Source organism: Mus caroli, unplaced genomic scaffold, assembly GCF_978045245.1.
Source record: "Mus caroli unplaced genomic scaffold, Mus_caroli_1 scaffold_6, whole genome shotgun sequence".
NCBI classification, from domain to species: Eukaryota; Metazoa; Chordata; class Mammalia; order Rodentia; family Muridae; genus Mus; species Mus caroli.
Window position 1 is genome coordinate 41248090 of NW_028227261.1, and position 72089 is coordinate 41320178.

Consider the following 72089-nt stretch of genomic DNA (forward strand, 5'->3'; position numbering starts at 1 on the left):
CTCTTCCCTCTTGCTCCACCTCTCTCCACATTCCCTTCCCTCCTCTCTTCACGTGGTCATGGCTTCTCTACTTTCTCCCTCTCTCTGTCTTTCTCTGCCTCTACTACCCTCTTAGCTCTTCTGTTTTCATGACAGAAAATGCTTTAAAAGCATGAACTGCCTCTTCTCATAGGAATTCTCTGTGCTGGAGCAACAGAGCAGGTCTTCCTCTAAAGAGCATGCATGTAATCTTCCTCGGGAGGCCTCCCTGTGCACTCAGACATGGCTTCCACCATCCAAGCCGCTGCTGGACAAACGAAGGACTCTCGTCCTTATGACCCAGCTGGAGTGCTTCCCCTTGCCCTTTTTCCTTTAGCTCCAGGCCAGTCAGTCCCACGGGCCCACACTCAGTTCTCAGCTTTTTATCAGCATCCAGAAGTGTTTGCGGTGTCCAAGAGCTAGAACCTGCTGTCCCTGGCCATGTGTGTCCCAAGAACCTATGAGTAAGCTCATGGAAGTTCTGCGGGGACGCCAGACTGTGCTTTCCCACCCCTGGAGTTGAGTCCTGCAGCTTCTCACAGCCTGATGCCCACCCAGTGGTTGTGTGGGGTGTGTGAAGTCAAACTCTCCATGTCTGACTCCATGAGCAACCGTAGCCCTGTGGTAGGCTGGACCCAGAACCCCATTTTAACCGACAGTTCTCTGATAAAAATGTAGTAATATTTCAACATTTATCATGTTGGTGGTGATTGTCCAGTCATAACCATCATGTGTCCCCCAGTGGTACCTTAGTCTAAACTGTTACATTTATAACTTCAGCACTTTGTTACTCAGTAGTATAGACAGGATGGTTGTACCCCCTCTCTGATATGAGGAAGCTGTGACTGAATTTTAACAATAAGGAAGGAACTTGAGGGCCACTGATCTAGAAGGAACTTGAGCTGAGGCTTCCTGACTCTGGTGTCTTTTGATCAAGACACCATCATTAATATCAGCTCTTCATGAGTCTTTGGATAAATCCAAGAACTCTAATGTGTGTGTGCATATGCATGTGTATACGTGCATGGTGTGTTTGTTTGTGTGCATGCATGTGCCTGTGCATGCGTGTGTGTGTGCATGTGTGTGTGTGCGTGTGTGTGTGTGTGTGTGTGTGTGTATTAGGACCTCCTGGGGAGAGAGTGTGGACACTGGAACTGGTGGCCATTACAGATGACCACTGCTTCATTTTTATTATTTTTCAAACATAGCATGAGGATCCATTGGTCTTGGTCATGCACATGTGTGGGTGAAATATGTTATGGATGTGTAATGTCTCTTTGTGTGTATCATGAAGGGGAATGTACAAGACAGTGAACTGAGCTAGTCTTGCTCATTACTTTTAGGCAAAAGAGCCACTTTCTGGTTATACATTTGACCCATTTGGAATCCTATGATTAGACCTTGGCTGGTCACCCAGGGTTCTGGGCTCTTCCTTTTCTGTGTTCTCTCAACATGGCTAACATGAAGCTTTTTGCATTGTCTGACCATTTTGCTCTTATTCCTGCCTTGACTCCCCATTTAGTCAGGTTCTGAGTATCCAGTCTGTCCTCTCCTGCCTTCCTAAGAATTAGCCTGCACTAGCTCAGCACACTGGTAGGTTAGGAGAATAGGAAGGATTCCTGGTGGCATCAGTGGCTCCACAAGAAACCCACCCCAGGAAGCAGAATATGGCAGATCAGGGAAGGCAGAGAACTCATCATGGATCCTGATCCAGGAACAGTTTCAAGCAACATGGGAACCTGTGTTCAGATCCATCAAGAGAAGACAAATGCTGTTCATTACACTGCAAACTTTATTGAAGAAAGGAGGGAAGATGGAGAAACTTGTGTGAGGATTAATCAGGTAGAGAGAGACTATGCAGGGTAGATTTACATGAATGCATTAGGTAACTGTCATGTGAAAATGATACTAGGCTGAATAATGGCTTCACAATGATGTTCAGGCCTTGGGTTTTCAAGCCCATGGTACATATTGAATAATTCCTCATAATTCAAAAGGAACTTAGTAGGTTAGGTTGAATAAGATACATTTAGATGGGAAAACTATCTTGGAGCTTTTAGGGATCTTGATGTTGTCATAAGTGTTTGTAAAAGGGAAGGACATTAGAAGAGAGGGGATGAGGAGGGTGCTGGCTTTGAAGCAGGGGAATATTCCAGTGCCAAGGAATGATGATCTGTACTGAACAGAGGAGGAGAGGACTCTCTGGAGTCCTCTTCTGAAGAAGGTTGGTCACACCAACAACTTAGCTTTCTGCCAGTGAAACTCATCTCAGACATTGGAGCTCCACAACTGTAAGATAATAACTTTCAATTATTTCAGACCACCAAGGTTGTGACAATTGATTATTTGTAAAATGAAGAAGTCATGTAGGAAAAAATAAGATGGTGGGAAGTGAGAGGCAAGGAGAGAAGGCTGGAGGAGAGAGGAGGTTCATGATCAGGTGCACAGTCAGATGTGGATAGCAGGAGACAGAAAGACAAATGGAGAATCTAGAACAAGGTGTGTGTGCATATGTGTGTGTGTGTGTCAGAGAGAGAGAGAGAGAGAGAGAGAGAGAGAGAGAGAGAGAGAGAGAGAGAGAGAGAGAGAGAGAGAGAGAGAGAGAGAGAGCACAGGAGGCAGGGAACAAATAGGTGTGAAGAAAGATGCACAGACAGAGAGCAAGATGATGACAGGACAAGGTGTCAGGCAGCATGTTTATAGAGTCTGTCCTTGTCCTTACCAGAATCAGTGGAGCTTCTTGAGATGTAGGTAGATCCCATTTTTGGACTTCAGCACAAGTCGGGCTAAGGGCATGGGGACCCTGGTAGGATCTGGCAGTAGCTTAAAGCGGAGTAGTGTCAGGGCCACAATCACCTTCATCTCACTCATAGCAAATTGTTTCCCAATGCAGTTCCTGAGGCAGAAAGGGACAATACAACTCATTAGCCTCTCACCTCTTGTAAGGGTTGACTCTTGAAACAGCCCAGAACAACATTCAGGGCCTATTGTTACAGGTTCAGTCTAACAGCTGTGACTACAGGTCATACATACTTTCACCCTAGGTCTTGGCTCTCCTCAATTTTTGACATAGCCTCAACATTTTTTCAAGGCCACTTTGACCCTACTTCTTTTAGTTGTATGAAATCTGGTAGGCCAGCATTTTAAGGACTAAAGGTCAAACTTATGGATACTTTAATATGTTAATCATTTCATAGTTTACTCCATTCAGGGAGATCTAGCACATAGCTTCCACTCAGATTATCAGTAGAAAAGTTCCTACAGGAAGACTGTGTTGAGAATTCTCAAGTGGCTGCCCCATCTGCCTCCTACTTAGGGTAGGCCACCTCCCTAATCCATCATCATCTATAGACTTCAACTCTACTTTAGAAATGTTCACAATTCCTTCTTCAGTTTCCTTTCCTGGTCTTCTTTGGTCTCCCTGACCCTCCTTCCCTGCTCACCCTCTATATCTCCACCAGGTAAGGCCGTGTTCATGCCTAGTTGCCTCTTTAGGTTACATATCCCCAGTGTAGTGAGTCACAGATAACGTCATTCCCATTGATGCTTGGGCTCTTCCTGTATCCCAGGTCACTGTCTCATCCTGGAGATGCCCCCTACCTCCCCATCCAAGTTAGTTTCAAATATCCATTCATTTTCATGGCCAACTATTCATCTCTCCCGATGGCTAGTTCTTCTCCACACCTGATCCTGAGCCCCTTTTACCCTCCCCATCCTCCCTCCTATTTCCCTCCCTCCATCTTCTTCTTATGACTATTTTATTCCCCCTTCTAAGTAAAATTCTTTGTCATCTGGGCCTTTCTTCTTGATGAGCTTTGCCGTTGCCTGTATATGAGATATGTTCTTCTAGCTGGCCTGCTTTGTCTGGCCTCAGTGGAAGTGGATGTGCTTAGTTTCACAGAGACTTGAAGTGCCAGAGTTGAGGGGGGATACTCAGCAGGACCCCCTCCTGCTCAGCTGTGAGGGGAAGGGGAAAGGAGGAAGGGGGAAGGGGAAATGGGGAAGAATTGTGTGAGGGATGACTGGAAGGGAGTCAGTGAGTGGGATATAAAGTGAATAAGTAAAAGGAAAATTAAACAATCCAAACCAAAACAACAAATGCCTAGCTGCAGCTCTATCCTCTTCTGGCTGTTGCTCTTATCTCTTTCCTGTCTCTGCCACTTCCTACTTAAGAACAAGCTGTTGTGGTGTTTGAGCATGTCTCCTCTACCTCCACTCCCCCACCCCACCCCTAGGCTTCATATTTCCAAAGCTCAGGTCAATGAGCAGCTGGCTCTTATTTTTTTGATGACTGTCCCTGTTCCTCCTAAGCACCTAAAGCACCATCAGTGCCATATACAAGGACATGCCACAATCAGGGCATGGGATGATGATGGCAGGAACATGGAATGTTCTGCAAACTGCTAAGTGGGCAAGTGAAAGAATGGAGGATAAATACATTTTAATTGCAGATGTATTTGTCTTTGTATATGACAGTTTTGAATTCTTGGAGGCAGGATTGGATATTATCACTATTCCTATGTTTTTATGTAGCATAGCACCTGAAACATAGGAGTTGTTTAAACTTTATTTTACATTTAAAATAATAATTTTTTCTTGGTTCTTAAAATTTAATTCATTTGAATTTAAAGAATGAAAAAAATAGAATGAAATACAATAAAAATTAAAAACCTTCAGATCAAAGCAAGCTGTTGGAGCCTGTGACTGAATCCCAGTACTTGGGAAGTAGAGGGAGAGAGACCATGAGCTCCAGACAAGCCTGAGACTTAGAAAGCACCTGCAGCAACATGATTCATTCCAACTTAAGCTGAGTTGCCCAATACTCTCCTGTCTTCTAGTGGCAGAGACATGGCTTGCAGTGAGTGGCAAGCAGAGCATTCAATCCTGAAGTACACCATATGTGTGTGTGCATAGCCTGTGCTTGAAAGAACAACTTACTTATAGCCTGTTCTGTGACAGCTGATTTGCCACTTCATGAATTCAAGAAACCCTTCTTCTGTATCACCTTTGAAAGATTACAGTGAGTCAGGTCCCAAGGGACAATTTCCCTAGAAACCATCAGAAAGTCTTTGTCCAGTTCAGGAGCTATTTCAACTCACTAGAGACATTTAAAAAATGCTATGTTAAATGTAAAACAGAGGATTTACTTAAAGCAAACTACACTCCACCTTTTTAATGTCTTTTGTCTGAAGTTAGACTACATAGCCTCTAATTGTAAATTTGAGGAACATACATTATCTGTCAAGTTTTGGCCATTGGGCAACTGCAAGAGAGATGTGAGTATCAACATCGACTCAGAAATTCTGTTAGGAAAGAGTACAAAGTAGGGTCAGCATATCCTGGTATGAACCTTGCCTGAAATGACCCACTATAACACTTCACGTATCTCATTGGACAGTTGCTTGCATGCCATTGGCAGGCAGACATGCAAGCAAATGAACCTCTTGCACAATGATTCCAGAATAAAGAACTACCTAGGAATGTTGATAGGTCAGGTTGAGGTGTGGAAAAGACATGCTTTTTAAGAGCCCTAAAATTTGACACCTAAAGTTAAAATCACTTAAAAAAATGTAAAGTCCTGCCCTTAGTGTGAGGAAAATATCAGAACATATGGAAGTGAATGGCAACCACTGACATAAATTTGTTTGTTTCATGTCTTCATAGTGTGTCCTGAAGTGCTACCCTCCTTTAGTGCACAGACACATCCTCAAGAAGCTCCTCCCCCTCCCATAGCCACCAATCAGGATATACCTGGAGATGTCATATATGCAGGAGACCAAAAACAAGGTATGCTGCAAATATTCTCCACAGTATATTCCATCATCATACACAGGATCTCACCTGGCTCCTCCTGAGAAGGGCAGGAATGAGTGGCTGTGTCGGGGAGAGTCTGGTGCAAACCTGGAAGGGTCAAACAACTGCAGGGAGACAGCACCTCAGTCAGAACAGGTAGAGATCAATTGCAACCCACAAGGTACAATATGCCCAGAGGTGGGAACAATAGGAGGTATTGGGCTTGAGACAAACTTCTCTGCCCTCCTTGGGGGCCTCCTACCTCTGGGTTTGGCCACCACCAAAACCAGTCACTAGGCAGATGGCAACAAGAGCCTGCTGAGAGGAGCCTGATATAGCTGCCTCCTTCAAGGCTCTGCCAGTGCCAGGCAAATACAGAAGTGGATGCTCACATTCATCCATTGGATGGAGAACAAAGTCCCCAATAAAGGAGCCAGAGAGATACCTACATCAGATGTTACCAGTCTTCTAACACTGCCCATTCCTTACTTGCTGACCTATATAGAGCACATAGCTTCAGGCAAGGAGACACATAAAGCTACATGGGGACCTGAAAGGGATGAAGCCCCATAGGAGGAACATCAATATGAACTAACCAGTACCCCAAAGAGCTCCTTGAAACTATACCAGCAATCAAAGAAAACACATGTTGCAAATTGTATCTCTAGCTATATATGTAGCAAAGGATGGCCTAGTCAGTCATCAATGGGAGGAGAGGCACTAGGTCCTGTGAAGGCTCTATGCCCCAGTACAGGGGAATGTCAGAACCAGGAAAGGGTGTGGGTGGGTTGGGGAGCAGGGGGAGGGGAGAAGGGCTAGGAGATTTTTGGAGGGTAAACAAGGAATGGGGATAACATTTGAAATGTGAATAAAGGAAATATCTAATAAAAAAGTTGTGTGTTGTGGCTCACGCTTGATATCTCAATGCTGGTGAGGTGGGGACAGGCAGGGTCCTTCAACTCACTGGCCAGCCTACCCTAATAGGTGACTTGCAGGCCAGTGCAAGACTCCTGGACATTACCTGTGGAATGACAACTAACGTTGATTCTCTGGTTCCCACTTGTATGTACAAACATATGCCTGTATTTCCAGCCCCAACATGAAAACACACATGTGACAGTGAGGACATCTGAAGAATAAGTGTAGCCTTGAATTATATGGTGTTGGCATCTGGAATTGAGTCTGGAGTATAAAAATTGAAGAATGTCACTGTTCCCAAATTAGAATGGATGCACCATGGTGAGACCATAGATTCAAATGAAGAATGAATGTTTGCGGATAAAAGAAGAGATGCTTGCAATGTTATTCATGCAGAGCAGCAGAACTGAAGATCATTTATGTATATAGGAAGTAATTTAGTGTATTACTGTACTTTATAAGTAAGAAGCATTTATTTACTGAAAAGGAAATGCGCACTCAAAGATTCAGAACTGGTGAAGGACATAGACTATTGACCATCCATTATCTCTGCAATGAAGGGCCTGGGAAATTCATACCTTTGGGTAAAGAGCGCCCATCAGGGAAGGTGACAGATGTACTGAGTTCTCCGACAATGCCTGGGACAGGTGGGTAGAGCCCTAGGGCCTCCTTGATTCACATTATGGTGTAGGGAATCTGGTCTAGGTGACCCCTGAAATAAAGTTCATCCTTAGATCAGGGAGACTGGAGACCAGGGGCTCCTCCCTACCCAAAGAATAAGGGCATTTCTACTTCTTGAACTCTTACCAGGTGATAGAGGATCCATCCCCCAGGAGGCTCTGAACTTCCTCTCTGCATTTCTGTTGGTGCTCAGGGTGTGTGGCCAGAGCATAGAAGATCCAGGAGACTCCACTGGCTGTGGTGTCATGGCCCTTGAACATGAATGTGTCCACCTCAGCATGTAGGTCCTTGTCAGACATGCAGTCCCCATTCTCCATCTCAGGGAAGCAACAGGCATTGTCAGAGCTATGCTTGTTCCTTGTTTGTTCCAAGGAAGACTCTCAGGACTTAGCTGAACATACTCACTCTGGCAAATAAGAGGATATCCAGAAAATCCAAAGGTCTCTTCTTCTTGATCTTTTCCAGTTCTCCCTCATCCTGCAGCTCATCCTTTCTCAGCTTGATCACTGCATCTATTCCAGAACATCAATTATCACACAGACCTGAGAGCTAAAGTAGCCCTATGTAGCTTCATGTGTCTCCTTGCCTGAAGCTATGTCCTCTATTTAGGTCAGCACGTAAGGAATGGGCAGTGTTATAAGACTGGTGACATCTGATGTAGGTCAGAACTCTTTTAGCACCATGGGTAATGGAAGCTCTGCTTGACTTGCTGGGTCAAGTCTCACTACACATTATCAATATGATGACACTCATGGAGTACCTAGCATTCTGATGTTCCAACTCCCAACACTGTCAGTGTTAAAGTATCAAGCATGTATGTGATCCAGTTCTTAAAGGGGAGTGCACTGAAGTGTCTGGATGTGCCTCAGAAATCATCAATAATCCCTTTGAGCTGATCCTAGGAAATGAGGGAGACAGAATGTGCAAACAGAACCTGTGTGATCATGGGCAAGTTGACAAGCTTGGTTGGATAAGCGGCCATTGGAAGAAAGTTTGTAGATTGTATTATTCTGATGAAAGATATTCGTCACATGGGAGTGAAATAGGTTATTCAAGTACCCAATGGCCTGGAGGTAGGTCTTGTAATATCTGAAGAAGATAAAGAACAGATTAGAGTGTAGAGTGATTTGACCTGCAGAATGAATGGACTCTGAGATTTCTATATGGTAGGCACTGACAACATTGAGGAACATGCTAACTGTGTCTTATAACCCTTGTAATTTTCAGGTCAGTAAAAGGTGGCATGAATGTCTAGGCATCCAACCCAGCTAGGGATCAGTGGTCTATGGTTGAGTTAAGATCGGATTGTGTCAGAGATTGAATGGAGCCTGGGGTAATACTCTTTATTGAGTATCATAGATGTCCCACTTGCATCACAGAAAAGTCCATATCAGTTGGTAAGACAAAGGCCCTGAAGTTCAAGGCTTGTACACTCACCCATCCACCTGAACACTGCCCTTGTGGCTGAAGGCACACTTCATGACAGTGTCTACGCTCATTAAGGAGATGTGTTGAAAAATCTCTATAGAGGAGTCCTGACCAGCCAGCCATTCCCATTTTTTCTGCAGTGGGAGAGGAACATTGATTTAATTTCCTTAGAAGACATGTGTTCAATTGACTGAATTCTTCCCTATGTTTTAAGATACTGTATTCTAAGTCTTTCAATTTAGATAACAGATATTTTACAGATTGCAAAAGAAATCTTTGTGAAAGGACACTTATATTATTGTAAATTACTTCAAAATTAAAAATAGAAACTCATAAGAAAGGAAGAAAGTTTCACATGTTTACAATTATTTACGATGTCTTAACTGATAAACAAAGCTGTTTTTAGGGGATAAAAAAGATGATACATCAGTGTATGGAAAGCAGAACTCAGCCTGAGATAACAGCAGGACTTCAATGTATAGAGCATTAAAACCCCAAGTAGCCAAGATGGCATTTCTAATGGACCCCAGTTACTATGTGTTCATCAAAAGGTTGCTGAGAACAATTGATTCATTGTAGTGGTTTGAATGAAAATAGCCTCCATATGTTCCCTAGGAGTGGCATTATTAGGAGGTGTGGACTTGTTGGAATAGGTGTGGCCTTGTTCGAGGAGGTGGTCACTGAGGGGCAGGCTTTGTGTTCTCAGATGCTCAAGTTATGCACAGTGTTTCACTCTCTCCCAGCTGCTTTTGGATCTGATGTAAAACTTTCACCTACCTCTCTAGCATTGTGTATGCTTGTGTGCCACCATGCTTCCCATGATGAAAATGGACTAAAATTCTAAACTGTAAACTGGCCCCAATTAAATGTTTTCTGGTATCTCTTCACAGAAATGTGACCCTAATTAAGACAGAAGTTGGTGCCAGGAGTAGGGTGTTTCTATGATAGACCTAACCATCCTTTGTTTGGAGTAATATGGACTTTGGAAATTTGAAAGCAGTTGAACGCTTTAAGTGGGGTTTAATGGGCCATATTCTAGTAGAAGGACAGTGGTGCTGAGGATGATTTGAATTGTGGGGTTCTGGCTCAAGATGTTTCATAGGAGAAGAATTTTAGTATATGGCGTTGGGACTGTTATTGTGATATTTTGGCAAAGAATGTGGCTGCTTTTATCCCTTTTTCAAACAGTCTGCCTAAGGCTAAAGTAAAGAGTTTTGGATTAATTGCATTGGTAAAGGATTACTTAAATAGCTTAGTATGAATTCTGTCATATGGTTATTGTTATTCACTCTTATGCAGATCTATAATGAAAAGGAACAAACTGAGCAAGAAAAAAAAATACAAAATGTATACTTTGAGGAGAAAGCAGGCATCAGAAAGTAGAAATTTAGCTAAGGCCTGTGTTGAAGGAGATAAACAGATTAAAGGAAGCTTGATAGTAAGTGGAATAAAGAAAGTGGTGACCTCACACCAGAACTCCACCTAGATAAACTTCCATTTTGTAAAAGAAATTAAAGAAAGGTGAAAAGAATTAAAGAAAAGCCTAGGGCCCGGTCTGGAGGTGCATACCTTTGATCCAATAATTCAGAATGCAGAGGTTGATGAATGTCTAAGTTTGAGACCAGCCTGGTTTACAGATTGAGTTTTAGGACAGCCAAGCTTAGGCAGTAAAGGAAACCATCACAACTAGCTGGTGAAAATGTAATTTAATGAGGGGCCCATGTCCAGGCCTAGCAAGCATCAGAACTTAGCAGTATTGCCACATGGTTCTTTAGAGTCAAGGAAAGAAGCAAGGGATTATGGAATTTCCCTCCATAACTAAGGAAAGCTGCTGAGGACAGGCATATGTCTTGTCTGTCCTTATATAGATAATTAAAGAGGCTATTGTGTGAATCTGTGAAGATGAAGCCTTGATTGCCTTAGAACGCCAAGATGTTAAAGATGTTAGAGCTGTGGACTATCTGCTGAGCAGGGCTGCTAACAAGGAGCGGAACAAGCCAACAACACTGAAAGAAGTTGAGATTTCAAGAGCACTTTGACATAAGATATTGAAATGCAGATTTTGGAGTTTGCCAATTTGTTTTCAGTCTTGTTTTGGTTCAGTATTTCTTTACAATGCTCCCTTTTCAACTGTTTGGAATTGTAAAATATATCCTGTACATATCAGGAATATGTGATATGCATTTTCATTTTGATTTTTACAGGGGATTAAAGTTAGATTGCATGAGTCTCTTAGACTTTGGACTTTGGAACAGTGCTATGATAGACTATGGGAAATTTGGGAGTTGGACTGAATGTATTTCTGCATTAGGATATGACTACTAGCCTATGGGGGTGGTCAGGGAGTGGAATGTGGTTGGTAGTTTGAATGAAAATGGTCCCCTATGTTCCATTAGGAGGTGTGGCCTTCTTAAAGTATGTGTGGCTTTGTTGGAGGAAGTGGTCATTGGAGGTAGGCTTTGAGAACTCAGATGCTCAAGGCACACCTAATTTCTCACTCTAAATCTGCTGCATTTGGATCAGGATATAGAATTCTCAGCTACCTCTCCAGCATATCAATGTATATCTGTGTTCTACTGTGCTTTCCACAATGATGGTAATGGACTAAACTTCTGAACTGTAAGCTAGCTTCAATTAACTAAAACTGTCATAATCCAGAGTCATGTTGAAAGGTGGTGGTATTATAGGTTTGGCTATAACTATGTGGATCTGGATTCCATCACCGTGATGAGTTACTCAAGTCTGTGCAGAAGCACTGAGACCCAATTGTAACCCCAACTAAGTATTATCCTGAGAAGTCTCTCTGAAGGTGAAGCTTTGAAGAGGGAGAACAGTACCCTGATGCTCTTTGCCTTGGGCAATGAGCAAGTATGACCATATCCTAGTACCTGGAAATTTTCTGTTCAAACTATATTTGAAGAACATAGTAGAATATATATGTGATACTTGTTGATGTATACACTGAGTAGGTAAAGAGAGAGATTGAGAGAGAAAGGGAGAAGAGAATATAAGCAATAAGAAGAGAAGAAAGGAGGAAGAGTTTGAGGAGGAAAAGGAGTAAGAGGAGGAGGAGGAGGAGGAGGAGGAAGAGTAGAAGCAGCAGCAGCTCTGGCAGCTGTGGCAGTAGTAGTAGCAGAAGAAGCAGATGATGTAGAAAGGACAGCAGAAATTTTTCCATTTCGTCCAGGTTTTCCAGTTTTGTTGAGTATAGCCTTTTGTAGAAGGATCTGATGGTGTTTTGGATTTCTTCAGGATCTGTTGTTATGTCTCCCTTTTCATTTCTGATTTTGTTAATTAGGATGTTGTCACTGTACCCTCTAGTGAGTCTAGCTAAGGGTTTATCTATCTTGTTGATTTTCTCAAAGAACCAACTCTGCGTTTGGTTAACTCTTTGAATAGTTCTTCTTGTTTCCACTTGGATGATTTTACCCCTGAGTTTGATTATTTCCTGCTGTCTACTCCTCTTGGGTAAATTTTCTTCCTTTTTTTCTAGAGCTTTTAGATGAGTTGTCAAGCTGCTAGTGTGTGCTTTCTCCAGTTTCTTTTTGGAGGCACTCAGAGCTATGAGTTTCCCTCTTAGAAATGCTTTCATTGTGTCCCATAGGTTTGGGTATGTTGTGGCTTCATTTTCATTAAACTCTAAAAAGTCTTTTTTTAAAATTTTTAATATTTTTTATTACATATTTTCCTCAATTACATTTCCAATGCTATCCCAAAAGTCCCCCATACCCCCCCACTACCCTACCCACCCACTCCCACTTCTTGGCCCTGGCGTTCCTATATACTGAGGCATATAAAGTTTGCAAGTCCAATGGGCCTCTCTTTCCAGTAATGGCCGACTAGGCCATCTTTCGATACATATGCAGCTAGAGACAAGAGCTCCGGGGTACTGGTTAGTTCATCATGTTGTTCCAACTAAAGGGTTGCAGATCCCTTTAGCTCCTTGGGTACTTTCTCTAGCTTCTCCATTGGGAGCCCTGTGATACATCCAATAGCTGACTGTGAGCATCCACTTCTGGGTTTGCTAGGCCCCGGCATAGTCTCACAAGAGACAGCTATATTTGGGTCCTTTCAGCAAAATCTTGCTAGTGTATGCAATGGTGTCAGCGTTTGAAAGCTGATTATGGGATGGATCACTGGATATGGCAGTCTCTAGATGGACCACCCTTTCATCACAGCTCCAAACTTTGTCTCTGTAACTCCTTCCATGGGTGTTTTGTTCCCAATTCTAAGAAGGGGCATAGTGTCCACACTTTGGTCTTCATTCTTCTTGAGTTTCAGGCGTTTAGCAAATTGTATCTTATATCTTGGGTATCCTAAGTTTTGGGCTAATATCCACTTATCAGTGAATACATATTGTGTGAGTTCCTTTGTGATTGTGTTACCTCACTCAAAATGATGACCTCCAGGTCCATCCATTTGGCTAGGAATTTCATAAATTCATTCTTTTTAATAGCTGAGTAGTACTCCATTGTGTAAATGTACCATAATTTCTGTATCCATTCCCTGTTGAGGGGCATCTGGGTTCTTTCTAGCTTCTGGCTATTATAAATAAGGCTGCTATGAACATAGTGGAGCATGTGTCCTTCTTACCGGTTGGGACATCTTCTGGATATATGCCCAGGAGAGGTATTGCTGGATCCTCCGGTAGTACTATGTCCAATTTTCTAAGGAACCGCCAGACTGATTTCCAGAGTGGTTGTACAAGCTTGTAATCCCACCAACAATGGAAGAGTGTTCCTCTTTCCCCACATCCTCACCAGCATCTGCTGTCACCTGAATTTTTGATTTTAGCCATTCTGACTGGTGTGAGGTGGAATCTCAGGGTTGTTTTGATTTGCATTTCCCTGATGATTAAGAATGTTGAACATTTTTTCAGGTGCTTCTCTGCCATTCGGTATTCCTCAGGTGAGAATTCTTTGTTCAGTTCTGAGCCCCATTTTTTCATGGGGTTATTTGATTTTCTGGAGTCCACCTTCTTGAGTTCTTTATATATATTGGATATTAGTCCCTTATCTGATTTAGGATAGGTAAAGATCCTTTCCCAATCTGTTGGTGGTTTTTTTTGACTTATTGATGGTGTCTTTTGCCTTGCAGAAGCTTTGCAGTTTCATGAGGTCCCACTTGTCAATTCTCGAGCTTACAGCGCAAGCCATTGCTGTTCTATTCAAGAATTTTTCCCCTGTGCCCATATCTTCTAGGCTTTTCCCCACTTTCTCCTCTATAAGTTTCAGTGTCTCTGGTTTTATGTGAAGTTCCTTGATCCACTTAGACTTGACCTTAGTACAAGGAGATAGGAATGGATCGATTTGCATTCTTCTACATGTTAACAACCAGTTGTGCCAGCACCATTTGTTGAAAATGCTGTCTTTCTTCCACTGGATGGTTTTAGCTCCCTTGTCAAAGATCAAGTGACCGTAGGTGTGTGGGTTCATTTCTGGGTCTTCAATTCTATTCCATTGGTCTACTTGTCTGTCACTATACCAGTACCATGCAGTTTTTTTTATCACAATTGCTCTGTAGTAAAGCATGGTGATTCCACCAGAGGTTCTTTTATCCTTGAGAAGAGTTTTTGCTATCCTAGGTTTTTTGTTATTCCAGATGAATTTGCAGATTGCACTTTCTAATTCGTTGAAGAATTGAGTTGGAATTTTGATGGGGATTGCATTGAATCTGTAGATTGCTTTTGGCAAGATAGCCATTTTTACAATGTTGATCCTGCCAATCAATGAGCTTGGGAGATCTTTCCATCTTCTGAGATCTCCCTTCAAAACCTGCAATACCTTTCATTTTTTATTATGTTCTTTAAAATTTCTAAAATATTGTACCAATAAAATGAGTATTATTGAAGTTTTTTATATAAAACAACAATCAATTGAATGGTCTTATGTAGAGGTTTGTCTATAGCAATACTGAAAATACATTCGTTTTTCTCAATATAAATTTCAAATAACTCTGAATATATTAACTGTATGATATTGTAAAATAATATATCACTATTAGTTTTTTAACGAACATAAATAGATACAGTCTTTTTCTTTGTTTATTTGTTTGTTGTATTTTTAGTAGAGCTTAAACTCTTGGCTCTTACTGTGGTACAAACACAAAATAAGAACAGTTTTTGGACAATGGAGTTCATTGTAATAAGGCTATACTAGAATGTTTCTTACATCACCAAAGGATTTTACCTCCATAGTAGATAAGCTAAGACTTGATAGTTCTGCTGCGCCAAAGAATGAATTGTAGGCAAGATTTTTGGATACATATTTCCTGCTACCATGAAAGCTATTTGACTTGAGTGATTGTTGTCATTCTCAGCCCACATTCATTTAAGAAATAGTGTGTGTATTAAGATGGTCTATCCATGAAGTCATTCATCAACTGTTTAAGTGAATGATGATTTTGCTTTGAGGGTGACACAGATGTTACATGAGGGTAAGGATCTGGTTCATTGGCTGTGAATGATTTTGAAAAGCATTCATCTCAGAATAAGAGTAACATATAAGTTCCTCTTCTCCAAAATTGATACAATAATTATAAATATTTAGCAAGGCCTTAAATCTCACTCTTTGCTAGTCTCTTACAAGTCACCTCCCAAATTAATTGCCTATGTTTCTTTTGGCTGAATAAATAATTTTGAAATATGTAAGCTGCTCTGAAAACCATAGTATAGTTTTAAAACATCAAATAAACAAACCTAGCAATAATAATTTCTAATTATTTATAGTTTTAATTTCAATTTATTAGGATATGTTGGTAATATTAATTTTCATATTAAGAGATATTAAGGAAAAGTGATTGTTACTTCCTGTTAATTTTCTTGTTATAGGTGGAATTATGTTTGTGTGGGTTGGTTAAAAGACTACTTTCTTGCCTTTTCTAGGGTGTAGTTTCCCTCCTTGTGTTGGTGTTTTCCATCTATTATCCTTTGTAGGGCTGGATTTGTGGAAAGATATTGTGTAAATTTGGTTTTGTCATGGAATATCTTGTTTTCTCCATCTATGGTGATTGAGAGTTTTTCTTGCTATAGTGGCCTGGGCTGGCATTTGTGTTTTCTTAGAATCTGTATGACATCTGCCAAGGATCTTCTGGCTTTCATAGTCTCTGGTGAGAAGTCTGGTATAATTCTGATAGGTCTGCCTTTATATGTTACTTGACATTTTTTCCTTACTGCTTTTAATATTCTATCTTTATTTAGTGCATTTGTTGTTTTGATTATTATGTGTTGGGAGGAATTTCTTTTCTGGTCAAGCCTATTTGGAGTTCTGCAGGTTTCTTGTATGTTTGTGGGCATCTCTTTCTTTAGGTTAGGGAAGTTTTCCTCTATAATTTTGCTGAAGATATTTGCTGGCCCTTTAAGTTGAAAATTTTCATTCTCATCTACTCCTATTATCAGTAGGTTTAGTCTTCTCATTGTGTCCTGGATTTCCTGGATGCTTTGAGTTAGGATCTTTTTGCTTTTTGCATTTCTTTGATTGTTGAGTCCATGTTCTCCTTGGAATCTTCTGCACCTGAGATTCTCTCTTCCATCTCTTGTATTCTGTTGCTGATGCTTGTATCTATGGTTCCTGATTTCTTTCCTAGGGTTTCTATCTCCAGAGTTGTCTCCCTTTCGGGTTTCTTTGTTGTTTCTACTTCCATTTGTAGATCTTGGATGGTTTTGTTCATTTCCATCACCTGTTTGGTTGTGTTTTCTTGTAATTCTTTAAGGGATTTTTGTGTTTCCTCTTTAAGGACTTGTAACTGTTTAGCATTGTTTTCCTTTAATTCTTTATGTTTTTTTTTTGTTGTTGTTGTTCTCCTTTAAGGACTTCTACCTGTTTAGCAGTGTTCTCCTGTATTTCTTTAAGTGAGTTATTAATGCCCTTCTTAAAATCCTCTACCAGCATCATGAGATATGATTTTAAATCCAAATCTTACCTATTGGGTGTGTTGGGGTATCCAGGACTCACTGTGGTGGGTGTACTGGGTTCTGATGATGCCGTGGTCTTGGTTTCTGTTAGTAAGATTCTTACATTTGCATTTTGCTTTGTGGTAATCTCTGGTGTTAGTTGTTCTAGCTGTCTCTGGATAGAGTTTGTTCCTCCTATGATTCTGTTAGCCTCTTTCAGCACTCCTGGGAGTCCAACTCTCTCCTGAGTCTCTGCAGGCATGCTTGCCTCTTGCAGGGAAGATGCAGAGAGGTCTGGAGCTCAGCTCCAACTCCTGGCTGAAGGTGTAGGACGGAAGGGACCCTGAAGGAGAAGCTATGTTGCTTTTGCACCCTGCACACACTCCTGCAAGGACTGGTTTCTGAGAAAGACGGGGATACAATGGCCTTCTCACCTGGTCCTGGGATCAAAGCCCTATCTGGAGGCCTACTTTCCTCTGGTGGGAAAGGTGCACAGAGGTCTGGGTCTCAGCTCTGATTCCTGCCGAGTGCCAGATTCAGTGCCCTCCCTGGAAGCTGACCCTCCTCTGCCAAGGAAGGTGCCCAGAGGCCTGGTCTCAGCTCTGCCTCCTAGCTGAAGATGAAGGACTGAAGGAACCCTATCAAAGAAGATCTGTTGCTTCTGAGTCCTGTGATTCTGAGATTCTGGATGTGTCAGAATTCCTGTTGGGGAGTCAAGTTGCCTTTGAGATCCTGAGATCCTGGTGTGACCAAGTTCCCGGGATCCTGTGGTCCTGGTTGTACTAGAGCACCTAGGATTAGATCTTCTTCTGGGGGCTGTGAGACTGGCTGCCCAGTTTGTACCCAAGGTAAACTGAAGCAGGCTAGAAGGGACCTGAGCCACTGGTCAGCCTGGGTTCCTGTGTCCCTGGATCATGCTGGTTCCAGTTACTCCCAGTGATGTTGGAACAGGTGTTGTGTCCTCCTCACCCCTGATCCTAAGATCCTGGGTGTGCTAGAGCACATGGGAGTGGAGCTTTCTCTGGGGTTTGAAGGACTGGCTGCCAAGTTCCCTCTACTCTACTTTAGTTCCTCATTTCCTGATTATGTTTTCATAGGAAGTGTGTTTCTTTCTCTGACCTCTCAGACAAGACCATGTTGTCTAAGGTCAGTTACATACGAATCTTACAGTTGTATGAGTGTAGTTATCAAACGTCACATGGGTGAAGCCTCGTAGAACATGTGGAATTCTTATTGCCAGACTAGAGGGGATCCATAATACTAAAGAGCATAGTCGTTTCTAGCCTCCTAAAGTCTCTTATCCCATTAGTCTCTCTCTATACAAAGAGTATAGGAACAACATGCCACATTATGAACTTTATTGTGGGGAAGATGGCAAGACTCTTAAAATGTAAGCTGATAGGTGGAGAATTTGAAGGGGAGATTTATATGGATAGATGAAGTGACAGTCAGGGAAGGTCTGTGTTAGGTTGGTTGAAAATTGGCTCTTTCAGATATTCATGTCCTAATCTTGATAGAACTAAGAACAGGACCAGTATTACCCCTTTAGGCACAAAACAAGCATACACATTGGAAAGATGGAGAAATGATCTGGAGACAGAAGAAGAGATGCTTTAACAATGGTGTTGGATTTTATCACTTAGGAGGGCTCTTGAAACCAAGGAATGCAGATATAGGTAACGGAAAAGTAAAAAGAGGCACAGCGATAACCAAGGAGTGATGGCACTGCAATGACCTCAGCTTCATTCCAGTGAAATCATGAAAAACACTTGATATCTAGAGTCATAAGAGCACACACTTATCTTTTAATTAATTATGACATCAGAATAAAGCCCAAGTTAAGGATAGACAAGCAATAGAAGAGAAGGAAATACATGGAAGAGAAAGGCAGGGTGCAAGTTAGGGAGATCATTAAGATCAAAGGTCAAACATGCAGTCAGGTTAGGGACAGGAAGATAGAAAAGCAAGTAGGGATCCCAGAAGAAGTTGAGAAAGACTGACAGTCAAGGAGACTGGAAGCCCAGCAGAAGGTGGGTGGAGGTGAACAAGGTGAGAAGAAAGAATGAGATGTGAGCAGAAGGACTGGGGAAAAGAGTGAGTGACAGAAAGACAGAATGGCAGGCAGCATGCCATTTGAGTGTCTTGTCCTGTGAAGATTACTGGAGCTTTTTGAGATGCAAGTGGATCCCATTCTTGGACTTCAACACAATTCTTGGTATGGGGATTGGGATTCTGGTGGGATCTGGCAGCAGCTCAAAGCGGAGCAGGGTCAGAGCCACAGCTACCTTCATCTCATTCATCGCAAACTGTTTCCCAATGCAGTTCCTGGGTCAGAAAGGTATGATAAAATTAGTGGCCTCGAGTTTTATTGTGAGCTGTGTAGGCATTGTCCTCTGTGCTCTAGCATAGAGCTGTACACCTAGGGAACTCTTTCATAGGACTCAGCCTGACCCCCTTGCCTTACAAGTCACACATGTATACCTCTACCTTGGGCCTTAATTCTTGATGTCCTGTTTTTTTCTTTGTATTTTTTATTTTGGGGATTATAATATAATTACAACCTTTCTCCATTTCCTATCTTCTCTACAAATTCTTGCATATAACCACCTAACCCACTGCTACCATCCCTGTTCCTCCTCACACAGTCCTTTTCTCCATCCCCCTTCCCCTTCTCTGAGAGGTTTGAGCTCCCCCTTCTGCTATGCCCCCCCAGACTCTGGCACATCAAGTATCTGTAGGATTAAGCATATCCTCTTCCACTGAGGCCAGGCCAGGCAGCCCAATGAGGGAAACATAATTCACAGACAGGCCACAGCTTTAGGAATAACCCCTGCTCAGTTGTTGCAGGACCCACATGAAGACAAAGCTGCACATATGCCTTGTGTGTGTGTGTGTGTGTGTGTGTGTGTGTGTGTGTGTGTGTGTGTGTGTGTGTGCATGTGCATTTCTTATTCCAGCCTGTGTATGCTCTTTGGTTGGTGGTTCAGTTTCTGAGAGCCCCCAAGGGTCTAGGTTAGTTGACTCTGCTGATCTTCCTGTGGAGTTCCTATGCCCTTTGGAGCCCTCAGTCAAGCTCCATCCAATGTTTGATTGTGAGTCTCTGCATCTGTTTTAGCAAGCTGCTGGGTGGAATCTCTCAGAGGATAGTTATGCTAGGCTCCTGTCATGCATGCTAGGCTCATGTCATGTCCTTTCTTGCTGTCTTAATCCTTTACAAATACCCCTCTTTTCTGAAACTGGTTCTAATCCTGCTTTGAGAGAAAAGGAGTCTGCCAATTAGACCAGCTCTTTTAGTATCAGTCTTTGGCTAGTTGACTCTACATAGTAAGAGTTTCTAATCCACCAGTGGGGATTTTTCTGGTCAGGGCAACATGGAGATGAATGGATCACACTCTTAGAAATCATTGTCTTTGGGGCAAAGTAAATATGGTTCTAACATATGAGTCAGATACTTATGGAGAGGTTCCTGGAAAATATACCAGGTTGGAGATCCTCAAGCTCCTGTTTCTCTGCCTCCCATTCAGTGGTGATACACTAGTTCATGCTCAGTCCACAAGCACCCATAGGTCTTTAATTCTATTCCAGGACTATTCCTGTATGTTGCCCTCAGTTTCTGTCTGGACTTTACTGGTTCTCCCCAATTCGCTCTCTTCATATTGACCCTCCTATTGTTCCAAACGCATAGGATAGTGTCTAGATGGCTCAGCTGCAGCCACACCCCCTGTAAGTTATTGCCTCCCCACCTTCTACCTTTCCAGCTCCTATTTATTTCAGCAAATGTTGAGGCCAAAGAGAAACTCTCCACCCCTGCCTCTGTCTCTCTCCCTCTCTGTCCCTCTCTCTATCTCTGTCTCTCCCTCTCCATATTCAAGGCTCAATATAATGAGCAGCTAGTCCTCATCCTTCTGCTCAGGCATGCCTTTGGTGTGCTTCATTGGAAGCCACAGCTCAGTCCAGGGCTTAGGACAGTGACAGGAATGTTGTTCATTTTACTAACTTCTCAGTGAGTAATGGAAACTATCAAAGAAGAAAGAAATGATGTCTGTTTCGTACAGGTGTGGCTGATTCTGTACATGCGCTTTCTGTCCTTGCTGCTAAACTGAAGGCAGGACCCTATGTTTCTACATTTTTGTCACAGCATAGGCCTTGGGTCAGAGAAAAAGAACTTCAGTAAATACTTTTGTTTGGATTTTACTAATTTTAAAAAATGAATTAGAGTACACAAAAAGTAAAAATTTTTATGGCAATTGAACTACCTGATTCTCTTTCATTTGTCAATGATTTTATCATGATTTTTAACTGAGCACTAAGGGGAAGTGTTCACCAGTAGTAAACTTATTTTTGATAAACAATATGCTTACAGCCTGTTCTGTGATAATTGATTAGGCATGGTAGAATGTCACAGAATTGTGGACAAAGAAAGCCTTCTTTTTCTTCATTACTTCTGTGGCAATTCACATTCCACAAGATGACAGAGTTCTTCAGCCTTTACACATTTCATAACAGCTCTCTGCACTGTAATGTTCTAGCTCAACAGCCATTTCAGGAATGTTTGTTAGTGTACACAAAGTACATGTTATAGATAGGTTATGTCTAATGTAGTCTCCCCATTTTTCAAAACTGGTAAGTGGATCACAGCTCTGCAGTGTAATCTTCTCTCCTAATTTTTTTCTTTGGGAAATTAGACATCTTAATATGCAGTAGAAATTTTGTTGGACTAGAAATAAAAACTATATAGAAGAAGACTCATTGGTGTCTACCCTACCACAGAGGGCTCTCAATTTTCCATACATGACTTCAACACAATTATAACAACACAAAAATATTTTTATATTCATTGTTGTGACTGATTGATAAATTAAACATAAGTGGTAGGAAGGGTTGAGAGTGATGGAGACATCCATCAATCCTTTAACATATATAACAGATGAGGGGAACAAATGCCTAAGAGCCAGTTTACATGAGAAAACCTAAGTATGAATATTCATATTCTAGAAATGAATGAAAGTGTCAACATACAGTGAAGTTGGAAACACATACTGACACAAACTTACATTGCCTTTGGGAAGAGTAGTCTGCCAAACCTGCCCCCCCCCAAAGTTGCACCCTTAAATACCAACCCTTTTGGGGGACACAGAAAATGCCTCACACTTACAAACACATGAAGATGTCACATAGGAACTATGGAATCAGAGATACTGGATATGTACCCAGAGACTACTCTTTTCTCCATTCATTACACTCACCTTGCTCCTCCTGAGAAGGGTAGGAATGAGTGGCTGTGTCGGGAAGACCCTGGTGCAAATCGAGAAGGATCAAACACCTGCAGTGTGAATACCAGATTCAGGGAAGGTAGGAGTCAAACTCCTGCTTCCAACTCATGAAGGGACAAAATGTCCAAGAGTGAGAGTGGGAGGAAGTGTTGTTCCCGAGATATCTTCCCCTGACCTTCTCCCATCACCCATTTTACCTCTGGATTTGGCCACACAGTTGGGTTGTGATGAAGGCCATAAAGGGAGAGCATGACATGGATACCTGTGGGGTGAGTGGTACAAAGCATGACTGGTTATGCCAATGGGTAGGGCACTAGTTCCCATATTCTTCAGAGAATATGCACACACAAATGGTTTGCAGGCTGGAGTCATCATTTAAATCACAGAGAAGTAGAGTGGGCTTGTTGAAGCACTGAGTGTGAGTAACTTGCCTAAAATCATGATTCTAGGTGTGAGAACAAGAAAGCAGTTGAGAATCACTATTATATTAAGTGAAATGATAACTCTCTTTTTCATGAAATATCTTTCATGAACTTAGGCCACATTCAACATTCACAGGCAGCTTCCAAAAGCAACTATTGTATGTATACCCATTTTTATATGAGATTCTGGAGCCTCAGCAAGACTTATTATCTTTTCTTCTTCACACACTTCACTGTGGCACAAGAGGAAATCATGCCCAATGATGATTATGTGAATATTTTTCTACCACGATATGTAACTAAGATCTTGTTGTCAGCTAAACTTGACCATCAATTTGAGGGATCCTCAGACAGTGGAATATGTTTCATCCATGGCATGGGAACCCCTAAACTTTTTCATTTCCCTTCATCCATAAAAAGAAACATATCTTCCTAACACTTACCTAGATCTCTTTTATGTCATGTAATAATTTGGCAACTAATGCCTAAAGTCTGAAGTTCAATATAGAGGTTGGCATTTTTCTAAGATTTTTTTCTGAAGTCTAACTGTATGCAAAGCACTTCATACACTACATTCTAACTTAAAGTAAAAATCCTTTCATCACTACTGATAAGGCATGGAAAATCTATAAGAGATTTCACTAGTTTAAAACTGCAGAAGAACCATAGCATTCCCATTCTTCTTTGCCCCTGCTGAATTGGTCTGGGGAGTTCATACCTTTGGGTAAAGAACGTCCATCCGGAAAGGTGACAGGTGAGCTGAGCTCTCTGCTCACACTTGGTACAGGTGGGTAGATCCTCAGGGCCTCCTTGATGCACATGGTAGTATAGGGCATCTTGTCCAGGTCATTCCTGAAATGAGGCCCATCCAAAAGTCACACAGAGCTGGGACAGCCAGGAGCTTCCCATTACCAAAAAACAGAAATCTCATCCATCTTGAGCATCCACTCACCAGGTGATAGAAGCCCCATCTCCTAGGAGACTTTGGATCTCCTTCCTGCATCTCTCTTGATGTTCAGTATTTGTGGCCAAAGCATAGAAGATCCAGGAGATACCACTAGCTGTGGTGTCATGGCCCTCAAACATGAAAGTATCCACTTCAGCACGAAGGTCCTTATCAGATAAGCTTCTTCCATTTTCCATCTGGATAAGACCACAGATGAGAGAGTAATGTTTGTTTCTTATGCTCTGATTCTAGGTCAAGCCTCAAGTCTCTCATCTGGTTTCATACACTCACTCTTGCAAACAGGAGGATGTCCAGGAAATCCAATCGTCTTTTCTTCTTAACCTTTTCCAACTCTTCCTCATCCTGAAGTTGACTCCTCCTTGATTTGATCACTTGATCTGTCAAAGGATAATAGTTACCAGGAAAAGATGAAAGCACAACTCCTAAGAGGCCCATATACCCTCTTTCCCAACCTCTACTCCTACTAGAGGCCAGGATGTATATCATCAAGGTAAGATAGCTGGGTAAGATGTGAGAAGCCAGCATACCTGACAGAGATCAGGCTGCGCCTAGAGATTACAACTGGAGAAGATCCTTTTGGATCCTGCTGGGATGATTTCATTTAATATCACCAATGTGATGGCACAGGTAACTACTACACATCATCCAATATCCTACATCTTAGCTTCTTTGTACTAGGAAAGTACCCAACATGAATTCATCTTACATCCTTCAGAGGACCAAAGGACTTGGCTCTGCCTCAGAATTATGGTTGGCCTCTTTAGGCTGACCTTGGTAAGAGGGGAGAGAAAAGAAACAGACAGAACCTGTGTGATCATGGGCAAGTTGGCAGGCACTGTTGGCCCAGCAGCCATTAGAGGAAACTCTGTAGATGATGTCATTCTGGTGAAAGATGTTCCGCACACGGAGAAAAAAGAGATTGTTCAGGTCGTCAACTGCCTGGATATAGGACTTGTATTTTCTGTGAATACAAAGGAACAGAACAGTGATGAGGAGATATGACCCACAGACAGAGTGGTAATTTCCTTAATTTGGACAGAGATGATTCTAGGATGTATGTTGTTTCTTTCTTTAAACTCCTGCAACCACCATGTCTTTAGAAGATGGCTTCGTATTCAGGCTTCCATCTATGTGGAAATCTGCAGTATATCTGCGACAGAATAGAGAATCTTGTGTTTGTGGACAGTAGTATCTAAGCTGTTCCATCTACTTCTCAAGTGAGGCCACATCAGTGTGCAAGACCAAAGAGTCTATAGTTCAGGGATATTCCTGACCTGTCCAACTGGACACTGCCCTCGTGGCTGAAGGCACACTTCATGATGGTGTCCAAGGTCATCAAGGTGATGTGTTGAAAGATCTCCAGGGTGGAATCCTGGCCAACAATCTGTTCCCATTTATCCTGTAATAGAAGTAGAGAACTGAATCCAAGTCTCCCAGAAGGCTAGTGCTAACTAGAACAGACTCATTTCCTTCATCTCTAGATATGATTTTATGACTCCCCATATCAGATGTTGTGAAGGCTGATTTTCATTGTCAACTTAGTTAAATTAAGAAACTCCAGAGGGACTCCCTGTGAACACAGGATGTTCTGATCAGGGAAGTAGGTAGGCTAATTGCATATGTTTACTTTCCTCTGCAAATCTTCACTTCCTCCTTTCCTCTAAGTCCAATCCCCTAGTCTCATGCTGAGCTTCTTTCAGAATTCTGCTGTTGCCTGTCCCTTTCTGCTCACATCCTGGTGGAACACCCTGCTTTCCTCCATCTTGTAAAGCCCTTCAAGCTCATCTCTATTTCTAAGTCTCAGGTCCCAATACTCAGAAACACATTTTTCCTGCAACCCCCAGTGCCCATACCTATCAGGACCTCAAAAGATTTTTTAACAGACAAAACACAGCCCCAACTTTCTCCTAAAAACCAGATAGAAAACAGAAACTGAGGAACCTATTCAACAAAGACAAGATCAGTTATCACCACCTAGAATTATAATCTCTCCAATCTCAGATTTCTAGCTGCCAGCATAAAACCACAAACAATAACAGCCAGGACAATATGTCCTGAAACTCTGCCACAGCTGGTCCTGAGTATTCCAATATAGTTAAAGTTCAAGTGAAAGACCTTAAAACACCCTTTATGAATCCAATAGAGGTCCTTAAAAAGAAAACATATAAACTCCTTAAATAAATCTATGAGAGCACAGCAATAAGTGGAATAAAATGAACAAAACCACTCAAGTCCTGAAAGTGAAAATAGAATCAATAAAGAAAACTTAGGGAAATCTGTAAATAGAAAATTTAGGAACTCCAACAGGTAACAGGGAGGCAAGAATCACCAACAGAATACATGAAATGGAAAAGAGAATCTCAGACACTGAAGATACATAGATGAAATTAATACATCAGTCACAGAAAATGTTGAATCTAAAAAATTCCTGGTACAAAACATCCAAGGAATCTATGATACCACAAAAGACCAAATCTAATAATAATAGGGACAGAGGAAGGAGAAAAAACTCAGGTCAAAGTCAGACAATATTTTCAACAAAATCATAGAAGAAAATTTCCCTAACCAAAAATGGAGATGTCTATCAAAGTATAAAAAGCATACAGAACCCCAAATACATTGAACCAGAAAAGAAAGTCCCCTCAGCACAATAATCAAAACACTGAATGTACAGAAAAAAGAAAAAAATATTAACAGCTGCAAGAGGGTTGACTTCAGAAGGGCCTGAATAAATGTCCTGCAGACTATAAAAGACCATAAATGTCAGCTCAGACTACTGTACCCAGCAAATTTTTCAATAACTACAGATGAAAAATAAGATATCGCATGGTAAAAACAAATTTAAATCAGTATCTTTCTAAAATCTAGCCCTACAGAAGATGCTAGAAAGTAAACTCCAAACTAAGAGGTTATCTACATCAAAGAAAATACAGGGAGTAAATACTCTCAAACCAACAAAGTAATAAAAGGGAAACATCTCTCTCTCTCTCTCTCTCTCTCTCTCTCTCTCTCTCTCTTTCAAACACACACACACACACACACACACACACACACACACACACACACACCACTACCAACAGCAACAACACCAAAATGACAGGATTCAAATATCACTGGTCATTGATATTTCTCAACATCAACTATCTGAATTCCTCAATAAAAGGACTAAAAGAGTGTATGTGGAAAGAGGATCCATACTTCTGCTGAATCCAAGAAACAAATAGTAACATTATGTCAGGGTAAATGGATAGGGAAAAAAAAGTTATTCCAAGCCAATGCACCTAAGAAACAAGGTGATGTGGTCATTTTTTTATCTGCCAAAATAAATGTCAAACAAAATTTATTAGATGAGCTAGGGAAGGACACTATGTACTCATCAACGGAAAAATCAACAAAGATGACATTATAATTCTTAACATCTATGCCACAAACACAAGAGCACTCATGTGTATAAGAAAAAATTACTACAGCTTAAATCACATATTGAGACTACCACATTGATAGTGGGAGACTTTAATACCCTACCCTCACCAATCATCCACACAAAAACTAAACAGAGAAATGCTGGCACTGACATTATAAACCAAATGGACCCCACATATTTACAGAACATTTTGCCTAAAACCAAAAGAATGACCTTCTTCTTAACACCTCATCTAACTTTCTTCAAAACTGGCCATACATTTGGATACAAAACAAGTCCCAAAAGATGCAAGAAAATTTAAATAATACCCTGCATCCTATCTGATCACCATAAGCTAAAGCTGTATATCACCAACAATAGAAACACAGAAAAATTACAAACTCATAGAAGCTGAATAACCCACTCACAAAAAATAGGTCAAGACAGAAATTAGAAAGAAATCAAAGTCTTTCTAGAGTTGAATGAAAATGAACATACAATAGAGCAAAATGTATGGAACAAAATAAAGCAGTGCTACGTGGGTAAGTTTACACTAAAAAATTAGAAAGATCCCATACTAGCAACTTAACAACACATTAGAAAATTTTAGGACAAAAAGAAAAAATGACACCCAAAGCTGTAGGCAGTAAGAAATAAACTCAGAGCTGAAATCAATAAAGAAGAAACAAACAAACAGATCGAGAGATCAGGAAAAAAAGAGTTGGTTCTTTTAGAAAATCAATAAGATTGACAAACCCTTATCCAAATTAACTAAGATAGCTGAGAGAGAGAGAGAGAGAGAGAGAGAGAGAGAGAGAGAGAGAGAGGATGCAAATAAATGAAAATAGAAATGAAAAAGTAGACATAACCACAGATTTCAAGGAGGCCCCAGATATTTATATGAAAATACTTTTTAAAAAATAAACAAAAAATGAACAAAAACACCTGTGCTTCACTTGATTGGAAAAATTTAAAGAAATGGATATCTGTCTCATTATTTACTACTCACCAAAGTTAAATCAAAGCCAGATAAGCAATTTAAATATAACTACAACCCTTACTGAAATATGTCAGTACAAGTCTCCCTACCTCAAAAATAAAAAACAACAAACAAACAAACAAACAAACAAACAAATGCCCAGGGCTAGATTTAGCACAGAATTCTACCAGACTTTCAAAGAAGAGTTAATGCCAATATTCCTCAAATCATGCCACAAAACAGAAACAGAAGGAATTTTGCTGAGTTCATTTTATGAGGCCACAATTATTTACCCTGACACCTAAATCACATAATGACTCAAGAAGGAAAGGGCGATTATAGACCAATTTCCCTTATAGATGAAAAAAATATTCAATAAAATACTTGTGACTGAATCCAAGCACATACAAAAAAACCGTTTCACAATGATCAAGTAGGCTTCATCCCAGAGATGTAGGGATGGTTTAGCACATGAAAATCTGTCAATAAAATCCATAATGTAAACAGACTGAAAGGCAAACACACGTAATCATCTCATTAGATTCAGAATGGGTCATTGACAAAATTCAACATTGTTTCATAATAAATGTCCTGAAGAGATTAGGGATATCTAAGGGACATAGCTCAACACAATATAGGCACTTTACAACAAGCCCATAGACAATATCAACTTAAGTGGGGAAAAACTCAAAGCAATTCCATTAAAATTAGGAACAAGTTTATGTTGTCCACGCTTTTCATACCTATTCAATATAGTACTTGAAGTTTTTGCTAGAGCAATAAGAGAACTAAAGTGTATCAAGGAGATACAAATAAGAAGGGAAGAAGTCAAAATATCTTCATTTAAAGATGATATGATAGTATTTATAAGTGACTCAAAAATTTCCACAGGAAACTCCTACAGCCAATAAACACTTTCGGTAAAATAGCAGGATACAAAACCAACTCACAAAAAATCAGTAACCCTGCTAAATACAAGAGACAGACAGTCTAAGGAAAAAATCTTGGAAACAACACCTTTTACTGTAGCCTCAAATAATGATAAAAAATATCTTTAAGTATCTGTCATCCAGAAGGACTTGTATGATACAAACTTTAAATCACTGAAGAAAGAAATTAAAGAAGATATCAGGGGCTAGAAGGTGTCTCATGCTCATGGTTCAGTATGATTAAAGTAGTAGAAGTGGATATTCTACCAAAACCTATCTACAGAGGCAATGTGATCCCTGTCAAAACTTCAATACAATACTTCACTGAAAAGACAATTCTCAGCTTCATATAAAAACATGCACATATACAAACATCCTCTCTCTCTCTCTCTCTCTCTCTCTCTCTCTCTCTCTCTCTCTCACACACACACACACACACACACACACACACACTTACACACACAAGACAAGGATAGCTAAACCACCTATGAATCATATAAGGACTGTAGTTCAAAATACCAAGCATGATACTGGCACCAAAACAGGAACATTGATAAAAGAAATAAAATTGAAGACATGAATATAAGAGCCACCCCACAATGCTCAGAGGCAGCTCCACTACCAGGAGCTCCAACACACCCAGGATAAGAGGTGAGGAGGTGAGGAGGACACAACATCTGTCCCAAACAGTGGGAGTAACACAGGTAAACAGCTAGAAGCCCTTAAAGAGGAAACACAAATCTCTTAAAGAGTTACAGTAAAACACAATCAAAAAGGCGAAGGAAAGGAACAAAACCATCCAGGATCTAAAAATGGAACTAAAAACAATAAAGAAATCACAAAGGGAGACAACCCTGGAGTTAGAAAACCTAGGAAAGAGATCAGGACTCATAGATGCAAGCATCACAAGCAGAATACAAGAGACAGAAGAGAGAATCTCGGGGCAGAAGATGCCATAGAAAATATTGACACAACAGTAAAAGAAAATGCAAAAAGCAAAAAGCTCCTAACCCAAAACATCCAGAAAATCCAGGACAAAATGAAAAGACCAAACCTAAGGATAATTGGTATAGAAGAGAGTGAAGATTCCCAACTTAAAGGGCCAGTAAATATCTTCAACAAAATTATAGAAGAAAACTTCCCTAACCTAAAGCAAATGATGCCCATGAACATACAAGAAGGCTGCAGAACTCTAAATAGACTCAACAAAAAACAAAGTTCCTCCTGTCACGTAATAATCAAAACACCAAATGTACTAAACAAAGCAAGTATTTTAAAAGGAAAAAGGTCAAGGAACATATAAGGACAGACCAACAGATTTATACCAGACTTCTTACCAGAGACTATGAAAGCTAGAAGATCGTGGGACGTTGTCATACAGATCCTAAGAGAACACAAAGTCCAACCCAGGCTACTATACCCAGCAAAACTCTCAATCACTATAGATGGAGAAAACAAATATTCCATGACAAAACCAAATTTACACAATATCTTTCCACAAATCCAGCCCTACAAAGAACAAGAGATAAAAAATACCAACACAAGGAGTGAAACTACACCGTAGAAAAAGCAAGAAAGTAATCTTTCAACCAACCCACACAAACTTAATTCCACCTCTAACAAAAAAAATCAAGAAGTAACAATCACTTTTCCTTAATATCTCTTAATATGAAAATTAATATTACCAACATATCCTAATCAATTGAAATTCGAAAATATGAGGAATTAGAAATTTGTTGGCTGTCATCCAGTGGTCTCTCTAATTTGGTAATGGGAGAAATATGTCCAGTATTGTAAAATCCATATACATTTTCTGCTTGTTTGTTCCTGACAGGGTCATGCTGTGTGCCACATAATGATCTTGTAGTCATGCTTCTCCTATTCAGCCTCTCTATTAGTAGGATTGTTTATTTGATGTTTTTACACTATACTATGGTTTTCAGGACAGCTTATGTATTTCAAATTTATTTATACAGCCAATAGAAATGTGGGCAATTAATTTGGGAGGTGACTTGTAAGAGAACATCAAAGAATGAGACAGAATGCTTTGCTTGAAGTTTATAATTATTGTATCAATTTTGAAGAAGAGGACCTTATAAGTTACTCTTATTCTGAGATGAATGCTTTTCAAAATCATCACAGCCATTGAAACAGAACCTTACCATCACCTAACATCTGTGCTACCCTCCAAGCAGAACCATCGTTCATTGAAACAATTGATGAATGACTTCATGCATAAACCATGTTAATATACACACTATTTCTGAAATGAATGTAACCTGTTCCCTGTGGGCTGAGAATGACAAAAGATAGTCAAATATCTTTCACCGTAGCAGGAAATCTGTATCCAAAAATCATGCTTACAGTTCATTCTTTGGTGCAGCAGGACTGTCAACTCTTAGCTTATCTACTATGAAGGTAAAATCCTTCGGTGATGTAAGAGATATTCCAGTATAGCCTATGAACTCCACTGTCCAAAAACTGTTCTTATTTTGTGTTTGTACCACAGTAAGAGCCAAGATTTTAAGCTCTACTAAAAACAAAACAAACCAATAAACAAAAAGATTTTATCTGTTTATGTTCATTAAAAAACTTATAGTGATATATTATTTTAAAATATACAGTTAATAAAATTGGAGCTATTTGAAATTTACTTGAATAAAACATATGTATTTTCAGTATTGCTATAGACAAACATCTACATAAGACTGTTCAATTGATTGTTGCTTTATATCAAACAAGTTTTATAATACTCATTTTCATTGATACAATATTTTATAAATTTTACAGACTTTGATAAAAAAATGAAAGATATTGCAGGTTTTGAAGGGAGGGCTCTCTGGGAGGAGTTGGGGTACAAAAGAGAAAGAAGAATGTGATGTAAGTCTATTTACTCAAAGTATGTATTTAAATGTTAACAAATCCAGATAAATAGAAATTATGTATCTTTTCTCACCACAATGCAATAAAACTTAAATCAAAGGAAAAAAAGACATGAACAGAGATCCACATACCTATGAACACCTGACTTTTCCTATATATATGCCAGAAACACACACCAGAACGAAGACAGCACCTTCAACAAATGGTACTGGACAAACTGGATGGCTACATGTAGAAGAATCCAAATAGATCCATACTTACCACCTTACACAAAACTCAACTTCAAGTGTATCAAAGATCTCAAGATAAAAACAATCACACTGTATTTTATAGAATAGAAAATGGGAAATAGCCTTGAATTTATTGGCACAGGAAGAGGTTCTCTGATCAGAGCACTCAGCACAGGTACTAAGATCAACAATTAATAAATGAGACTTCATGAACCTGAGAAGCTGCTGCATGGCAAAGGACACCATCATTTGGATAAGATGGTAGTGTACAGAATGGGAAAAGATTCTTACTAACTATACATCAAATAGGGAGCTAATACTTAAAATATATGAAGAACTTAAGAAGCTAGGTGTCAAAAAGTGAATAACCCAATTAAAATGGGTACATACCTGAAAAAATCTCAATAAAGAAAACTCAAATGGCTGAGAAACATTTAAAGAAATGTCCAACATCCTTAGTCATCAAAGAAATGCAAATCAAATCTACTATGAGATTCCATCTTATACCTGTAAGGATCCATCCCATATACAGTCACCAAACCCAGACACTATGGCAGATGCCCACAAGTGCTTGCTGACAGGAGCCTGATATAGCTGTCTCCTGAAAGTCTCTGCCAGTGCCTAACAAATACAGAGGTGGATACTCTCAGCAACCATTGGACTGAGCACAAGGTTCCCAGAGGAGGAGCTGGAGAAAGGACCAAAGGAGCTAAAGGAGCTTGCAGCCCCATAGGAGGAACAACAATATGAACCACCCAGTACCCCCAGAGCTCCCTGTGACAAAATCACCACGCAAAAAGTACACATGGAGGGACCCATGGCTCCAGCTGTATATGTAGCAGAGAATGGCCTTGTTGGACATCAGTGGGAGGAGAGGCCCTTGGTCTTGAGAAGGCTTGATACCCCAGTGTAGGTACATGCCATGAGAGGGAAGCAGGAGTGGGTGGGTTGGTGAGCAGTTCGAGGGGAAGAGGATAGAGGGTTTTTGGAGGGGAAACCAGGAAAGGGGATAACATTTGAAATGCAAATAAAGAAAATATCTAATAAAAAAAAAGAATGGCTTAGACCAAAAAACAAGTGTCAACTCATGCTGCTTGCTAATGATGTGTAATAAGGGGAACAGTCATCCATTGCTGGTGGGAGCACAAACTTGTAAAGCCACTATGGAAAGCAGTGTGATAGTTCCTCAGGAAGATAGGAATTGATCTACCTCAAGATCCAGGTATTGCACTCTTAGGCATATACCCAAAGAATGCTTCATCCTACCACAGAGACACTTGCTTAACCATGTTCATTGCTGCTCTATTCATAATAGCCAGAATTTGGAAACAATCTAGAAACCTTTCAACAGAAGAATGGATGATTAGAATGTACATTTACACAATGAAGTATTACTCAATCACTAAAATAATGACACCATGAAGTTTTCAGGCAAATGGATGGAACAACCAAGAAGACAAACATATGTATTTTCTTATGTGTGTATATCAGTTGTGAAGTCAATGATAATCAATCTACAACCCATAGAACTACAGAGGTTAAATATAGAGTAAATGACAAAAGGGAACAGATAAATCTTGTGCCTTCTCTTGGGCACTTTCTCTTCTGTTGGTTTGTTTTGTCCACATTCCATGTTATAGTTTTGCTTTATCTTATTTTATTCTGTTATATTTTTTTAAAAATTGGATGAATGAATGAATGAATGAAATCCTAGACAGTAGTGTAAAAGTTAACAACTGTCATTTTTGCCTACTGAGAGAGGGAAAATAGTTTTCCCTAATCAAGTGACACTGGGTATATCAATTACTCCATTGTAGGTCTTACGTTTAGGAGTATTTGACCAACATATGACAGGCTCCATGGTGTGTGTGTGTGTGTGTGTGTGTGTGTGTGTGTGTGTGTGTGTGTGGTGTATGTGTATGTATGCCTTTACTTGGTTACAGTTTGATGCGGTTTTGAGGGGTTATTTTGTTTCCTTTGTTTGGGGGTTTGATTTATAACAGGTTTTTGTTTGATTTTGAAAAATAACTTGAAGTTGAGTGGGTAGGGACAGGGAGAGGATCTAAAAGGACTTGGAGGAGGGGAAGAATATGATTAAAACATACTTAAATTTAAGGATTGCTTTAAGAACGACACAACTCCAACTGTCAATGCTGTCTTTCATTGTGCTGGACTCTTCCTAATTCAATTTCCTTCATGTTTCAGGCCCTCCCCTATCATTGTTCCCTTCATCCTGGTTCATTTTCAAAAACTATGAAAACACAGAAATCTTTACAGTAAATAGAGAATTACTGTCTTTTAGAAAAAGAGAAGGGACTTTTTAAAATCCAACCTTAGGATGACTTCATATTCTTTTATCTTATCACAACAGTGGATTAATAAAAGAGTCATTAACTTTTACTTAGTGAATCAAATATCATGTTTCCAGGGTTAACATCTGGGTCCAAGCTTTACCCTGCTGCAGAAGATACTATTGTTGCAAACGTGTCAGAAGGAAAGAAACATGCTGTACGTATTGGAGTCCTGAAGATATATGCAGAACATTTTGAGAAAGTCAACAAAGGAATTAGCATTGAAAATATCCATTATTTAAATGATATGCTATGGCATAGGAAGATATATAAATGAGCCTCAAAAGGAATGTGCTTGGGCTAAATCTGGATATTGTGCTATATCTGTGTTTGTGTCTGTGTGTGGCAGCATGAAGACAATGCCTCTGCCCCTATGTTCAATAAATTCTTCAGATGATAAAACAAATAATCATTGCTTTAAGTAATAAAATTATAATAATAAATAAACACACTTTAGCCTCCCCTCAAAAAAAAAAAGACAGACAGACAGACAGACAGACAGACAGAAAGAAAGAAAGAAAGAAAGAAAGAAAGAAAGAAAGAAAGAAAGAAAGAAAGAAAGAAAGAAAAGAAAAGTAGAATCAACTTAGGGAGTAAGAACTTCTTTGAATGGGAACACAACACTTCTCTGGGCCAGGGTTCTAGACTAAATAGAAAGGGAAAAAGAGAAAGTCAAGGCAGTGTTGGTCTTCCTCTTTCTGTCTTCCTGGTTGGGATCATGAAACAACTCCTCATGCTTTCTCCACTTTGGCACCTCTTCTCAGGTCTAAAAACACATCTACAAGAAATGACTAGTACAGACATCTTTTAGAAAATTAAGTGTAAATAAATAACTCATACCCATTTTTCAGGGGGAAAAATTGAAATTAAACATATCTTCACTTTGAATTTTATAAATCAGTTATAACTTTTTAGTTGATGAAAGGTACATAAGAGAACTCTTCATATTTCTGCTAGATGAATGAAACTTGAAAGAACTAATAGAAACTCAAATATGAGAATAAAATAGTTAATGAAAGGAAAGTCCATGGGCCTGCCCATGTGTTTCTAATGGGTATAATTTTGATCTTTAACTCTTTCTCATTCATCAAAAGTTTAATGAACACTATAAAGTCAGAAATTAGAGTCATGAGAGGTATGGTGGTACATCACATTTGTCTGTGTGAATATGGCTCTGGTGTGCATTTCACTGTGAGTATCTTTCAATTATGTAGAAGCTCTGAGACCCAGAATAGAGTGACATTTTGGGGAGTAGCCCTGGTCACTGAAACTGCCATACCCAAGACATACCAGGAGAGAGACAGCTAGCATTGTTGTCTGGCAAGATTCACCATTTATCAAGCATGCTGTTAGACTTGGACATGTACACACTATGATTTCTCTTTTCTCCTCCTCTCCTCTCCTCTCCTCTCCTCTCCTCTCCTCTCCTCTCCTCTCCTCTCCTCTCCTCTCCTCTCCTCTCCTCTCCTCTCCTCTCCTCTCCTCTCCTCTCCTCTCCTCTCCTCTCCTCTCCTCTCCTCTCCTCTCCTCTCCTCTCCTCTCCTCTCCTCTCCTCTCCTCTCCTCTCCTCCCCTCTCCTCCCCTCCCCTCCCCTCCCCTCCCCTCCCCTCCCCTCCCCTCCCCTCCCCTCCCCTCCCCTCCCCTCCCCTCCCCTCCCCTCCCCTCCCCTCCCCTCCCCTCCCCTCCCCTCCCCTCCCCTCCTTTTCCCTTACCCCATTTCCCTCCCACCCCACACTGTTCTTCTCTGTAGCATTGACTATTGTGAAACTTATTTCACATTATGGATTGTTATTCCATGTGACTGTGTCTGATGGTTTTTATTGTAAAGAGTAGAATCTGAGTTTGTGTTGTGAATGGGTTGTAGGCATCAGAGTGAAAGACAAAGAAAGAGGGGACACACACACACACACACACACACACAAGACTCACCAGCATTACACGAACAGAGTCTGCCATGATTTCCGTATACGGCTTCAGAATGTCATAGTGGAAAGCTGGGGTCAACATTCGTCGGTGCTGAAACCATGTCTGTCCATCCAGCAGAAGCAAACCATACCCTGTGCAGAGATGGCTGTGTGAAATGAGTGTATGAACAATGGGGTTTGAAGACTGGGGGTAGTTTGGAGAGTCAAACATTGAAGATCTTGGAAGAACAGGAAGACAAATGGAAAAAGCCTAATATTTTACAACATGTTTTCCCCGGTTGGCCTGGTACATATGATGAGACCATGAAAGCTACAGGATAAAGATTCAAATTAGTGAGGGAAGGACATACATGTCAGGCTGAGAATGTTTGTAAATAGGAGACACAGACACACAAGGAGGAGGTTAACATCTGGTAAGAAGAGAAACTAGGTTAAATGCAACATTACATCTTGAAGATTGTTCCCATTGCTCAGTGAGTCAAGGTAACAATCTTGACAAACTCAAGTGGAGAGTGACCACAATTGATACTTATATGGCTGTACATACCAATCCAGGGAGCTAGAAATCTGTAGGAACCATGAGCTTTTGGGTCTGAAAAAAAGGGGAGGCATTAATTAGAAACAAGATGACTGCAGATAAGATCAGAGAGAGAGAGAGAGAGAGAGATGAAATCTTGATAACTGTCCTTTGCCTCCTGCTAGTTCCCATTGTCTCCCATCCCCTTCTATCCACCTTGACAGTTTGGCTTAGGAATACAACCATCCTGCACCAGGAGCTATTCATCCCCAGGATTAGAGTGGTAAAGTAGCAAGCAACATAGATTATATTATGTCCTCCACTCTGAAGAATAAAAGCCTTGTGGTTGGTTTTACTGCAGTGGCTTGGTTATCTATGATACAGAACAGAAACAATTAGAAGATTCAAACTCAAGTAACTATACATATGAAATTTACTTTTATATAACTGATCACCCCCATTTAGTTCTAAAATGTAAATGAAATGAACTCATACTACTCTTTTAAGGTTACAGTAGTAAGTACAAACAAGTATTAAATAAATATTGCTGAGCATATGCTAGGAAAAATGAAAGGTACTGTTTTGGCATTAGTAACTGAACCATCACTTCTTCCTGTAATTTCATGGACTCAGGCATAAACCCAGAATAGAAAATCCACAATGGTGGGTGAGGGCGTTTCACTCTCACCTGATCTCCCCAGAATCAGCTTCATGTAGTCAGGGTCATACACTTGAATGCGCATTTTGCTTCCCCAGAGCCACTGTGGACAAGCACTTGGGAAATTCTTAATCCTAGTTAGAATATCTTGAAGATCCTGGTCCTTTAAGATCTGATATCAGTAGAAAAATGAATCACTGACAATACTTCATGCCACATGTGGTGATTTATATATGTAATCCTAACACACACTTGGGGGGATGAAGCCTGAAGATCTCTGCTGGTACAAGGCCAATATAGGCTACATAGTGAGTTCAAAGCCAGCCTGGGCTACCTTGCAAGACATTGCTGTGTAACAAAACAAAACAAAACAAAAAAAACCCAAACAAACAAAACCTCCACTGTAAAATTTGAAAATCCTTTTGTTTTAGTTATTGGTTCTAAATAAAGGGAAGAACAACCACAGGGACACAGTGAAGATGGCTTAACAGAACCTAGGACTGGAGCAGAGCTTGATGGCCTATCTATGGTGTCATCCAAACCTTTGCCCTCTTCTAGGAACTGATATGACCATATGCTGTGGCCCTGTTAGATGAAGCTGTATTTCCCAGAATCTGGCCCCGAACCTCAGCTATGGCTCAAATTCCACATACTCGTATCTCCTTTTAAATGTGGTCAATATGTAACCCTTTTCATGTGCTCCTCTCTGCAACCTTTGACCTAGTTCTGTCTCCATCCCCTCAGAGGTGACACTTTAAGCCCTACCCAGCCCCTAGGCTGCTTTCTTCTTACATTTCTGGAGACTGTACAATTGTGTCAGGATCTTGGTTGAGCACTGAGGTATACAGTGCACTTAGCAACATGGAGCACACACTACAGGGTATGCAGGAGGAGGTCCCATAAATCAACAGACTTTGAATAACAGTGCATCTCTAGCAATGGTCCCTCACCTGAAAAACCACTTTTTTGACCCTCAGGATTTCAGCCTATAAATCATTTACTGAGGCAACTTTTTTTCAGTCTAAGTAAACATATAGGGTTAGTCTTTTTACCCAATAGTAAAGTGAGTCCGTTTAGGGCACTAGGCACCTCCTGTGATTCCTGCCTGTTGTTACCATACACAGGACAGATTCTACCACACTTGTAGCCATGTTCTCAGACAAGCTCTATGCCAGGGGAAGAGGATGGTAGAGAAATGGGGGCAAGGAACCTCAAGAAGCCTAGCTTATTTAGAACAGGTGAGGCTGTAGGTGTTGCTCAGCCTGGAAATAAAAAGGCTTGGGTAGGACCAACCACAAGCTCCTGAGTCTGGGGCTCTTTTTAGAACAGATGACAGATCTGCACAAATGAGCAGCTCTTAACTGCCAATAGCAAGACCAGGCAGGTTATTTTGATCTGTGAGTCCCTGTTGCTGGAGTGAGCCCAGCCTGAGATATATCCTATCCTGAGCCTGCTGTCCCAGGAAGAACCTGTGCCTGTTTTATAACAAGCTCTGTTTTGTAAGTTTGATGCTTATTCTCTGAACGCCTCATCTTCCCTGCTCTCCCACCCACCCATCTCTTTCCTTCCTACCTTGTGTCCAAAGAGCCAGTGAGAAGGTGGGGATGGGAACTGCTGAGTACTGCTGAGTAGCCATTGCCTGTGCAGGTAGAGCTGGGCTGTCTTGAAGAGCAGCAGGAGCAGGCTGAACACAGAGGCTACTTGAAGGAACTCATAGATGCTTCCTGGGAATCTGATGGAGCTCAGAGCAGAGGCACTCATTATACAACAACTTCTGGATCACCAACTCTCCTTCACTTTCACTGAACACCCTCCTGTCTGCAAACCCCAGGAGGGTTTGCCCCACCTACTTGGGGGAGGGAGAAGGGTGTGAGCAGAGCTTGATTTCAAGACCAGGGTTGATGAACCTGAAGAGCCTCCTTTGGGGAGCAATGATATGAAAGACATATTAGGTGACAGTGGTAAGTGTCACTTTATCCACACAGTTCACAAATATTTGTGTAAATATTTGAAGTATTTACAGAAAGAGCTGGCAGAAGATGAATTCAAGGAGTTCAGGGTTTATTTTATTAAAAGTTTGTTATAAGTGGATTTTGTACTGTTTCTAAGATTTTAGGGATGAAAACTATGATAAATAGGTAAATTGAGGGTTTAGGTGGGGAAAACTCAAAAACTCATTGAACGCATGTGGTAGGATTTCCTACAGGAAGTCCAAGCTGTCTCTACCAGGACCCTCTGACATACCCTCCATTCATGTTGCATTCACCATCCAATCATGACTTACAGTGATTGTGCTGGTGAAAGATGCATTGAACCTGAATTCAGAAAGCTTAAAACCAATGTCAGCTTCACTACATACGCAGACAGCAATGTTACTTCCCGGAGCTCAGTGTCTTCTTTTGTTAACACAAGATCTTAATCCCTTTCTAGATATCTAATAAGATATGCTGTGGTTTTCTTCCTACTGTTAAGCAAATTCCACAAATATTTATTGAACTGACAGTCTTGCGATCAATGGCAGAAAACAGTATTGCTGCAATAAAATTTACTAAGGTCGTGTTAGAGGAATGAAACGTTGTGTTAGTTATTTTCTGCTGCTATGATAAAATATAGTGACCAAGACAATTTATAGAAAAAGAATTCATTTGCACTTTGGTTCCAGAGAGATTCATGTCTATCATGGCAGGGAAGCATGGTGGATAGAGCAAGAATCAGAGAATACATATTTTCAACTACAAGCATAAAGCTGAGAGGGGGGAAGTGGGGTGAAACTCTGAATTCTCAAATTCCACTATGAGTGATACATTTCCCCCCAAAAGGCTTCACCACCTCCCCAAACCACACCACCAAGCATAAACCACTTTTTCAAAAAATCTGAGCCTATGGAGAACATTTATCATTTAAACCACCACAAATGTCTACCATAGAAGGGAAAAACAAAAGCACATGGTGGACTGTTAACATAATTTTCTAAGATTAACCAGGAAAGTTCAAAAGCAAAAGACACTTCAGAAAGAGTTCTACAACAGCCATCTCTCCTGAGGCCACCGCTTGCCCTGCTTTCTCACCTTCCCAAATACTTTTTCCTAACACACATTCTTCATTGCCTTATGTCTCACAGTTGTCTTCTCTCTTCTTTGAATTCTGAACTGGGTCAGAACACATGCAATATACACATCTGAATTCACTCAATACCCCCAATATTTCATCTTGAGTTTTTCAAACTCAGACTTATAATGGCATACATGAGCTGAACATATTTTGTTTAAAGTAACCATCAGTATTTATTTTCTTTCCTAACTATCCTACAAAACAACCTAAAAAAATTAAACATCTCAATCTGAAGTAAACCTAGGGATGTTTCAGATAATAAGATTTGCAGCCAGGCATTCTGGGTCAAAAAAAAAAAGAATTAATGTTAACCATTAATGTGGAAAAAGCAAGCACTAGGCTGAGCAATTGGTCCATGTAGAAGCTCTGATTATAACAGGATCATTCTATGTCAATTATACTTTTTCGGTGTTTCAAGTGGCAAGAAGATATGGCATAAAAGTTGCTCTCTGACTATCCATAAAAGCTTGTATGAGAAGATATATGGCAAGCCTTGTGGCTATGTATGTGTAGTCAGTGAACCCAATGTTCACTGAGAATTCTGGAGGACTTTAGGAAACCTTACAACAATAAAAATAAAAACAGCGTGTAGGGGATTGTGAGGGGATGGAGAGATGGTTCGGTGGTTAAGAGCACTGGCTGTTCTTCCAGTGGACCTGGGTTGGATTCCCAGTACCTACATGGCAGCTCATTACCATCTGTAACTTCAGATCTAAGAAATTTGATGCTCTCTTCTGGCACATACACACATGCAGTCAAAATATTTATACACAAAATAAAAAAAAATAAAGTGGAGTGTAGAATTGTGTATAGGCTATGAACTTACATATTATTAAAATTGTAGCTACCATCATATGTCCTTATGTATTGTATAGAATAGTGTACAGGTCTGTGGCTTCTATGATGATTTATAAATAATGACTAATTTGGAGAAAGACGGAAATGAAATGTATAAAGCTTAAGGCTGAGCATGTCCGAGTTCAGTTTCAGAAACTACCATTTAAAAGGAAATAAATGTGCTTCCTGATTTATTTTATTTGCCAAAGGCAAAGGTAGGGTCATATTTGTTATTCCAAAATGAACAAGTCCCTGGTAGAAACTACATAAACAGAGAACTTAATGTAATTATGTACCTGTGAAATTATTAATAACATTAACAGAAATGCCTAGGAGAAATCTAACAGTTTAGTGTCAAAGAAAAAAATACAGATATTTATACCCAACCAATGACAGAAGCTGGGGACCCCTGTGATCGAATTGGGGAAAAGCTGGAAGAAGCTGAGGAGGAGGGCGGCCCCATGGGAAGACCAGTGGTCTCAACTGACCCAGACTCCTGAGATCTCTCAGACACTGAACCACCAACCAGGCAAAAAAATGAATAAATAAATAAATAAATCTCATGTGACCTTTTTAAAAAAATTATTAGGTATTTTCCTCATTTACATTTCCAGTGCTATCCCAAAAGTCCCCCATACCCTCCCCCTGACTCCCCTACCCACCCACTCTCACTTCTTGGCCCTGGCGTTCCCCTGTACTGAAGCATCTAAAGTTTGCAAGACCAATTGGCCTCTCTTTCCAATGATGGCGGACTATGCCATCTTCTGATACATATGCAGCTAGAGACACAAGCTCTGGAGGCGGGGGGGTACTGGTTAGTTTATATTGTTGTTCTACCTATAGGGTTGCAGACCCCTTTAGCTCCTTGGGTACTTTCTCTAGCTCCTCCATTGGGGGCCCTGTGATCCATTCAATAGCTGACTGTGAGCATCCCCTTCTGTGTTTGCTAGGCCCCAGCTTAGCCTCACAAGAGACAACTATATCTGGGTCCTTTCAGCAAAATCTTGCTAATGTATGCAATGGTGTCAGCGTTTGGAGGCTGATTATGAGATGCATCCCCGGTTATGGCAGTCTCTAGATGGTCCATCCTTTCGTCACAGCTCCAAACTTTGTCTCTGTAACTCCTTCCATGGGTGCTTTGTTACCAATTCTAAGAAGTGGCAAAGTTTCCACACTTTGGTCTTCGTTCTTCTTGAGTTTCATGTGTTTGCAAATTGTATCTTGTATCTTGGGTATTCTAAGTTTCCGGGCTAATATCCACTTAGCAGTGAGTACATATCATGTGAGTTCTTTTGTGATTGGGTTACCTCACTCAGGATGATGCCCTCCAGGTCCATCCATTTGCCTAGGAATTTCATAAATTCATTCTTTTTAATAGCTGAGTAGTATTCCATTGTGTAAACGTACCACATTTTCTGTATCCATTCCTCTGTTGAGAGACACCTGGATTTTTTTACAGCTTCTGGCTATTATAAATAAGGCTGCTATGAACATAGTGGAGCATGTGTCTTTCTTACCAGTTGGGACATCTTCTGGATATATGCCCAGGAGAGGTATTGCTGGATCCTCCGGTAGTACTATGTCCAATTTTTTAAAGAAAAAAAAATCTACACACATTAATATTTCTGCATTTTGAAACAACTAAATATACTGACTTTTCTCCTAAACCACAAAGTAATTGTACAAGAATGGGCAGGTAACACGAATAAAATGAACATTTTTAAAAATAAACTTATTTATTTTTATTCTTTTTTTTTTTTTTGGTTTTTTGAGATAGGGTTTCTCTGTATAGCCCTGGCTGTCCTGGAACTCACTTTATAGACCAGGCTGGCCTTGAACTCAGAAATCAACCTGCCTCTGCCTCCTGAATGTTGGAATTAAAGGTGTGTACCACCGTGCTCGGCTTATTTTTATCCTTTAATCCTTTTTTACAGTCCAGACTTTATCTCCCTCCTGGTTTGCTTCTGACTGCTCCCCATCCCATACCTCCAAGAGGATATCCCCACCCCACCTCATCCCACCAGGCCTCTCCACTCAAGTCCTGGGGCCTCAAGTCTCTTGAGGGTTAGGTACATCTTCTCTGACTGAACCCAGACCCAGCAGTCCTCTGCTGTACATGTATGTGTCAGGGGCCTCACATCAGCTGGTGTATGTTTCCTGGTTGGTGGTTCAGTGTCTGAGAGATCTTGGGAGTCAAGGTCAGTTAAGTCAGCTGGTCTTCCCATGGGGCCACTTTCCTCCTCAGCTTCCAGCTTTTCCCCAACTCAACCCCAGGGTTCTCCAGCTTTTGTCCATTGCTTGGGTGAAAATATCTGCATCTGACTCTTTCAGCTGCTTGTTGGCCCTCTCAGAAGGCAGCAATGCTAGGCTCCTGTCTGCAAGTTCTCCATAGCATTAGTAACCTCGTCAGGGCCTTGGGCCTCCACTTGAGCTGGATTCCCACTTGGGCCTGTCACTGGACCTCCTTTCTCTCGTGCTCTTCTCCATTTTTGTCCCTGCAGTTCTTTCAGACAGAAACAATTCTGTGACAGAGTTTTTGACTGTGGGATGGCAACCCCATCCCTCTACTTGATGTCCTGTCCCTCCATTGGAGGTAAACTGTACAAGTTCCCCCTCCCCACTGTAGAGCACTTCATCCAAGTTCCCTCCATTTGAGTCCTGAGAGTCTCTCACCTCCTAGGTCTCTGGTACATTCTAGAGCATCCTCTACCTCCAACCTCCCAAGGTTGCCTGTTTCCATTGTTTCTTCCAAAACGGACATTTTTAAAGAAAATTAATTACATAATGAAATGAAAGAGCACTCTTTAGTGTGTGTGGGGTTGCTTTTGTTTTTTTGTTTGTTTATTTATTTGTTTGTTTAAGACTGGGTCTCACTGTGTAGCCCTGAGTGTTCTAGAACTCACTCTGTAGACCAGGTTGGCCTCAAACTCACAGAGGTCCTTCTGGATCTGCCTCCTCAGTGCTGGAATCAAAAGTGAGCACCACTACATTCAGCCAGTATGTTCTCTCTTGTTTGGTGCTAATGGCTCTGATCTTTAGCTTTGGGTATAAAACCTAAACTAAGCTTCCAGTCCACAGCTGCACCTGGGGGAAGATCCTGTGCTACAGCCACCATCACCATGCCCTGCCAGTCACAATCAGGCTCACAGGCTCACAGAAGGGGCAGTCTCCAGTCAGAGACAGCAAGGCCAGTTAACACCAGAGATAACCAGATGGCAAGAGGCAAGCTCAAGAATATAAGCATCAGAAACCAATGCCACTTGGCACCATCAGAATCCAGTTCTCCCACCGCAGCAAGCCAACTGTTGCCTTCTGTGCTGTGCTGAAATGAGAACACCTGTCCCCTATGTCTTAATTATAATACCAGTTCATCTCCTGACCTTACAGGGTGTCATCTATTAATGTGAGAAAACTGACTGGGAAGTAATGAAGCTTGAACTTGGACTGAGTTCAAATTAACATTCTCCTATGTAGGGGAAAATCCAATGACTATAACTGCCAATATCAGTCCTTTGATGTCTCTTGAGTCTTTTCTCCTTTGCTGATTATCAGGTATATCTTTCTTAGCTGTGAGCCTCACAATCAGAGAAATAACTATTGAACAGTTTTTGATATATAGTACTAGCTGGACAGTAATATTCTTTTTTTTTCTTTTTTCTTCTCCACTTCTCTAACTTTTTTCTTCTTTTTTTCTTAGATATTTTTCTTATTTACATTTCAAATGTTATCCCCTTTCTTGGTTTTCCTTCCAAACCCTCCTACCCTTTACCCTCTCCCCCTCACCAACACACACACTCCTGCTTCCTGTGCCTGGCATTCCCCTATACTGGGGCAAAGAACATTCACAGGACCAAGGGTCTCTCCTCTCACTGATGACTGACTAGGCCATCCTCTACTACATATGCAGCTAGAGCCAGAAGTCCCACCATGTGTTTTCTTCGGTTGGTGGTATAGTCCCAGTCACCTGAGTTTTTTATCTTAGCCATTCTGACTGGTGTGAGATGGAACCTCAGGGCTGTTTTGATTTGCATTTTCCTGATAACTAAGGATGTTGAACATTTCTTTAGGTGCTTCTCAGCCACTTAGTATTCCTTAGTTGAGAATTCTTTGTTTAGCTCTGTACCCCATTTTTTAATAGATTTATTTGGTTTTCTGGAATCCAACTTCTTGAGTTCTTTATATATATTGGATGTTAGCCCCCTATTAGATTTAGGATTGGTAAAGATCTTTTCATAATCTGTTGGTTGCCTTTTTGTCTTATTGACAGTGTCCTTTGCCTTACAGAAGCTTTGCAATTTTATGAGGTCCCACTTGTTGATTCTTGATATTACAGCACAAACCATTGGTGTTTTGTTCAAGAATTTTTCACCTGTGGAAGAGCAATGTTCTTCGGAACTGATGTGTACTTAGAAATTAATATAATCAAAATATACTGCTTAAAAATAAAAACATCAATGTCCACTATGTCACTATTTTCCCCACAACCAGGCATCCTGGGAACAGAAATAAAGGGATAGAAATAAGAATGGCATATGCTTCCTGCTACCCTTAGCAGAATAACAAAAAGTAAAATGTTTCCCTGTCCAAAAATCATGTTGGCAAATGGCCTAAAAGATCAAATGGGAGAAAAACTTCCACTCAATTCCAACCACTATTTTATTGACCTTGATGTTAAGACCAGTACCTGGCATTTAGGGCACTTGTGCCCCTGAATCAAAGAGAACTACTATATTGCTTGATAATTGATTCTGATTTTTTCAGGATGATCTTGGTAAAGTTCTTACCAAAGAAGGAAGGGAAAGAATGTCTGGAACACAGAATCATCATTGAGCATCTTCTATCCTTTAACACACCCTTCCTCTAAAGAAAGGTGAAAAAGACAACAACCCAATTCAAGCATGATTTTGAGCAACCCAGACTTTCAGAGGATGAAGGTTTGGGTTATTCCATTATGCAAAGACAAGACAACCTACTGAGGAACCTTCTAAAATCAAAGGGAGCATGGAGCAGATAGTTAAAGTCAATGGTTCTAAATACTACTGTAACCTTGTGACCAGTAGAAAAAAACAAGTGTGTAAAGGTCAGTAATTTCATATTCTTGAAAATATGGTCATGTATACTAACATTTGTTCCTCCACTCAACATCATTTGCATATGTTAAGATATGTTAATTTCTTTCATATCACAATATGAAAGTCACAGAACACCAAGGAGAAGAGGGACCATGACATGACTTTTGCATTATTTTGGCAGTAAAGTTAGTGTGTTTTTAGTGTTATATACCACAGTTGGAAGAAGTGTGTCTGCTGTATTTCTGATGTCAAAAATAACCTCAAGCTGGTTGGGTATCCACCAAATCTATGTTTGCAGATTAAGTAGTTTCAAAGGGATGAATCATACCAAGTTAATAAGTGTGAAATATCATGCTTAGCTTTTAAGTTCACCATGACCGTGGTGAATTACCCAACCATTCAGTTAAAAACTAGTTTAGTTCTGCTGTGAATAATGACTATAATTAGTTGACTTCAGTTACAAGAGATGACTCTTGGTGGGTCTAACCTACTTTGCCTTGAGCACAAAGCCGTAGGAGCTAGAAGATGGGAGAGAGTGATTTATCCTGAGAACTCCTGAAGAAAAACGTACTTTTTATTCAGGGAAAACTAATGTAAACATCCGACCTGCAAATATGGAAGACTAAGTACATGTTGTTTACTCCATGAAAAAGGCGTTAGTTCATAATAGCAAACTGGGATGGCCACCTAAAAACAGAGAGGGAAAGACAAGGGAGCAGGGCAGGCAGGTGGTGGGGAGAGAGGTGGTCAGAAGTGAGGAGGACATTGGCACGCAAGCAAGTAGGAGATAGCTGGAAAGACAAGCAAGTGGGGAATGTAGAAGTAGGGATATGGGAGAATCCACAGAAGGGTGGTAGAAGGAAGTACCAGTGAGCAAGCCAAAGCGAGGATGAGGACACACTGGCAAGGGATGGGAGCAAATGATGGGAAGACAGAATGGCAAGCAGCAGGCACTTGGAGCCTGTATGTATAAAGAGGCACTTGCTCTCTTTAGTATTATTGGAGTTTTCTTCAAGAACATGCCATAATTCAGGCCCAGGACAGTGCCAGGAACTGGAACATTTCACAAACCACTCAGTAAATGAAGGAGTACAAGAATGAAGGACAGATGTTGTCTGTCCCAAGTGCAGGTACTTGATTCTTACAATAGAAGAGACAATTTTGTTTTTGTCAGTGAACTACTGGAAGATAGATTTCCATTTTAACTTTTAGCACAGGACTTGGCACAGACACAAGACCTCTAACTCTTCATATCTGAATTAAGTTACAAAACAAACTATATTGCAAGGTACTGAAAGTACTTGTTGGTCCTTCCACAGAGCAGATTTCCTTGCACCTCACTGCTCTCCGGTTTTAGCAAATGTATTCAAAGTTATTGCCTAGGAGGAAGTACTCAGCCCTTGGGTAGACCAAATCTAGGAACCTCTTTAGAAATGAAGAATTGCTAAAGATCTTTTCCCAATCTGTTGGTTGCTGTTTTGTCCTATTGACACTGTCTTTCCTTTACAGAAGCTGTGCAATTCTATGAGGTCTCATTTGTTGATTCTTGATCTTAGAGCATGAGCCTTTGGTGTTCTGTTCAGGAAATTTTTCTCTGTGCCCATGTGTTGGAGGCCCTCTCCACTGTCTCCTCTATTAGTTTCAGTGTATTTAGTTTTATGTGGAGGTCCTTGACCTACTTGGACTTGAACTTTGTACATGGAGAAAAGACTGGGTCAATTTGCATTATTGTACATGCTGACCTCCAGGTAAACCAGCACCATTTGTTGAAAATGCTGTCTTTTTTTCACTGGCTGATTTTAGATCCTTTGTCAAATGTCAAGTGACCATATGTGTGTAGGTTCATTTCTGGGTCTTCAATTCTATTTCATTAATCTACTTGCCTATCTCTGTACCAATACAATGCAGTTTTTATCATCATTGCTCTGTAATACAGCTTGAGGTCATGAGTTAGACCCCAGAGAAATAAACAACCCTATTTAAAAATGGGGTATAGAGCTAAACAAAGAATTCTCAAATGAGGAATATCAAATGGCCAAGAGTACCTAAAGAAACCTTCAACATCCTTAGTCATCAGGGAAATGCAAATTAAAACAGCCCTGAGATTCCACCTCATACCAGTTAGAATGGCTAAGATCAAAAACTCAGGTGACAGCAGATGCTGGCAAGGATGTGGAGAAAGGAACATTCCTTCATTGCTGGTGGGATTGCAAGCTGGTGCAATCACTCTCGAAATCAGTCTGGCGGTTCCTCAGAAAATTGAACCTGAGGATCCAGCTATACCACTCCTGGGCATATGCCCAAAAGATTCTCCAACATATAACAAGGACACATGTTCTGCTATGTTCATAGCAGCCCTATATATAATATCCAGAAGTTGGAAAGAACCCAGATGTCCTTCAACAGAGGAGTTGATATAGAGAATGTGGTACATGTACACAATGGAGTACTACTCAGCTATTTTTAAAAAATGAATTCATGAAATTTTTAGGCAAATGGATGAAACTAGAAAATATCATCCTGGATGAGGTAACAAAAGAACACACATAGTATGTACTCACTGATAAGTGGATATTAGCCCAAAAGCTTGGAATGCCCAAGCTACAATTCACAGATCACATGAAGCGCAATAAAAATGAAGACCAAAGTGTGGGTTTTTCTGTCCTTTTTAGAAGGGGTAACAAAATATGCATGGGAGGAAATACAGAGACAAAGTGTGGAGCAGAGACTGAAGGAAAGGCCATCCAAAGACTGCCCCACCTGGGGATCCATCCCATATACTGTCACCAAACTCAGATTCTATTGTGGATTCCAAGAAGTACTTGCTGACAGGAGCCTGATACAGCTATCTCCTGAGAGGCTCTGCCAGAGCCTTCCAAATACAGAGGCAGATGCTCAAAGTCAACCACTGGACTCAGTGTAGGCTTCCCAGTGGGGGAGTTAGAGAAAGCACTGAAGTATCTGACCCTTCAGGTTTGCAACCCCATAGGAAGAACAAAAATATCAACTAACCAGACCTCCTGTCCCAGAGTTCCCAAGGGTTAAACCACCAACCAAGGAGTACACATGGAGGGACCCATGGTTCCAGCTGCATATGTAGCTGAGGATGGCCTTATCTGACATCAATGGGAGTAAAGACTTTTGGTTATGGGAAGCTTGATGCCCCAGTGTGGGAGTATGTGAGGGAAGTGAGGTGGGTAGGGGAACACCCTAATAGAAACAGGGGTGAGGAGGGGATAACATTTGAAACATACATAAAATCTCCAATATTTTTTTTAAAAAGGAATGAAGAATTGCCTTAAAATTTGGTTTATTGAAGTAGATTCAGTGTTTAAGGAATTTACATGATAAAAATCTCACCATCCTTGTCAGTAATATAAAAGAAGTTCTTGGCAAAATAATCCCCAGCAGCTCTTTGAAGTTGTTTGTCTCTAGAACCTTTGGGTAAATTTAAAGTGTACCTGTTAGGACTTTACAAATGCTATGCTTCAAATAATAAATAATGGGTTTCCTCAGAGGAGGTTTACTGATCCCCTTTCTAATGTCACTTTATTTGCCTGAATTTGCACTATATGGTGGGAAGTACAAAACTTGCCTCATCTGTCTAATTTATATAAATGGAAAAACTGTAAATAGAATGTTAGCATCAATGTTCAGTCAGTAATCCTATCCTGAGAAAGTGCAGATGTGGGGGCTGGGGGTGATGAAGATGCACATTGATGTCCAGTTTCCTGTCATGCTTACTGCAACATTTCAAAGCATCAGAATGAACACTTAGGGGGCTGGTGAGATGGCTCAGCGGGTAAGAGCACTCTTCCCAAGGTCCTGAGTTCAAATTCCAGCAACCACATGGTGACTAACAACCACCCGTAATGAAATCTGATGCCCTCTTCTGGTGCATCTGAAGTAAGCTGCAATGTACATATATATAATAATAAATAAATCTTTGGGCCAGAGCAAGTGACTGAGTGAGTGGAGTTGACTGGATCAGGCAATGGTCCTAAAAATTCAATTCCCAACAACCATATGAAGGCAGTGTACTTATATGCATTAAATAAATAAATAAATAAATAAATAAATAAATAAATAAATCCTTTTTTAAACTTTAAGAATGAACACTTAGGCATGGAAGGTAATCAGAAAAGAAACCCAGTCTCAAGCCTCTCCCTCATACTCTCACTCTGTCAAGCAGAAGGGTGTCCTGGGAATTAAGTGTCTTATCTTGATCTTCTCCAGTGACAACACCCTCCATCCTGTAGCTGAGTCTTTTCAAGTTGATCACTTAGTCTGTCAAAAACATTGGTACCAGATAGACACCAGAAGGACAGACCACTTTAGCTTTATTTTTAAAGAAATGAAACAGACAGTGGAAACAAAATCTGAATGTTTATGGGCGACCAGGAAGGCATGGTTGGTTCTGTGGCCACCAGCAAGCATCCTATATGTCACTCTAAAGAAAGGCATTCCTTAGATTATTCAGGATCCCAACCACGTTGATATAGATCTGGGAACTCCTGAGGTAGATTTACAAAAAACTGGGGAAGAAATGGTCTTATTTACAGACAGTGTGGATTCTTGGTGGAGATTCCTTGCATGCTAGAGACATATACCAGCAAAGTAGACATCAGTTCTGTGTTACAGCTCAATGACCACCACCAACCCTTCAGATTATGAGGAAATGACACAAACATCTAGGCTTCCACCTGTGCTAGTAATCAGGGGTGTGTACCTTAAGCATGGCTGGGTCTAGTCTGGAATAAGAGCTTAAGCTGGTGCTGGAATCAAATCAAATGCTTTATGGAGATGAGCGCTCAAGTTTCCTCACCCACTTAATGTAAGTCACTGACCTGTTCAAATGAACATTGTCTTGGTAACTGAAGGCACACATTATGATGGTGGCCCAGGTTATCAAACTGGCACACTGGAAAATCTCCAGAGAGTCACTGATGTTCTATTCCCATTTGTTCTGTGGTAGAAGGACATTGAGATTTTACTTGCCCTAGAAGTCCTGGGCTATTAAGACTCTGCTCATGGGGCTGGTGAGATGGCTCAGTGGGTAAGAGCACCCGACTGCTCTTCCGAAGGTCCAGAGTTCAAATCCCAGCAACCACATGGTGGCTCACAACCATCCGCAACGAGATCTGGCGCCCTCTTCTGGAGTGTCTGAAGTGTGACATATAATAAATAAAATCTTTAAAAAAAAAAAAAAGACTCTGCTCACTTCTGGGTGTCCCCATATTCTTGCAGGATTCCTCACTTCATAAAACAGACTTATAATAGGCTTAAGGGAGGCACTTGAAAAGTAATACTGTTTTCTCACAAACTTACATTCTCTAGTTGAACAGGTTTTTTCAGCTAGTCATTGCTTTGAACTTACATTATTATGAAATATATTTTGTAAGCTCAAAAAACACTGGAGTTTGTTTTTCTTGGAGGGAGGAGATCAGGGTCACTTTTGTTGTTTGACAGTTGAGTATAGCTAAACAGACAGAGAGAACCTAATCTGAGGGAACAGAACCTTATAAACTTATACTGGCTGAACATGACTTCAGAGAGCAACACCCATTTATTTTTCATTGGGCAAGCATTTGCAAAACATGTGCTGGGAAGAAAATCAAAGTAGGTGCTAGAGATGGTCTAATCTCTAAGAGTGCTTACTACTCTTCCAGAGGACCCAAGTTCAGTTCCCAGCACCCACATCGAGAGGCTCGCAATCCCTTGTAACTACAGATCCAGGGGGATCTGATGTTTCTGGTTTCCATAGGTATCTGCACTCATGAGTATGCACATGCAAACTTACATACCTACATAATTAAAAATAATAAAAATAAATCTTAAAAACTCAGAGTCAGATGAAAGGAGATATCCAGTTTGGCTGTGAATAATAGAGTTGGTGTGTATTTCACTGCATGGATATCATGTGTCCATACAGAAACCTTGGACCAAGGGCAGATTCTGATTGAGTAACACACCAGGAAGTATATCTTTGGCCACTGAAGCTGCTATTGCTTAAGCCACATAGACATAGGTAGTCATTTTGTCTGGTGGTATTACATCTCCTGTAAATATTGCTGGAAACGTAAAAGTGGAACATACCTTATCCACTTGGATGTTCTTTCCCTTGGTAAATAAACTCAATGTGGGTTTTTGTTTTGTTTTGGTTAGTTTTGGTTTGTTTTTTAATTTTTTAACTTTTTATTGATTCTTTGTACACACCAGTCCCACTCATCTCCCCACTGCTTCATATCCTTTCTCCACTCTTGTAAACTCCTCCCCACCAAAGAAAACAAAACATCTCACCATGGTAGCTGCAGTGTGTCATAGTGTGTCCCATAGTATATCCCCTTGCTCAAACAGCTTTACTTGCAAATATTCATTGCAGTGAGTCATTGATATGGTTCAAGGTCTCTGGCTTCTGCAATTCTATCAATACTGGATCCTCACTAGGACACCTCCCAAATATCCTGTTGTTGTCCTGTGTCATAGAGATCTTACAACTTTAGATCTACAGGGCCAGCCCTTTAACATGCCCCAACAGTTCATAGATGGGGTGGATGTTGGGGTGGGCCAACTCAGAGCCATGGATCTGGGACTGCGTGGAAGGTGAGTTGGTCATCATGTCAGCTCTCCTAAGCCCATGTCACCAGTGCCATGAGTGCCAGCTCTACTGTGCTGGCCAAGCTCTCCCAAGTGTTGCAACTGGTAAGGGACAGGGCCAGCTCTCTCATACTCATTCCTTCAAGGCCAGCTCTCCCATGTCCATACCACCATAGCCAGCTCTCCCATGATGCCCAGGTGAAGGACAGGGACAGCTCAACACAGTGCTTGGACTTTAACATTACCTTAGGCATCAGCCCAGACCAAGGACATTCTCATGGCCTCTGGTGGTAACATGGTCCTTGGACCTTAACACAAACCCTAGCTGTGATATGACTACAGACCCAGACACAGCCTCTGGTGTCACAGGCCCAATGTCCCCATGGCTTCAGGTGGCAGCTCAGGCTACTCAGATCAGTATGTTCCCAATGGCAGCATGGCCCTCAGACATCCAGACCACTGACATTTACATGGTCTTTGATGTTAACTTGAGCCAAGGACATTGACATAGACCTCAGTTATATCAGGACTACAGACCCAGACATGACCTTCAGTGGCAGATTGGGCTAAGACGTCACCATGAACTCAGGTGGCAGCATAAGCCACTTAGACCAGTTTGGCCACCAATATCAATGTGGCCTCCTGCCATTAACATGATCTCAGGTAGCAGTTCAGACCACTGACACCAAGATGTCCTTCAGTGGCAACACAGACCACAGACATCAGTACAGATCTTGGCTGCACATGGCCCTTGGCAGCAGCCTAGGCTCATCTGGGCTCAGACATCACCGTGAACTCAGGTGGTTGTGCAAGTTGTTCATTTCTACCTGTTCCTCACCACTATAGCATCTCCCAGTTCCACCTCTCTCCACAGTGCACCAACCATTCAGCGTTGCTTTCTCTCCCATCTCTCCACCTCACACTCCATCTTTCCATCTCTCCATCACATATTTGCTCATCATAGTGATGCCGACAGCAGGCCCATGGCAAGCATTTGGGTATCTTTCTTCCAGCCACCGTGGGGTTATATGCCATGGGGTGGGCATTTTGGTCTTCCATGTAGTTTGATTCTGCTATACGACTTGCCTCTGTTCCACTGACTTAAAAAATATTTATTTATTTACTTTGTGTGTGTGTTTGTGTGTGTGTGTGTGTGTGTGTGACTTACTATAGCATATGAGGAAAGTAAGAAGAGAACTTGTAGATCATCAGGGGAAGTAGCTTGAATTCAAATCATCATTAGCAGTGGTGGTAAGTGCCTTACTTCCTGAGATTGTAAGGATTATCAGGAGCCATCTAGGAAAGGCTAAAGACAAATAAGTAAGTTTTCTGGAAATGACTATGATGGGTAAAGTCTGAATTGCAAGGCCTTCAGAAGTTTTTGTCTCAGGATTGCTTCTTACTACTGATGTGCCTTTCCTGTCACAATTAGAAAGTCTAATGATTCCTGGACATCATCCCACCCTATTGGGCAGATTTCCTGCAAATCAGCATATAGATGAACTTTCATTAATTAATACTACTTAAATAAATTAATGATTTAATAGAATTCCTGATTTGATTAAGTAATTTTAGGAAGAAATGTTGTTTTTTTTTTAATGTGGTGTGTGTGTGTGTGTGTATTTACTTATTCACTTTAAGTCCTTTTCACTTCCCTCTCCCAGTCACTACCACAATCCTTCCCCTATCCCCTTCTCCTCTAAGTAGGTGGGGGCCCCTGGGTATCCCCTCACCTTGACAAACTAAGTGCATCCTCAAGGCAGCCCAACTAGAAGAACATATTCTATATACAGGCAATAGCTTTTGTGATAGCCCCTGCTCCAGCTGCACCAGACCCACATGAAGACCAAGCTGCACATCTGCTACATATGTGCAGAGAGACTTAGGTACAACCCAAGAATGTGCTTTGGTTGGCGTTTCAGTCACTGAGAGCCGCAGGGTCCAGGTTAGTTGACCCTATTGATCTTCCAGTGTAGTTCCTATTCCCTTAGAAGCCATAACCCTTCCTCCTGTTAAGAAGAAAGGTTTTTTTTTTTTAATTTTTATTAGATATTTTCTTCATTTACATTTCAAATGCTATCCCAAAAGTCCCCTATACCCTCCCCCTGCCCTGCTCCCCTACCCACTCACTTAAAACTTCTTGGCCCTGGCTTTCCCCCGTACTGGGGCATATAAAGTTTGCTAGACCAAGGGGCTTCTCTTCCTAATGATGGCCAACTAGGCCATTTTCTGCTATATATGCAGCTAGAGACACGAGTCCTGGGGGGTACTGATTAGTTCCTATTGTTGATCGACCTATAGGGTTGCAGAACCCTTCAGCTCCTTGGAAACTTTCTCTAGCTCCTACATTGGGGGCCCTGTGTTCCATCCTATAGATGACTGTGAGGATACAGTCTGTATTTGCCAGGCACTGGCAAAGCCTCCCAGGAGACAGCTATATCATGGTTCTTTCAGCAAAATCTTGCTGGCTTATGCAATAGTGTCTGTGTTTACTGGCTGATTATGGGATGGACCCCAGTCTCTGGATGGTCCATCCTTTCATCTTAGCTCCAAACTTTGTCTCTGCAACTCCTTCCATGGATATTTTATTCCCTATTCTAGGGAGGAATAAAGTATCCATGAGTTGGTCTTCCTTCTCGATTTTCTTGTGTTTTGGAGGTTTTATCTTGGGTATTCTAGGTTTCTGGGCTAATATCCACTTATCACTGAGTGCATATCAAGTGACTTCTTTTGAGATTGGGTTACCTCACTCAGGATGATATCCTCCAGATACATCCATATGCCCAAGAATTTCATAAATTCATTGTTTTTAATAGCTGAGTATTTCTTCATTGTGTAAATGTATCACATTTTCTGTATCCATTCCTCTGTTGAGGGACATCTAGGTTCGTTCCAGTTTCTGGCTATTATGAATAGGGCTGCTATGAATAGTCGAGCATGTGTCCTTATTACCAGTTGGAGCATCTTCTGGGTATATGACCAGGAGAGGTATTGCTGGATCTTCCAGTAGTACTATGTCCAGTTTTCTGATGAACCGCCAGACTGATTTCGAGTGGTTGTAGAAGCTTGCAATCCCACCAGCAATGGAGGAGTGTTCTTCTTTCTCCACATCCTCTCCAGCATCTGCTGTCACCTGAATATTTGATCTTAGCCATTCTGACTGCTGTGAGATGGAATCTCAGGGTTGTTTTGATTTGCATTTCCCTGATGATTAAGGATGCTGAACATTTTTTTTCAGGTACTTCTCAGCCATTCAGTATTCCTCAGGTGAGAATTCTTCGTTTAGCTCTGTACCTCATTTTTAATGGGGTTATTTGAATTTCTGGAGTTCAGCTTCTTGAGCTCTTTGTATACATTGGATATTAGTCCCCTCTCAGATTTAGGATTGGTAAAAATTCTTTCCCAATCTGTTGGTGGCCTTTTTGTCTTATTGACAGTAACTTTTGGCCTACAGAAGCTTTGCAATTTTATGAGGTCCCATTTTTCAATTCTAGATCTTACAGCACAGGCTATTGCTGTTCTGTTTAGGAATTTTTCCCCTGTGCCCATATCTTTGAGGGTTTTCTTCACTTTCTCCTCTATAAATTTCAGTGTCTCTGGTTTTATGTGTAGTTCCTTGATTCACTTAGACTTGAGCTTTGTACAAGAAGATAAGAATGGATCAATTCGCATTCTTCTACATGATAACTGACAGTTGTGCCAGCACCATTTGTTGAAAATGCTATCTTTTTTTTCTACTGGATGGTTTTAGATCCCTTGTAAGAGATCAGGTGACCATAGGTGTGTGGGTTCATTTCTGGGTCTTCAATTCTATTCCATTGATCTACCTTTCTGTTGCTGTAGCACTATCATGCAGTGGAAGAAGTCAAAATATCACTATTTGCAGATGATATGATCATGTACTTAAGTGACCCCAAAAATTCCACCAGATGTATCTTGTTATCCCTAGCTGAGAAATAAACATGTTTGGACAAACAAACTGCTTTAGTTGTTCTGCTGCTGTGCCAAAACTATTGCTGTGATAAAACACCATGACCAAGGCAACATACAAAGAAAGTGTTTAACTGGGGACTTGCTTACATTTTCAGAAGGTTATAATCATGGTGGCCAGGGGTGTGGCAGCAGGTCAGCGGGAATGGTGCTGAGTCACCTCAAACCTCAAAGCCCACCTTCAGTGACATACTTTCTACAAAAAGACCAAATCTACTTCCAGAAGGCCACACTCCTAATCTTTCCCAACCAGTTCCAAGGGGACCAAATATTCAAACATATTAGCCTATGGAGGTTATTCTCTTTGAAACCACCACACATACCAATCCAGGAAAACAAGAACCTACAGGTATTATGCAATGTGGGGCCAGAAAGAGAGGAAGAAAGGAAATGCTTCACAGGAAACTGACATTAACCACAGCTGATGGCCCAGTTGAGGCCATGGGCAGCTGTGAATTCAGGGTAACTATGGCAGACTGTGCCATGCCACCACTCACTGCTCACCATCCCTGTGTTTCTGTCCCTATAGACACCTTGGCTCAGGAAAACAGACTCAGTGCACCGAAATACAAAGGTCCCAGAATACAATGAAGACTAGTTGACATACATACACTGTGTCCTGCTATGCACGCTCTAGTGAAGTTTTCTTGGCAGGCTGAGAGGCCTGGGAGCACTCACGAGGCAAAGAGTTTCAGAGAAACTCACCTCCTGGAACCTTGGCATTCTCATAACCCATATACTCATACCCTATCCCCGCGTTAGTCTGGTGTATGGATCCATGTGCTCTCTTTTTTTTTGATTTTTAATATTTTTATTACATATTTTCCTCAATTACATTTCCAATGCTATCCCTAAAGTCCCCCATAGCGCCCCCCACTTCCCTACCCACCCATTCCCATTCTTTTGGCCCTGGCATTCCCCTATATTGGGGCATATAAAGTTTGCAAGTCCAATGGGCTTCTCTTTCCAATGATGGCCGACTAGGCCATCTTTCGATACATATGCAGCTAGAGACAAGAGCTCCGGGGTTCTGGTTAGTACATCATGTTGTTCCAACAATAGGGTTGCAGATCCCTTTAGCTCCTTGGGTACTTTCTCTAGCTTCTCCATTGGGAGCCCTGTGATACATCCAATAGCTGACTGTGAATATCCACTCCTGTGTTTGCTAGGCCCCGGCATCATCTCACAAGAGACAGCTATATTTGGGTCCTTTCAGCAAAATCTTGCTAGTGTATGCAATGGTGTCAGCGTTTAGAAGCTGATTATGGGACGGATCCCTGGATACAGCAGTCTCTAAATGGTCCATCCTTTCATCACAGCTACGAACTTTGTCTCTGTAACTCCTTCCCTGGGTGTTTTGTTCCCAATTCTAAGAAGGTGCACAGTGTCCACACTTTGGTCTTCATTCTTCTTGAGTTTCATGCGTTTATCAAATTGTATCTTATATCTTGGGTATCCTAAGTTTTGGGCTAATATCCACTTATCAATGAATACATATTGTATGAGTTCTTTTGTGATTGTGTTACTTCACTCAAGATGATGCCCTCCAGGTCCATCCATTTGGCTAGGAATTTCATAAATTCATTCTTTTTAATAGCTGAGTAGTACTCCATTGTGTAAATGTACCATAATTTCTGTATCCATTCCTCTGTTGAGGGACATCTGGGTTCTTTCCAGCTTCTGGCTATTATAAATAGGGCTGCTATGAACATAGTGGAGCATGTGTCCTTTTTACCGGTTGGGACATCTTCTGGATATATGCCCAGGAGAGGTATTGCTGGATCCTCCGGTAGTACTATGTCCAATTTTCTGAGGAACCGCCAGACTGATTTCCAGAGTGGTTGTACAAGCTTGCAATCCCACCAACAATGGAGGAGTGTTCCTCTTTCTCCACATCCTCGCCAGCATCTGCTGTCACCTGAATTTTTGATCTTAGCCATTCTGACTGGTGTGAGGTGGAATCTCAGGGTTGTTTTGATTTGCATTTCCCTGATGATTAAGGATGTTGAACATTTTTTCAGGTGTTTCTCTGCCATTCGGTATTCCTCAGGTGAGAATTCTTTGTTCAGTTCTGAGCCCCATTTTTTAATGGGGTTATTTGACTTTCTGGAGTCCACCTTCTTGAGTTCTTTATATATATTGGATACTAGTCCCTTATCTGATTTAGGATAGGTGAAGATCCTTTCCCAATCTGTTGGTGGTTTTTTTGTCTTATTGATGGTGTCTTTAGCCTTGCAGAAGCTTTGTAGTTTCATGAGGTCCCACTTGTCAATTCTTGATCTTACAGCACAAGCCATTACTGTTCTATTCAGGAATTTTTCCCCTGTGCCCATATCTTCAAGGCTTTTCCCCACTTTCTCCTCTATAAGTTTCAGTGTCTCTGGTTTTATGTGAAGTTCCTTGATCCACTTAGACTTGACCTTAGTACAAGGAGATAGGAATGGATCGATTCGCATTCTTCTACATGTTAACAACCAGTTGTGCCAGCACCATTTGTTGAAAATGCTGTCTTTCTTCCACTGGATGTTTTTAGCTCCCTTGTCGAAGATCAAGTAACCATAGGTGTGTGGGTTCATTTCTGGGTCTTCAATTCTATTCCATTGGTCTATTTGTCTGTCACTATACCAGTACCATGCAGTTTTTATCACAATTGCTCTGTAGTAGAGCTTTAGGTCCGGCATGGTGATTCCACCAGAGGTTCTTTTATCCTTGAGAAGAGTTTTTGCTATCCTAGGTTTTTTGTTATTCCAGATGAATTTGCAGATTGCACTTTCTAATTCGTTGAAGAATTGATTTGGAATTTTGATGGGGATTGCATTGAATCTGTAGATTGCTTTTGGCAAGATAGCCATTTTTACAATGTTGATCCTGCCAATCCATGAGCATGGGAGATCTTTCCATCTTCTGAGATCTTCTATAATTTCTTTCTTCAGGGACTTGAAGTTTTTATTATACAGATCTTTCACTTCCTTAGTTAGAGTCACGCCAAGATATTTTATATTCTTTGTGACTATTGAGAAGGGTGTTGTTTCCCTAATTTCTTTCTCAGCCTGTTTATTCTTTGTGTAGCGAAAGGCCATTGATTTGTTTGAGTTAATTTTATATCCAGCTACTTCACCGAAGCTGTTTATCAGGCTTAGGAGTTCTCTGGTGGAATTTTTAGGGTCACTTATATATACTATCATATCAACTGCAAAAAGTGATATTTTGACTTCATCTTTTCCAATTTGTATCCCTTTGATCTCCTTTTGTTGTCGAATTGCTCTGGCTAGGACTTCAAGTACAATGTTGAATAGGTATGGAGAAAGTGGACAGCCTTGTCTAGTCCCTGATTTTAGAGGGATTGCTTCAAGCTTTTGACCATTTACTTTGATGTTGGCTACTGGTTTGCTGTAGATTGCTTTTATCATGTTTAGGTATGGGCCTTGAATTCCTGATCTTTCCAAGACTTTTATCATGAATGGGTGTTGGATCTTGTCAAATGCTTTTTCCGCATCTAACGAGATGACCATGTGGTTTTTTTCTTTGAGTTTGTTTATATACTGGATTACGTTGATGGATTTCCGTATATTGAACCATCCCTGCATCCCTGGGATGAAACCTACTTGGTCAGGATGGATGATTGTTTTGATGTGTTCTTGGATTCGGTTAGCAAGAACTTTATTGAGGATTTTTGCATCAATATTCATAAGGGATATTGGTCTGAAGTTTTCTATCTTTGTTGGGTCTTTTTGTGGTTTAGGTATCAGAGTAATTGTGGCTTCATAGAATGAGTTGGGTAGAGTACCTTCTGTTTCTATTTTGTGGAATAGTTTGTGAAGAACTGGGATTAGATCTTCTTTGAAGGTCTGATAGAACTCTGCACTAAACCCATCTGGTCCTGGGCTTTTTTTAGTTGGGAGACTATTAATGACTGCTTCTATTTCTTTGGGGGATATAGGGCTGTTTAGATCATTAACCTGATCTTGATTCAACTTTGGTACCTGGTATCTGTCTAGGAACTTCTCCATTTCATCCAGGTTCTCCAGTTTTGTTGAGTATAGCCTTTGGTAGAAGGATCTGATGGTGTTTTGGATGTCTTCAGGATCTGTTGTTATGTCTCCTTTTTCATTTCTGATTTTGTTAATTAGGATGCTTTCCCTGTGCCCTCTAGTGAGTCTGGCTAAGGGTTTATCTATCTTGTTGATTTTCTCAAAGAACCAGCTCCTTGATTGGTTGATTCTTTGAATAGTTTTTCTTGTTTCCACTTGGTTGATTTCACCCCTGAGTTTGATTATTTCCTGCCCTCTACTCCTCTTGGGTGAATTTGCTTCCTTTTGTTCTAGTGCTTTTAGGTGTGTTGTCAAGCTGCTAATGTGTGCTCTCTCTAGTTTCCTTTTGGAGGCACTCAGAGCTATGAGTTTTCCTCTTAGAAATGCTTTCATTGCGTCCCATATGTTTGGGTATGTTGTGGCTTCATTTTCATTGAACTCTAAAAAGTCCTTAATTTCTTTCTTTATTCCTTCCTTGACCAAGGTATCATTGAGAAGAGTGTTGTTCAGTTTCCACGTGAAGGTTGGCTTTCTATTATTTATTTTGTTATTGAAGATCAGCCTTAGTCCATGGTGATCTGATAGGATGCATGGGACAATTTCAATATTTTTATATCTGTTGAGGCCTGCTTTGTGACCAATTATGTGGTCAATTTTGGAGAAGGTACCATGAGGTGCTGAGAAGAAGGTATATCCTTTTGTTTTAGGATAGAATGTTCTGTAGATATCTGCCAGATCCATTTGATTCATAATTTCTCTTAGTTTCACTGTGTCCCTGTTTAGTTTCTGTTTCCATGATCTGTCCATTGGTGAAAGTGGTGTGTTGAAGTCTCCCACTATTATTGTATGAGGTGCAATGTGTGCTTTGAGATTTACTAAAGTTTCTTTAATGAATGTGGCTGCCTTTGTATTTGGAGCATAGATATTCAGGATTGATAGTTCCTCTTGGAGGATTTTACCTTTGATGAGTATGAAGTGTCCCTCCCTGTCTTTTTTAATGACTTTGGGTTGGAAGTCAATCTTATCAGATATTAGAATGGCTACTCCAGCTTGTTTCTTCATGCCATTTGCTTGGAAAATTGTTTTCCAGCCTTTCATTCTGAGATAGTGTCTATCCTTTTCTCTGAGATGAGTTTCCTGTAAGCAGCAAAATGTTGGGTCTTGTTTGTGTAGCCAGTTTGTTAGTCTATGTCTTTTTATCGGGGAGTTGAGTCCATTGATATTAAGAGATATTAAGGAAAAGTAATTGTTGTTTCCTGTTATTTTTGTTGTTAAAGTTGGCATTTTGTTCTTGTGGCTGTCTTCTTTTAGGTTTGTTGAGGGATTACCTTCTTGTTGTTTCTAGGGCGTGGTTCCTGTCCTTGTATTGGTTTTTTTCTGTTATTATCCTTTGAAGGACTGGATTCGTGGAGAGATAATGTGTGAATTTGGTTTTGTCGTGGAATACTTTGGTTTCTCCATCTATGTTAATTGAGAGTTTGGCTGGGTATAGTAGCCTGGGCTGGAATTTGTGTTCTCTTAGTTTCTGTATAACATCCGTCCAGGATCTTCTGGCTTTCATAGTCTCTGGTGAAAAATCTGGTGTAATTCTGATAGGCTTGCCTTTATATGTTACTTGGCCTTTTTCTCTTACTGCTTTTAGTATTCTATCTTTATTTAGAGCAATTGTTGTTCTGATTATAATGTGTCGGGAGGTATTTCTTTTCTGGTCCAGTCTATTTGGAGTTCTGTAGGCTTCTTGTATGTTCATGGGCATCTCTTTCTTTAGATTTGGGAAGTTTTCTTCTATAATTTTGTTGAAGATGTTTGCTGGTCCTTTGAGTTGAAAATCTTCATTCTCATCCACTCCTATTATCTGTAGGTTTGGTCTTCTCATTGTGTCCTGTATTTCTTGGATGTTTTGAGTTAGGATCTTTTTGCATTTTACATTTTCCTTGATTGTTGTGCCGATGTTCTCTATGGAATCTTCTGCACCTGAGATTCTCTCTTCCATCTCCTGTATTCTGTTGCTGATGCTGGTATCTATGGTTCCAGATTTCTTTCCTAGGGTTTCTATCTCCAGTGTTGCCTCATTTTGGGTTTTCTTTATTGTGTCTACTTCCCTTTTTAGGTCTAGTATGGTTTTGTTCATTTCCATCATCTGTTTGGATGTGTTTTCCTGTTTTTCCTTAAGGACTTCTACCTGTTTGATTATGTTATCCTGTTTTTCTTTAAGGATTTGTAACTCTTTAGCATTGTTCTCCTGCCATTCTTTAAGGGATTTTTGTGCTTCCTCTTTATTGTCTTCTGCCTGTTTAGCAGTGTTCTCCTCTATTTCTTTAAGTGTGTTATTAAAGTCCTTCTTGAAGTCCTCTATCATCATCAGGAGATATGCTTTTAAATCCGTGTCTAGCTTTTCCGGTGTGTTGGGGTGCCCTGGACTGGGCGAAGTGGGGGTGCTGGGTTCTGATGATGGTGAGTGGTCTTGGTTTTTGTTAGTAAGATTATTACGTTTACCTTTCGCCATCTGGTAATCTCTGGGGTTAGTTGTTATCATTGTCACTGTTTAAAGATTGGAGCAGAAGCTGTGTTCCACTCACCAGCAGTCTCTAAATCCTGCGGCGGGGGTCGTGGGTAGCTGACGGTACCCCGGTGCTGTTCCAGCCGGAAGAGGCCTGTGGTCCTACTCAGGCCGGTTTTCTGCTTCCCTAACTAATGCAGTCTCTGGTCCCGCGTGCAATTGGATTGGAGCAGAAGCTGTGTTCCACTCTCCAGAAGTCTTAAGATCCTGTGGCGGGTGTTGTGGGTAGCTGGTGAGTGTCAGCCGACCCTGCGCCCCAGCTGCCCCGGTGCTTTTCTGACCGGAAGAGGGTTGTGGCCCTATGTAGGCCGGATTTCTCTCTCCCCAACCAGAGCAGTCTCAGGTCCCGTGTGATTGGACTGGAGCAGAAGCTGTGTTCCACTCACCAGCAGTCCCAAAATCCTGCGGCGGGGGTCGTGGGTAGCTGGCGGGTGTCAGGCAACCCTGCGCTCCCGCTACCCCGGCGCTGATCCGGCCGGATGAGGCCTGTGGCCCTACTCGGGCCGGTTTCTGCTTCCCTAACTAATGCAGTCTCAGGTCCCGCGCAATTGGATTGGAGCAGAAGCTGTGTTCCACTCACCAGCAGTCCCAAAATCCTGCGGCGGGGGTCATGGGTAGCTGGCGGGTGTCAGGCAACCCTGCGCTCCTGCTACCCCGGCGCTGATCTGGCCGGATGAGGCCTGTGGTCCTACTCAGGCCGGTTTCTGCTTCCCTAACTAATGCAGTCTCAGGTCCCGCGCAATTGGATTGGAGCAGAAGCTGTGCTCCACTCACCAGAAGTCTTAAGATCCTGTGGCGGGTGTTGTGGGTAGCTGGCGTGTGTCAGCTGACCCTGCGCCCCAGCTGCCCCGGTGCTTTTCTGACCGGAAGAGCCCATGTGCTCTCTTTTAGTATTATTTTATTATAAGTGCCTTTTAAGATTGAATTCTGACATAGCTAAGCCTTTGCCAGTGTTCCAAAGTCCCAGAAAATCCTTGAGCCAACAAAGTTGGAATTCAGTAGGAATTCAGTCAGAAGGTTACCTATTCAGTAACATTCAAATTTACTTCTAGTAGAGAAGGTGAAACTGATTAGGCATTACAAGGAACGAAGCTGGAATATCTCAGAGCTGGTCTGCAGAGTGTTTACTTGGGATAGTAGCCAGTCTTACCCAAACAAGGGAATACAAAATGGCCTACCTAATAGGTGGGTTTACCATGTAAAAGTTAGGGAATCCCACTGAGACAGGAATCTTCACTACAGCCAGGTAGAGCAGGCTACATTGCATATTAGAAGCAATTCTTCTGACAAATGGAGATTCTCTACAGATACTTAAAAGAACAGCCAAGTTACACTCATACAAGAATTTACCAAGGCCTAGGAAATAGGGGGGTTGTGGTATTGCATTATTCATGAGAAGGTCTGCTAGAGCAGAAGCACCTGGTGCTAGCTTTCACAAGGCTCAGAGGACTAGCACAAATTGTGACTAGGGTGTGAAATCCTCAGCTGTCATTAGCTGACCCTAGGAAGGGTGGGTTTATCTTTACTGTAAATATTACCTGGTTCCTGTAAGTCCTTTTGAAGTCATTTCTTTGTTTTGTGTCAGGTAACTTCAATGTACTTTGCCTGCTGTGACATCCTATCCCCTTTATTTTCTGTATTATATAAGACTGGTGTTCACTTTGTGACAATACATTCAGATTCTACACAATCTCCTGTGTTTCATCTGTCATTCATTCGCCAAGTCCTTGTCCACCTGCAACTAGAGACCCGTTCTAAACAGACAAGGGACCAAAAGGGTCTGCAGCAGTGTCCTTAATGATAAGCAGTAAGACATACTTCTAGCTTCTACTAAGCGAGGTAAACCTTGCATTCATGACCTGGAACAGCAAATAATTAGAGGTTTCACACACCAGTCAGTGTGAATATGATGCATTTCTTTCTTATTTGGAGTGATTTGGGTAACAGATCACCTCATTTAAGATAGGAAGGAGGAAATTGATTCAGATCCACATAGCCATAATATATATTCCATAAGTATTATTTATTGGCCTTAGTAAGGTTGTAGCTTTGGGGGAGTGATGAGCAAGGTGGAGGTTAGCACTCAAGATTTTAACTACTACACTTGTCAGTGTTCAGATTTTAATGCATATATTCAAATGAGAAGAGTCCCTGTAGCTGGTATTCACTCTCACCTGCTATTCCCAGTATCAATGTCACTCAATCAGGGTCGTAGACTAACAATAAGGTTTATCCCCTATAACTAGAATAGACAGGCTTTCAGGATCTGGTAGAGTTCTCAGTCCTTTGGGAGCTGTCACTGGAAAAAAAATATATAAAATCTTTCTTTTAAGTTATGTTCTTCAAGTAGGACTGGCAGGTTAAACAGGTACTTGGACTATAGTACTAGATCTATCCATGTAGCTCAGAGACTCACTGTCTGTGAGGATGTGATGTAGTGCAGACTCCTGCTATGTCTCCAGGATCTGAGCTTACATCAGTACCTGTTTTTTGTTGGGCCACCAATGGATCTTTGCTCAGGAAATCTCCTTAGAAGTTTACACATAGTAAATATCTGATTAGTGTCCAGGAATGGACTATATAAGCTATAAAACTTTTGCACATATATGTTTATATTACAGTAGGGGGTTAATTAGGAAGATATATGTATCCCTCTAAATTGACACATTAAGATAATGGCACTTAATACCTCAGAATGTCACATTAATACAGGGTAGAGACTTTATAGAGGTAATCAACATAAAGTTATATCAAGAGGGCAGACATTTTTTTCTTTATTAAGTTATTTATTCACTTTATATCCAGGTCACAATCCTCAATCTTTCTTCTCCTTCCACTCCCACCCTCACAAATCCCTCCTCTCATTGTTTCCTCCCCTTCTCCTGAGAGAAGGAGAATTTCCCCTTGGGGACCAGCCTGCCCTGGGACATTAAAGGGCAGCAGGACTAAGTTCATCCTCTCCCACTAAGACCCAACAAGGCAGTTCAGCTAGAAGAAAGGGATCCAATGGCAGGCAACAGAATCGTAGACAGATAAGGGTGGACTCTAACTCACTAAGATGATATCTTCATGAAAGGAGGAGTTGTATACACAATAACATGCATACAGAAAATATGTGAGGTGGTGTATATATTAAGATGATGGCCATTTACAAACTACAATGATAGGTCTACAACAGACACCTCCTCAGAGCCTATAAAAGAAACCACCTGCATAATCAAATGACCTGGAACTTCTAGTGTCCACACTGAGGAACCAGAAATTCCTGTTGCTTAATCTATGGCTTGTCAGTGTGGCAGCCCCACGGACTGGTACAATTTTACAATGCTGTAAGCAATGCTGTGCTTAGCGAAAAGTTGTTAGTGAAATCCAGCTCACCATGGTTGCTTCAACATCTGTCAGTTGAGGATTTTTTAGAGCCTACCATGCAGCATGGCTTGCAGAATTCAAGTTTTATTTTTAAAGATAAGGGAAGGAGTTCACTATGGGAAAGTGAGTGAATGAGTCTTCATTAATATTTTTGTTACACATAAGCATGTGTAATCATGAGCTATTTTTTTTAAAAAATCCAGAAGAGAGCAAAATACTGTGGATGGGGGAAAGCCCCATAAAACCCAAGGAAAGGACAGAGCCAGGATAAGTAAGCAAGGTCCAGAACAGGGACTGGTCTCTTGGGACTCTGAGTCTCTTCTTTCTTAATCACATCAATGTATTTATTCACTCTGCAAACATTCACTGAGGCCTCGAGAAGCTGGTTACATAAACACAAATCAGCAGGAACACTTCCTGCTCTGGTGAATCTGATATGCTCTTGGTGGCCAGGGCATTTCTGCCTGGGCACATCACCATGCTGTGCTATAGCAGTTCTAGTAACAATGGCTAGAGCAGGAAACAGCCAAATGTCTATTAACTGATAAGTGGATAATTAAAGTGTAGTACCTATATACAATGGAATTTTATTCTGCTTTTAATATAAAATGAAATTTACAGATAGGTGAATAGAGATGAAAACGTTATAAAGAATGCGTTAACTAAACCTAGAGAGTCAAATAATACATGTTTTTACTCTTATGAAGAGTCTAGCATTGAATCTTTATATTTGCATGTTTATTTTGTAGCAATTGTAGAATCCAGGAAACTAAAACAGGATAATAGATGAAAAAGGAAAGCCCCCTAAAGGAAAGATCCTCAGGGAGGAGGAATAGAACACTGGTGATATGAAGTGGGAGGAATAGTACTGGAGAATGAGGCTAAGGATGGAGGATAGGCAGAGATAGGCATTGGGGGAAGAATAATTATTCTAATGATGTTTGAAAAAGCCATATTGAAACCTATATTTTCTCTCTCTTCTTGCTCTCTGTCTGTCTGTCTGTCTGTCTGTCTGTCTCTCTCTCTCTCTGTATTTTCCTGGAGCTACCTTACATAGGTGTTTATTCTCATTCCAGATGCTATAGATTGCCAAATAAAAAGCCAAGAGTTTGATACTTCTCTTCAAGTTTCTGGACAGAGATGTCATAGAGACACATCACCAAACAATACAAGCCATTGACACTGTCCTTGGTTGCCTTCCAGAACTTGATAAAAAGACCTTATTATTATTGACCAAAATTATTATTGAAGACACCACACACATTAATCATGGCACAGAGAGAAATCCAATATGTACTGATAAGGAAGCTTCCTCGGTGCTTATTAGTTTCCATTGGACCGCAGGTTGTTGGGAAAGGACAGAGCCATCAATGGATTGATTGCCCAGCTGTGAACCCTGTGAACTGCAGTAACGCCTGGTGTGGCAAGAAATGCCCATGGGTGCATTATGGCAGGAATGTTATGGGTACAACTCATCACTTCCCTATTGGAATTAAGGCCTGTTCCACAGGAAGATACTGTAAAAATGGACTCTTACTTTTATATCACTTACTATCCTGCAATTTAAATATCTCTGGTTTGGCTTAAGGCAGTTTGTTTAACTTTCTATGAGGCTCACACAGCAGGCAAGAGGCTGTGGCTCTCTCAGCACAGCTAAGGTCAGTGAAGACTCGAGACCCACAAACATTATACAGCTAGCTCTATAAGCAAGCCTAGCTCAGCCTCTGTCATTGTCTGTCAAGTCCTATTTATACCCTCTAAACATCACATATCCTCCACATGTCTTGTCTCAGCTCCTGTGTTGCCTCAACAATGAGTCTGTCTTGAGCAGGCTGGCTCAGACCTGCTCTGCCACTGTCAGCCAGCCCACCTAGGGCAGAGTCTTCTGACTTAGTCTATGTCTATTGTTTTGTCACATCTTCTGTTTCCTCCAAGATGACACTACCTGCTGAGAGGCTGAACCTGTTCTGACATTATCCTGACTAAAAGAGATCATGGCATGGTGGAGGATGGGATCCCCCCTATATAAGCTCAGACTCTTAAGTAAACTTTGGGCCTTAATCAGAAAACTTTGTTTTGGCTCATTATTTCTCTTGCAATTTCTTCCATACAGCCCCAGCTTTCCTTCAGGAACCCAGTTCATGTAGCTGTGGGCTGCTACAAGCTGACATCACTTTGCCTATCAGCCTGAATCAGAGGAAACAGCAAGAAACTGCAGCACATCACCAGAAGTTTTTTGGTGCATATCTCTCTATGGAGTCATGACAAATGGAACTCAACTACGCAGCACAAGGCTGACCAACACATGCATGTTGTTAGCAAAGAATCTTTCCTCATGTGTCCTTTCATGAGCTTGCTTTAGCAAAACATCCTTTCTCCTATGTCTGCTTCAGCTAAATGTTCCTTCATGAGTCTGCCTTAGTTTTTACCTGTGTCCATTTTGGCTAAACATTCCTTCACATGTTTGACTAGCAAAACACCATCCACCAGACTTTCCAAAGAACCCATAAGTTTCCACTTCAAGAGAGAAACAATTTATTGACACAATGACTTTAATTTTTCAGGAACTTAACTAGTTCATGCCCTGAAAACCAGCTTTAAATAAAATGTGCTTGGTGTTGTAATAAAAACTCCAGAGTGCTATAACCAGGCAATATCTGGAAGTGAGTTTTCTTGTTAGGAACCAAACTATTCTGGGAATCAGAGACAAGGATTAATCATAAGATAGGTCCCCTGACATATTGACAGGACAGGAGATAGTCATAACAGACAGTCACAGTGGGAGGAATGTCCAACACAATGCCCTGAGCATCAGGATCATAGACTGTGAACACTGGGAGAGTGTTTGTTATTTCTCTCTGTGTGTGATATGGACAAGACCAGTTCCATATTCTTTCACAAGGGTGCCAAGCCTGAGAGTGTTGACAGAGGCTGACAAATGTTTTGGTGTCCCTGACCTTCCAACACAGAAGGTGGGGGCTTGCTTTCTTTCTCCCACTGTGTGGCACTCCTGGGATATGCTACAGCTTATATTTTTGTCACACTACCATGTGTACACACTAGTGTCCTCTGGACTAAATATACTGGTGGCCAACACACTACTGAATATATTTCAGTGAGGAGAGCTTGCTGTAGCCCACAATGACCATGCTACCAAGCGTGGTTCTGAAACATATGTATCTCCACATACACACTCCACTCACCACCGGCATCCACACACATAATCCATACACCATCGAAGCTCAGTCAGCAGGAAGGGATTGTGTGAGATATGGCAATTGTCACATGCCCAGGGACATCTGTAAAGCTACTTTAGAGGGCAAAAGTCTCAGGTTACATGGTCAACATTCTTTAATAGAGCAGGTGAGGAATGTGGATGCAACTTGCATAATTCTCCAACACCTCCAACAGGTTTGGCATGAGTTGAGAGGACTCTCAATAAGCTCTTTCTCACAAGAGGGGCTGGGTTTGTTTGCTTTGCCTAGGTAATAATCACAGGATGGTGAAGAGATACTCTGGCAGCACTGGTCTTTTCTTTGACAGATTTTTACCCTCAACTGCTGTCAGCAAAACTGGGGAACAAACAGTTTGAGAATCAGGTGGCACTCTGCTGACACTGTGTACGTGTGGGTCCTAGGTACTAGAACCCTTAGCCCTAGACAAGTGTTAAAGTTCTTGTATAGTTCCAGTAGGTGTGGAGTTCTGTAGCCACTATCATTAGTGTCACAGCTCCAGGGCTTACTTAGAGTGTCTAAAGTGACTCCATTCTGACAAAAGCAATCATCTTAGAGGTCCAAGGCTAGCCCATACCTCCCCAACACACCCTGTCAGCAACTTGAATCTATTAAAAGAATTCCAGTATGTTGATTATTATGCTATTTCTGAAATGCTGGCCACTAAACCTTCCCTTTGCTCTTTCTTAAGAACATGGTACTGTTGTGAGATTGTTAACTAGTTGCTTAATTGGCTTCTATAAACTGGCCTAATTGCCTCCTGCAAAAGATATGGCATATTTCTCATACCCTCGGAAGCACATATCTTCAGGAATAAAGTATTTGTGTGATTCTGGCTTCTGCCTTTAAAAACCTTCTCCCAGTTGACCAAGAGGGTTATGGTCAGCTGCTGCTTAAATAAAAATTATCTAATAAAAACTGGGTGAGCCAGTCAATGGTTGGCCATTCTCTCTCTCTCTCTCTCTCTCTCTCTTTCTCTCTCTCTCTTCCATTGATCCAGTCCTAGCTCCTTGTACTAAGGTCATATCTAAGTGGATCAAGGAACTCCACATAAAACTAGAGACACTGAAATTTATAGAGGAGAAAGTGGGGAAAAGCCTCGAAGATATTGGCACAGGGGAAAAATTCCTGAATAGAACAGAAATGGCTTGTGCTGTAAGATCGAGAATTGACAAATGGAACCTCATAAAACTGCAAACCTCCTGTAAGGGAAAATACATCGTGAATGAGATAAAAAAGCCACCAACAGATTGGGAAAGGATCTTCACCTATCCTAAATCAGATAGGGGACTAATATCCAATATATATAAAGAACTCAAGAAGGTGGACTCCAGAAAATCAAATAACCCCATTAAAAAATAGGGCTCAGAGCTAAACAAAGAATTCTAACCTGAGGAATACCGAATAGCTGAGAAGCACCTGAAAAAAATCTTCAGCATCCTTGATCATCAGGGAAATGCAAATCAAAACAACCCTAAGATTCCACTTCACACCAGTCAGAATGGCTAAGATCAAAAAGTCATGTGACAGCAGATGCTGGCAAGGATGTGGAGAAAGGGGAACACTCCTCCATTGTTGGTGGGATTGCAAGGTTGTATAACCACTCTGGAAATCAGTCTGGTGTTTCCTCAGAAAATTGGACATAGTACTACCAGAGGATCCAGCAATACCTCTCCTGGGCATATATCCAGAAGATGTCCCAACCAGTAAGGACACATGCTCCACTATGTTCATAGCAGCCTTATTATAATAGCCAGAAGCTGGAAAGAACCCAGATGCCCCTGAACAGAGGAATTGATACAAAAAATGTAGTACATTTACGCAATGGAGGACTACTCAGCTATTAAAAAGAATGAATTTATGAAATTCCTAGGCAAATGGATGGACCTGGAGGGCATCATCCTGAGTGAGGTAACACAATCACAAAAGAACTCACATGATATGTACTCACTGATAAGTGGATATTAGCCCAGAAACTTAGAATACCTAAGATATAAGATACAATTTGTGAAACACATGAAAC

The 72089-nt window shown here is 41.0% G+C and overlaps 1 protein-coding gene and 2 pseudogenes across 2 annotated transcripts; 1 reads left to right on the forward strand and 2 right to left on the reverse strand.

The window, feature by feature from the left end:
• Positions 1 to 1877: 1877 nt before the first annotated feature.
• On the reverse strand, positions 1878 to 15032 carry LOC110293392 (cytochrome P450 4A10-like; annotated as a pseudogene). Its single transcript, XR_015047460.1, has 9 exons — positions 15027 to 15032; positions 8848 to 8972; positions 8345 to 8499; positions 7816 to 7922; positions 7537 to 7727; positions 7267 to 7441; positions 5860 to 5936; positions 2741 to 2914; positions 1878 to 2307 (listed from the first exon to the last, which is right to left on the reverse strand). The product of XR_015047460.1 is annotated as a cytochrome P450 4A10-like (transcript).
• Positions 15033 to 18084: 3052 nt separating this feature from the next.
• LOC110293391 (cytochrome P450 4A12B) lies at positions 18085 to 39092 on the reverse strand. The gene is made up of 12 exons (XM_085839072.1): positions 38839 to 39092; positions 37297 to 37438; positions 36639 to 36683; positions 36096 to 36223; positions 24666 to 24790; positions 24198 to 24352; positions 23662 to 23768; positions 23377 to 23567; positions 23143 to 23276; positions 22200 to 22264; positions 21976 to 22052; positions 18085 to 19054 (listed from the first exon to the last, which is right to left on the reverse strand). The coding sequence occupies exons 1-12, from the start codon at positions 39025 to 39027 to the stop codon at positions 18886 to 18888; spliced, it is 1527 nt and encodes a 508-aa protein (XP_085695198.1). The 5' UTR covers positions 39028 to 39092; the 3' UTR covers positions 18085 to 18885.
• LOC147004230 (malignant T-cell-amplified sequence 1 pseudogene) lies at positions 33234 to 34443 on the forward strand (annotated as a pseudogene).
• Positions 39093 to 72089: the final 32997 nt, after the last annotated feature.

Coding starts and splice junctions, on each gene's coding strand:
- LOC110293391 (XM_085839072.1), bottom strand. CDS start 39,027: ATGAGTGCCTCTGCTCTGAGCTCCATCAGATTCCCAGGAAGCATCTAT. Junction 23,769..24,197: donor ACTTGCCCATGATCACACAG/GTTCTGTCTGTT, acceptor ATCCTTTGACAG/ATCAAGTGATCAAATCAAGG. Junction 22,053..22,199: donor CTGTGTGGCCAAATCCAGAG/GTAAAATGGGTG, acceptor TTCACACTGCAG/GTGTTTGATCCTTCTCGATT.